This window comes from Apostichopus japonicus, chromosome 19 (assembly GCF_037975245.1).
Source record: "Apostichopus japonicus isolate 1M-3 chromosome 19, ASM3797524v1, whole genome shotgun sequence".
Classification (NCBI taxonomy): Eukaryota; Metazoa; Echinodermata; class Holothuroidea; order Aspidochirotida; family Stichopodidae; genus Apostichopus; species Apostichopus japonicus.
Genome location: NC_092579.1, coordinates 31,776,470 through 31,848,558, shown reverse-complemented (window position 1 = coordinate 31,848,558; position 72,089 = coordinate 31,776,470). Strand labels below are relative to the sequence as shown.

Genomic DNA, 72,089 nt, shown 5'->3' with positions numbered 1-72,089 from the left:
GGGCAGTTTGCTTTTGCCGCGATCTTATACGGTCTCTGGGAACTTTAAGTATTAGAAACGAACATAGCTCTATATCAACTGCTCTCGTGGCGCGGTTGGTTGCTCTGTACCTCGAGAGCGTGACGTATTTTGGATCGCGGGCTCGAGGCCAGGTGGGGGCAGTTTGCTTTTGCCGGGATCTGGTACGGTCTCTGGAACTTTAAGTATTAGAAACGAACATAGATTTATATCAACTGCTGTCGTGGCGCGGTTGGTTGCTCTGTACCTCGAGAGCGTGACGTATTTTGGATCGCGGGCTCGAGACCAGGTGGGGGCAGTTTTGCTTTTGCCGCGATCTCATACGGTCTCTGGAACTTTAAGTATTAGAAACGAACATAGATTTATATCAACTGCTGTCGTGGCGCGGTTGGTTGCTCTGTACCTCGAGAGCGTGACGTATTTTGGATCGCGGGCTCGAGACCAGGTGGGGGCAGTTTGCTTTTGCCGCGATCTCATACGGTCTCTGGAACTTTAAGTATTAGAAACGAACATAGATTTATATCAACTGCTGTCGTGGCGCGGTTGGTTGCTCTGTACCTCGAGAGCGTGACGTATTTTGGATCGCGGGCTCGAGACCAGGTGGGGGCAGTTAGCTTTTTCCGCGATCTTATACGGTCTCTGGGAACTTTAAGTATTAGAAACGAACACAGATTTATATCAACTGCTGTCGTGGCGCGGTTGGTTGCTCTGTACCTCGAGAGCGTGACGTATTTTGGATCGCGGGCTCGAGACCAGGTGGGGGCAGTTTGCTTTTGCCGCGATCTTGTACGGTCTCTGGAACTTTAAGTATTAGAAACGAACATAGATTTATATCAACTGTTGTCGTGGCGCGGTTGGTTGCTCTGTACCTCGAGAGCGTGACGTATTTTGGATCGCGGGCTCGAGACCAGGTGGGGGCAGTTTGCTTTTGCCGCGATCTGATACCGTCTCTGGAACTTTAAGTATTAGAAACGAACATAGATTTATATCAACTGCTGTCGTGGCGCGGTTGGTTGCTCTGTACCTCGAGAGCGTGACGTATTTTGGATCGCGGGCTCGAGACCAGGTGGGGCAGTTTGCTTTTGCCGCGATCTCATACCGTATCTGGAACTTTAAGTATTAGAAACGAACATAGATTTATATCAACTGCTGTCGTGGCGCGGTTGGTTGCTCTGTACCTCGAGAGCGTGACGTATTTTGGATCGCGGGCTCGAGACCAGGTGGGGGCAGTTTGCTTTTGCCGCGATCTCATACGGTCTCTGGAACTTTAAGTATTAGAAACGAACATAGATTTATATCAACTGCTGTCGTGGCGCGGTTGGTTGCTCTGTACCTCGAGAGCGTCACGTATTTTGGATCGCGGGCTCGAGACCAGGTGGGGGCAGTTTGCTTTTGCCGCGATCTCATACGGTCTCTGGAACTTTAAGTATTAGAAACGAACATAGATTTATATCAACTGCTGTCGTGGCGCGGTTGGTTGCTCTGTACCTCGAGAGCGTGACGTATTTTGGATCGCGGGCTCGAGACCAGGTGGGGGCAGTTTGCTTTTGCCGCGATCTCATACGGTCTCTGGAACTTTAAGTATTAGAAACGAACATAGCTCTATATCAACTGCTCTCGTGGCGCGGTTGGTTGCTTAATACCTCGAGAGCGTGACGTATTTTGGATCGCGGGCTCGAGGCCAGGTGGGGGCAGTTTGCTTTTGCGGGATCTGGTACGGTCTCTGGAACTTTAAGTATTAGAAACGAACATAGATTTATATCAACTGCTGTCGTGGAGCGGTTGGTTGCTCTGTACCTCGAGAGCGTGACGTATTTTGGATCGCGGGCTCGAGACCAGGTGTGGGCAGTTTGCTTTTGCCGCGATCTTATACGGCCCCAGAAACTTTAAGTATTAGAAACGAACATAGATTTATATCAACTGCTGTCGTGGCGCGGTTGGTTGTGCTCTGTACCTCGAGAGCGTGACGTATTTTGGATCGCGTGCTCGAGACCAGGTGGGGGCAGTTTGCTTTTGCCGCGATCTTATACGGTCTCGGGAACTTTAAGTATTAGAAACGAACATAGATTTATATCAACTGCTGTCGTGGCGCGGTTGGTTGCTCTGTACCTCGAGAGCGTGACGTATTTTGGATCGCGGGCTCGAGACCAGGTGGGGGCAGTTTGCTTTTGCCGCGATCTCATACGGTCTCTGGAACTTTAAGTATTAGAAACGAACATAGATTTATATCAACTGCTGTCGTGGCGCGGTTGGTTGCTCTGTACCTCGAGAGCGTGACGTATTTTGGATCGCGGGCTCGAGACCAGGTGGGGGCAGTTTGCTTTTGCCGCGATCTCATACGGTCTCTGGGAACTTTAAGTATTAGAAATGAACATAGATTTATATCAACTGCTGTCGTGGCGCGGTTGGTTGCTCTGTACCTCGAGAGCGTGACGTATTTTGGATCGCGGGCACGAGACCAGGTGGGGGCAGTTTGCTTTTGCCGCGATCTTATACGGTCTCTGGGAACTTTAAGTATTAGAAACGAACATAGATTTATATCAACTGCTGTCGTGGCGCGGTTGGTTGCTCTGTACCTCGAGAGCGTGACGTATTTTGGATCGCGGGCTCGAGACCAGGTGGGGGCAGTTTGCTTTTGCCGCGATCTTATACGGCCCCTGAAACTTTAAGTATTAGAAACGAACATAGATTTATATCAACTGCTGTCGTGGCGCGGTTGGTTGCTCTGTACCTCGAGAGCGTGACGTATTTTGGATCGCGGGCTCGAGACCAGGTGGGGGCAGTTTGCTTTTGCCGCGATCTCATACGGTCTCTGGAACTTTAAGTATTAGAAACGAACATAGATTTATATCAACTGCTGTCGTGGCGCGGTTGGTTGCTCTGTACCTCGAGAGCGTGACGTATTTTGGATCGCGGGCTCGAGACCAGGTGGGGGCAGTTTGCTTTTGCCGCGATCTCATACGGTCTCTGGGAACTTTAAGTATTAGAAACGAACATAGATTTATATCAACTGCTGTCGTGGCGCGGTTGGTTGCTCTGTACCTCGAGAGCGTGACGTATTTTGGATCGCGGGCTCGAGACCAGGTGGGGGCAGTTTGCTTTTGCCGCGATCTCATACGGTCTCTGGAACTTTAAGTATTAGAAACGAACATAGATTTATATCAACTGCTGTCGTGGCGCGGTTGGTTGCTCTGTACCTCGAGAGCGTGACGTATTTTGGATCGCGGGCTCGAGACCAGGTGGGGGCAGTTTGCTTTTGCCGCGATCTCATACGGTCTCTGGGAACTTTAAGTATTAGAAACGAACATAGATTTATATCAACTGCTGTCGTGGCGCGGTTGGTTGCTCTGTACCTCGAGAGCGTGACGTATTTTGGATCGCGGGCTCGAGACCAGGTGGGGGCAGTTTGCTTTTGCCGCGATCTTATACGGCCCCTGAAACTTTAAGTATTAGAAACGAACATAGATTTATATCAACTGCTGTCGTGGCGCGGTTGGTTGCTCTGTACCTCGAGAGCGTGACGTATTTTGGATCGCGGGCTCGAGACCAGGTGGGGGCAGTTTGCTTTTGCCGCGATCCCATACGGTCTCTGGAACTTTAAGTATTAGAAACGAACATAGATTTATATCAACTGCTGTCGTGGCGCGGTTGGTTGCTCTGTACCTCGAGAGCGTGACGTATTTTGGATCGCGGGCTCGAGACCAGGTGGGGGCAGTTTGCTTTTGCCGCGATCTTATACGGTCTCTGGGAACTTTAAGTATTAGAAACGAACATAGATTTATATCAACTGCTGTCGTGGCGCGGTTGGTTGCTCTGTACCTCGAGAGCGTGACGTATTTTGGATCGCGGGCTCGAGACCAGGTGGGGGCAGTTTGCTTTTGCCGCGATCTTATACGGTCTCTGGGAACTTTAAGTATTAGAAACGAACATAGCTCTATATCAACTGCTGTCGTGGCGCGGTTGGTTGCTCTGTACCTCGAGAGCGTGACGTATTTTGGATCGCGGGCTCGAGACCAGGTGGGGGCAGTTTGCTTTTGCCGCGATCTTATACGGTCTCTGGGAACTTTAAGTATTAGAAACGAACATAGATTTATATCAACTGCTGTCGTGGCGCGGTTGGTTGCTCTGTACCTCGAGAGCGTGACGTATTTTGGATCGCGGGCTCGAGACCAGGTGGGGGCAGTTTGCTTTTGCCGCGATCTCATACGGTCTCTGGGAACTTTCAGTATTAGAAACGAACATAGATTTATATCAACTGCTCTCGTGGCGCGGTTGGTTGCTCTGTACCTCGAGAGCGTGACGTATTTTGGATCGCGGGCTCGAGGCCAGGTGGGGGCAGTTTGCTTTTGCGGGATCTGGTACGGTCTCTGGAACTGTAAGTATTAGAAACGAACATAGATTTATATCAACTGCTGTCGTGGCGCGGTTGGTTGCTCTGTACCTCGAGAGCGTGACGTATTTTGGATCGCGGGCTCGAGACCAGGTGGGGGCAGTTAGCTTTTTCCGCGATTTCATACGGTCTCTGGAACTTTATGTATTAGAAACGAACATAGATTTATATCAACTGCTGTCGTGGCGCGGTTGGTTGCTCTGTACCTCGAGAGCGTGACGTATTTTGGATCGTGTGCTCGAGACCAGGTGGGGGCAGGTTGCTTTTGCCGCGATCTCATACGGTCTCTGGAACTTTAAGTATTAGAAACGAACATAGATTTATATCAACTGCTGTCGTGGCGCGGTTGGTTGCTCTGTACCTCGAGAGCGTGACGTATTTTGGATCGCGGGCTCGAGACCAGGTGGGGGCAGTTTGCTTTTGCCGCGATCTCATACGGTCTCTGGAACTTTAAGTATTAGAAACGAACATAGATTTATATCAACTGCTGTCGTGGCGCGGTTGGTTGCTCTGTACCTCGAGAGCGTCACGTATTTTGGATCGCGGGCTCGAGACCAGGTGGGGGCAGTTTGCTTTTGCCGCAATCTCATACGGTCTCTGGAACTTTAAGTATTAGAAACGAACATAGATTTATATCAACTGCTGTCGTGGCGCGGTTGGTTGCTCTGTACCTCGAGAGCGTGACGTATTTTGGATCGCGGGCTCGAGACCAGGTGGGGGCAGGTTGCTTTTGCCTCGATCTCATACGGTCTCTGGAACTTTAAGTATTAGAAACGAACATAGATTTATATCAACTGCTGTCGTGGCGCGGTTGGTTGCTCTGTACCTCGAGAGCGTGACGTATTTTGGATCGCGGGCTCGAGACCAGGTGGGGGCAGTTTGCTTTTGCCGCGATCTCATACGGTCTCTGGAACTTTAAGTATTAGAAACGAACATAGATTTATATCAACTGCTGTCGTGGCGCGGTTGGTTGCTCTGTACCTCGAGAGCGTGACGTATTTTGGATCGCGGGCTCGAGACCAGGTGGGGGCAGTTTGCTTTTGCCGCGATCTCATACGGTCTCTGGAACTTTAAGTATTAGAAACGAACATAGATTTATATCAACTGCTGTCGTGGCGCGGTTGGTTGCTCTGTACCTCGAGAGCGTCACGTATTTTGGATCGCGGGCTCGAGACCAGGTGGGGGCAGTTTGCTTTTGCCGCGATCTCATACGGTCTCTGGGAACTTTAAGTATTAGAAACGAACATAGATTTATATCAACTGCTGTCGTGGCGCGGTTGGTTGCTCTGTACCTCGAGAGCGAGACGTATTTTGGATCGCGGGCTCGAGACCAGGTGGGGGCAGTTTGCTTTTGCCGCGATCTTATACGGCCCCTGAAACTTTAAATATTAGAAACGAACATAGATTTATATCAACTGCTGTCGTGGCGCGGTTGGTTGCTCTGTACCTCGAGAGCGTGACGTATTTTGGATCGCGGGCTCGAGACCAGGTGGGGGCAGTTTGCTTTTGCCGCGATCTCATACGGTCTCTGGAACTTTAAGTATTAGAAACGAACATAGATTTATATCAACTGCTGTCGTGGCGCGGTTGGTTGCTCTGTACCTCGAGAGCGTGACGTATTTTGGATCGCGGGCTCGAGACCAGGTGGGGGCAGTTTGCTTTTGCCGCGATCTTATACGGTCTCTGGGAACTTTAAGTATTAGAAACGAACATAGATTTATATCAACTGCTGTCGTGGCGCGGTTGGTTGCTCTGTACCTCGAGAGCGTCACGTATTTTGGATCGCGGGCTCGAGACCAGGTGGGGGCAGTTTGCTTTTCCCGCGATCTTATACGGTCTCTGGGAACTTTAAGTATTAGAAACGAACATAGCTCTATATCAACTGCTCTCGTGGCGCGGTTGGTTGCTCTGTACCTCGAGAGCGTGACGTATTTTGGATCGCGGGCTCGAGGCCAGGTGGGGGCAGTTTGCTTTTGCGGGATCTGGTACGGTCTCTGGAACTTTAAGTATTAGAAACGATTATAGATTTATATCAACTGCTGTCGTGGCGCGGTTGGTTGCTCTGTACCTCGAGAGCGTGACGTATTTTGGATCGCGGGCTCGAGACCAGGTGGGGGCAGTTAGCTTTTTCCGCGATTTCATACGGTCTCTGGAACTTTATGTATTAGAAACGAACATAGATTTATATCAACTGCTGTCGTGGCGCGGTTGGTTGCTCTGTACCTCGAGAGCGTCACGTATTTTGGATCGCGGGCTCGAGAACAGGTGGGGGCAGTTTGCTTTTGCCGCGATCTCATACGGTCTCTGGGAACTTTAAGTATTAGAAACGAACATAGATTTATATCAACTGCTGTCGTGGCGCGGTTGGTTGCTCTGTACCTCGAGAGCGTCACGTATTTTGGATCGCGGGCTCGAGACCAGGTGGGGGCAGTTTGCTTTTGCCGCGATCTGATACGGTCTCTGGGAACTTTAAGTATTAGAAACGAACATAGATTTATATCAACTGCTGTCGTGGCGCGGTTGGTTGCTCTGTACCTCGAGAGCGTGACGTATTTTGGATCGCGGGCTCGAGACCAGGTGGGGGCAGTTTGCTTTTGCCGCGATCTTATACGGTCTCTGGAACTTTAAGTATTAGAAACGAACATAGATTTATATCAACTGCTGTCGTGGCGCGGTTGGTTGCTCTGTACCTCGAGAGCGTGACGTATTTTGGATCGCGGGCTCGAGACCAGGTGGGGGCAGTTTGCTTTTGCCGCGATCTCATACGGTCTCTGGGAACTTTAAGTATTAGAAACGAACATAGATTTATATCAACTGCTGTCGTGGCGCGGTTGGTTGCTCTGTACCTCGAGAGCGTGACGTATTTTGGATCGCGGGCTCGAGACCAGGTGGGGGCAGTTTGATTTTGCCGCGATCTTATACGGCCCCTGAAACTTTAAGTATTAGAAACGAACATAGATTTATATCAACTGCTGTCGTGGCGCGGTTGGTTGCTCTGTACCTCGAGAGCGTGACGTATTTTGGATCGCGGGCTCGAGACCAGGTGGGGGCAGTTTGCTTTTGCCGCGATCCCATACGGTCTCTGGAACTTTAAGTATTAGAAACGAACATAGATTTATATCAACTGCTGTCGTGGCGCGGTTGGTTGCTCTGTACCTCGAGAGCGTGACGTATTTTGGATCGCGGGCTCGAGACCAGGTGGGGCAGTTTGCTTTTGCCGCGATCCCATACGGTCTCTGGAACTTTAAGTATTAGAAACGAACATAGATTTATATCAACTGCTGTCGTGGCGCGGTTGGTTGCTCTGTACCTCGAGAGCGTCACGTATTTTGGATCGCGGGCTCGAGACCAGGTGGGGGCAGTTTGCTTTTGCCGCGATCTTATACGGTCTCTGGGAACTTTAAGTATTAGAAACGAACATAGATTTATATCAACTGCTGTCGTGGCGCGGTTGGTTGCTCTGTACCTCGAGAGCGTGACGTATTTTGGATCGCGGGCTCGAGACCAGGTGGGGGCAGTTTGCTTTTGCCGCGATCTTATACGGCCCCTGAAACTTTAAATATTAGAAACGAACATAGATTTATATCAACTGCTGTCGTGGCGCGGTTGGTTGCTCTGTACCTCGAGAGCGTGACGTATTTTGGATCGCGGGCTCGAGACCAGGTGGGGGCAGTTTGCTTTTGCCGCGATCTTATACGGTCTCTGGAACTTTAAGTATTAGAAACGAACATAGATTTATATCAACTGCTGTCGTGGCGCGGTTGGTTGCTCTGTACCTCGAGAGCGTGACGTATTTTGGATCGCGGGCTCGAGACCAGGTGGGGGCAGTTTGCTTTTGCCGCGATCTTATACGATCTCGGGAACTTTAAGTATTAGAAACGAACATAGCTCTATATCAACTGCTCTCGTGGCGCGGTTGGTTGCTCTGTACCTCGAGAGCGTCACGTATTTTGGATCGCGGGCTCGAGGCCAGGTGGGGGCAGTTTGCTTTTGCGGGATCTGGTACGGTCTCTGGAACTTTAAGTATTAGAAACGATTATAGATTTATATCAACTGCTGTCGTGGCGCGGTTGGTTGCTCTGTACCTCGAGAGCGTGACGTATTTTGGATCGCGGGCTCGAGACCAGGTGGGGGCAGTTTGCTTTTGCCGCGATCTCATACGGTCTCTGGGAACTTTAAGTATTAGAAACGAACATAGATTTATATCAACTGCTGTCGTGGCGCGGTTGGTTGCTCTGTACCTCGAGAGCGTGACGTATTTTGGATCGCGGGCTCGAGACCAGGTGGGGGCAGTTTGCTTTTGCCGCGATCTTATACGGTCTCTGGGAACTTTAAGTATTAGAAACGAACATAGATTTATATCAACTGCTGTCGTGGCGCGGTTGGTTGCTCTGTACCTCGAGAGCGTGACATATTTTGGATCGCGGGCTCGAGACCAGGTGGGGGCAGTTTGCTTTTGCCGCGATCCCATACGGTCTCTGGAACTTTAAGTATTAGAAACGAACATAGATTTATATCAACTGCTGTCGTGGCGCGGTTGGTTGCTCTGTACCTCGAGAGCGTGACGTATTTTGGATCGCGGGCTCGAGACCAGGTGGGGGCAGTTTGCTTTTGCCGCGATCTTATACGGTCTCTGGAACTTTAAGTATTAGAAACGAACATAGATTTATATCAACTGCTGTCGTGGCGCGGTTGGTTGCTCTGTACCTCGAGAGCGTCACGTATTTTGGATCGCGGGCTCGAGACCAGGTGGGGGCAGTTTGCTTTTGCCGCGATCTTATACGGTCTCTGGGAACTTTAAGTATTAGAAACGAACATAGATTTATATCAACTGCTGTCGTGGCGCGGTTGGTTGCTCTGTACCTCGAGAGCGTGACGTATTTTGGATCGCGGGCTCGAGACCAGGTGGGGGCAGTTTGCTTTTGCCGCGATCTTATACGGCCCCTGAAACTTTAAATATTAGAAACGAACATAGATTTATATCAACTGCTGTCGTGGCGCGGTTGGTTGCTCTGTACCTCGAGAGCGTCACGTATTTTGGATCGCGGGCTCGAGACCAGGTGGGGGCAGTTTGCTTTTGCCGCGATCTTATACGGTCTCTGGAACTTTAAGTATTAGAAACGAACATAGATTTATATCAACTGCTGTCGTGGCGCGGTTGGTTGCTCTGTACCTCGAGAGCGTGACGTATTTTGGATCGCGGGCTCGAGACCAGGTGGGGGCAGTTTGCTTTTGCCGCGATCTTATACGATCTCGGGAACTTTAAGTATTAGAAACGAACATAGATTTATATCAACTGCTGTCGTGGCGCGGTTGGTTGCTCTGTACCTCGAGAGCGTGACGTATTTTGGTTCGCGGGCTCGAGACCAGGTGGGGGCAGTTTGCTTTTGCCGCGATCTTATACGGTCTCTGGGAACTTTAAGTATTAGAAACGAACATAGATTTATATCAACTGCTGTCGTGGCGCGGTTGGTTGCTCTGTACCTCGAGAGCGTGACGTATTTTGGATCGCGGGCTCGAGACCAGGTGGGGGCAGTTTGCTTTTGCCGCGATCTTATACGGTCTCTGGGAACTTTAAGTATTAGAAACGAACATAGATTTATATCAACTGCTGTCGTGGCGCGGTTGGTTGCTCTGTACCTCGAGAGCGTCACGTATTTTGGATCGCGGGCTCGAGACCAGGTGGGGGCAGTTTGCTTTTCCCGCGATCTGATACGGTCTCTGGAACTTTAAGTATTAGAAACGAACATAGATTTATATCAACTGCTGTCGTGGCGCGGTTGGTTGCTCTGTACCTCGAGAGCGTGACGTATTTTGGATCGCGGGCTCGAGACCAGGTGGGGGCAGTTTGCTTTTGCCGCGATCTTATACGGCCCCTGAAACTTTAAATATTAGAAACGAACATAGATTTATATCAACTGCTGTCGTGGCGCGGTTGGTTGCTCTGTACCTCGAGAGCGTGACGTATTTTGGATCGCGGGCTCGAGACCAGGTGGGGGCAGTTTGCTTTTGCCGCGATCTTATACGGTCTCTGGAACTTTAAGTATTAGAAACGAACATAGATTTATATCAACTGCTGTCGTGGCGCGGTTGGTTGCTCTGTACCTCGAGAGCGTGACGTATTTTGGATCGCGGGCTCGAGACCAGGTGGGGGCAGTTTGCTTTTGCCGCGATCTTATACGATCTCGGGAACTTTAAGTATTAGAAACGAACATAGATTTATATCAACTCCTGTCGTGGCGCGGTTGGTTGCTCTGTACCTCGAGAGCGTCACGTATTTTGGATCGCGGGCTCGAGACCAGGTGGGGGCAGTTTGCTTTTGCCGCGATCCCATACGGTCTCTGGAACTTTAAGTATTAGAAACGAACATAGATTTATATCAACTGCTGTCGTGGCGCGGTTGGTTGCTCTGTACCTCGAGAGCGTGACGTATTTTGGATCGCGGGCTCGAGACCAGGTGGGGCAGTTTGCTTTTGCCGCGATCTTATACGGTCTCTGGAACTTTAAGTATTAGAAACGAACATAGATTTATATCAACTGCTGTCGTGGCGCGGTTGGTTGCTCTGTACCTCGAGAGCGTCACGTATTTTGGATCGCGGGCTCGAGACCAGGTGGGGGCAGTTTGCTTTTGCCGCGATCTTATACGGTCTCTGGGAACTTTAAGTATTAGAAACGAACATAGATTTATATCAACTGCTGTCGTGGCGCGGTTGGTTGCTCTGTACCTCGAGAGCGTGACGTATTTTGGATCGCGGGCTCGAGACCAGGTGGGGGCAGTTTGCTTTTGCCGCGATCTTATAAGGCCCCTGAAACTTTAAATATTAGAAACGAACATAGATTTATATCAACTGCTGTCGTGGCGCGGTTGGTTGCTCTGTACCTCGAGAGCGTGACGTATTTTGGATCGCGGGCTCGAGACCAGGTGGGGGCAGTTTGCTTTTGCCGCGATCTTATACGGTCTCTGGAACTTTAAGTATTAGAAACGAACATAGATTTATATCAACTGCTGTCGTGGCGCGGTTGGTTGCTCTGTACCTCGAGAGCGTGACGTATTTTGGATCGCGGGCTCGAGACCAGGTGGGGGCAGTTTGCTTTTGCCGCGATCTTATACGATCTCGGGAACTTTAAGTATTAGAAACGAACATAGCTCTATATCAACTGCTCTCGTGGCGCGGTTGGTTGCTCTGTACCTCGAGAGCGTGACGTATTTTGGATCGCGGGCTCGAGGCCAGGTGGGGGCAGTTTGCTTTTGCGGGATCTGGTACGGTCTCTGGAACTTTAAGTATTAGAAACGATTATAGATTTATATCAACTGCTGTCGTGGCGCGGTTGGTTGCTCTGTACCTCGAGAGCGTGACGTATTTTGGATCGCGGGCTCGAGACCAGGTGGGGGCAGTTAGCTTTTTCCGCGATTTCATACGGTCTCTGGAACTTTATGTATTAGAAACGAACATAGATTTATATCAACTGCTGTCGTGGCGCGGTTGGTTGCTCTGTACCTCGAGAGCGTGACGTATTTTGGATCGCGGGCTCGAGAACAGGTGGGGGCAGTTTGCTTTTGCCGCGATCTCATACGGTCTCTGGGAACTTTAAGTATTAGAAACGAACATAGATTTATATCAACTGCTGTCGTGGCGCGGTTGGTTGCTCTGTACCTCGAGAGCGTCACGTATTTTGGATCGCGGGCTCGAGACCAGGTGGGGGCAGTTTGCTTTTGCCGCGATCTCATACGGTCTCTGGGAACTTTAAGTATTAGAAACGAACATAGATTTATATCAACTGCTGTCGTGGCGCGGTTGGTTGCTCTGTACCTCGAGAGCGTGACGTATTTTGGATCGCGGGCTCGAGACCAGGTGGGGGCAGTTTGCTTTTGCCGCGATCTTATACGGTCTCTGGAACTTTAAGTATTAGAAACGAACATAGATTTATATCAACTGCTGTCGTGGCGCGGTTGGTTGCTCTGTACCTCGAGAGCGTGACGTATTTTGGATCGCGGGCTCGAGACCAGGTGGGGGCAGTTTGCTTTTGCCGCGATCTCATACGGTCTCTGGGAACTTTAAGTATTAGAAACGAACATAGATTTATATCAACTGCTGTCGTGGCGCGGTTGGTTGCTCTGTACCTCGAGAGCGTGACGTATTTTGGATCGCGGGCTCGAGACCAGGTGGGGGCAGTTTGCTTTTGCCGCGATCTTATACGGCCCCTGAAACTTTAATTATTAGAAACGAACATAGATTTATATCAACTGCTGTCGTGGCGCGGTTGGTTGCTCTGTACCTCGAGAGCGTGACGTATTTTGGATCGCGGGCTCGAGACCAGGTGGGGGCAGTTTGCTTTTGCCGCGATCCCATACGGTCTCTGGAACTTTAAGTATTAGAAACGAACATAGATTTATATCAACTGCTGTCGTGGCGCGGTTGGTTGCTCTGTACCTCGAGAGCGTGACGTATTTTGGATCGCGGGCTCGAGACCAGGTGGGGGCAGTTTGCTTTTGCCGCGATCTTATACGGTCTCTGGAACTTTAAGTATTAGAAACGAACATAGATTTATATCAACTGCTGTCGTGGCGCGGTTGGTTGCTCTGTACCTCGAGAGCGTCACGTATTTTGGATCGCGGGCTCGAGACCAGGTGGGGGCAGTTTGCTTTTGCCGCGATCTTATACGGTCTCTGGGAACTTTAAGTATTAGAAACGAACATAGATTTATATCAACTGCTGTCGTGGCGCGGTTGGTTGCTCTGTACCTCGAGAGCGTGACGTATTTTGGATCGCGGGCTCGAGACCAGGTGGGGGCAGTTTGCTTTTGCCGCGATCTTATACGGCCCCTGAAACTTTAAATATTAGAAACGAACATAGATTTATATCAACTGCTGTCGTGGCGCGGTTGGTTGCTCTGTACCTCGAGAGCGTGACGTATTTTGGATCGCGGGCTCGAGACCAGGTGGGGGCAGTTTGCTTTTGCCGCGATCTTATACGGTCTCTGGAACTTTAAGTATTAGAAACGAACATAGATTTATATCAACTGCTGTCGTGGCGCGGTTGGTTGCTCTGTACCTCGAGAGCGTGACGTATTTTGGATCGCGGGCTCGAGACCAGGTGGGGGCAGTTTGCTTTTGCCGCGATCTTATACGATCTCGGGAACTTTAAGTATTAGAAACGAACATAGATTTATATCAACTGCTGTCGTGGCGCGGTTGGTTGCTCTGTACCTCGAGAGCGTGACGTATTTTGGTTCGCGGGCTCGAGACCAGGTGGGGGCAGTTTGCTTTTGCCGCGATCTTATACGGTCTCTGGGAACTTTAAGTATTAGAAACGAACATAGATTTATATCAACTGCTGTCGTGGCGCGGTTGGTTGCTCTGTACCTCGAGAGCGTGACGTATTTTGGATCGCGGGCTCGAGACCAGGTGGGGGCAGTTTGCTTTTGCCGCGATCTTATACGGTCTCTGGGAACTTTAAGTATTAGAAACGAACATAGATTTATATCAACTGCTGTCGTGGCGCGGTTGGTTGCTCTGTACCTCGAGAGCGTCACGTATTTTGGATCGCGGGCTCGAGACCAGGTGGGGGCAGTTTGCTTTTGCCGCGATCTTATACGGCCCCTGAAACTTTAAATATTAGAAACGAACATAGATTTATATCAACTGCTGTCGTGGCGCGGTTGGTTGCTCTGTACCTCGAGAGCGTGACGTATTTTGGATCGCGGGCTCGAGACCAGGTGGGGGCAGTTTGCTTTTGCCGCGATCTTATACGGTCTCTGGAACTTTAAGTATTAGAAACGAACATAGATTTATATCAACTGCTGTCGTGGCGCGGTTGGTTGCTCTGTACCTCGAGAGCGTGACGTATTTTGGATCGCGGGCTCGAGACCAGGTGGGGGCAGTTTGCTTTTGCCGCGATCTTATACGATCTCGGGAACTTTAAGTATTAGAAACGAACATAGATTTATATCAACTCCTGTCGTGGCGCGGTTGGTTGCTCTGTACCTCGAGAGCGTGACGTATTTTGGTTCGCGGGCTCGAGACCAGGTGGGGGCAGTTTGCTTTTGCCGCGATCTTATACGGTCTCTGGGAACTTTAAGTATTAGAAACGAACATAGATTTATATCAACTGCTGTCGTGGCGCGGTTGGTTGCTCTGTACCTCGAGAGCGTGACGTATTTTGGATCGCGGGCTCGAGACCAGGTGGGGGCAGTTTGCTTTTGCCGCGATCTTATACGGTCTCTGGGAACTTTAAGTATTAGAAACGAACATAGATTTATATCAACTGCTGTCGTGGCGCGGTTGGTTGCTCTGTACCTCGAGAGCGTCACGTATTTTGGATCGCGGGCTCGAGACCAGGTGGGGGCAGTTTGCTTTTCCCGCGATCTGATACGGTCTCTGGGAACTTTAAGTATTAGAAACGAACATAGCTCTATATCAACTGCTCTCGTGGCGCGGTTGGTTGCTCTGTACCTCGAGAGCGTGACATATTTTGGATCGCGGGCTCGAGGCCAGGTTGGGGCAGTTTGCTTTTGCCGCGATCCCATACGGTCTCTGGAACTTTAAGTATTAGAAACGATTATAGATTTATATCAACTGCTGTCGTGGCGCGGTTGGTTGCTCTGTACCTCGAGAGCGTGACGTATTTTGGATCGCGGGCTCGAGACCAGGTGGGGGCAGTTAGCTTTTTCCGCGATTTCATACGGTCTCTGGAACTTTATGTATTAGAAACGAACATAGATTTATATCAACTGCTGTCGTGGCGCGGTTGGTTGCTCTGTACCTCGAGAGCGTGACGTATTTTGGATCGCGGGCTCGAGACCAGGTGGGGGCAGTTTGCTTTTGCCGCGATCTCATACGGTCTCTGGGAACTTTAAGTATTAGAAACGAACATAGATTTATATCAACTGCTGTCGTGGCGCGGTTGGTTGCTCTGTACCTCGAGAGCGTGACGTATTTTGGATCGCGGGCTCGAGACCAGGTGGGGGCAGTTTGCTTTTGCCGCGATCTCATACGGTCTCTGGGAACTTTAAGTATTAGAAACGAACATAGATTTATATCAACTGCTGTCGTGGCGCGGTTGGTTGCTCTGTACCTCGAGAGCGTGACGTATTTTGGATCGCGGGCTCGAGACCAGGTGGGGGCAGTTTGCTTTTGCCGCGATCTTATACGGCCCCTGAAACTTTAAGTATTAGAAACGAACATAGATTTATATCAACTGCTGTCGTGGCGCGGTTGGTTGCTCTGTACCTCGAGAGCGTGACGTATTTTGGATCGCGGGCTCGAGACCAGGTGGGGGCAGTTTGCTTTTGCCGCGATCTTATACGGTCTCTGGGAACTTTAAGTATTAGAAACGAACATAGCTCTATATCAACTGCTGTCGTGGCGCGGTTGGTTGCTCTGTACCTCGAGAGCGTGACGTATTTTGGATCGCGGGCTCGAGACCAGGTGGGGGCAGTTTGCTTTTGCCGCGATCTCATACGGTCTCTGGGAACTTTAAGTATTAGAAACGAACATAGATTTATATCAACTGCTGTCGTGGCGCGGTTGGTTGCTCTGTACCTCGAGAGCGTCACGTATTTTGGATCGCGGGCTCGAGACCAGGTGGGGGCAGTTTGCTTTTGCCGCGATCTCATACGGTCTCTGGGAACTTTAAGTATTAGAAACGAACATAGATTTATATCAACTGCTCTCGTGGCGCGGTTGGTTGCTCTGTACCTCGAGAGCGTGACGTATTTTGGATCGCGGGCTCGAGGCCAGGTGGGGGCAGTTTGCTTTTGCGGGATCTGGTACGGTCTCTGGGAACTTTAAGTATTAGAAACGAACATAGATTTATATCAACTGCTGTCGTGGCGCGGTTGGTTGCTCTGTACCTCGAGAGCGTGACGTATTTTGGATCGCGGGCTCGAGACCAGGTGGGGGCAGTTAGCTTTTTCCGCGATTTCATACGGTCTCTGGAACTTTATGTATTAGAAACGAACATAGATTTATATCAACTGCTGTCGTGGCGCGGTTGGTTGCTCTGTACCTCGAGAGCGTGACGTATTTTGGATCGCGGGCTCGAGACCAGGTGGGGGCAGGTTGCTTTTGCCGCGATCTCATACGGTCTCTGGAACTTTAAGTATTAGAAACGAACATAGATTTATATCAACTGCTGTCGTGGCGCGGTTGGTTGCTCTGTACCTCGAGAGCGTGACGTATTTTGGATCGCGGGCTCGAGACCAGGTGGGGGCAGTTTGCTTTTGCCGCGATCTCATACGGTCTCTGGAACTTTAAGTATTAGAAACGAACATAGATTTATATCAACTGCTGTCGTGGCGCGGTTGGTTGCTCTGTACCTCGAGAGCGTGACGTATTTTGGATCGCGGGCTCGAGACCAGGTGGGGGCAGTTTGCTTTTGCCGCAATCTCATACGGTCTCTGGAACTTTAAGTATTAGAAACGAACATAGATTTATATCAACTGCTGTCGTGGCGCGGTTGGTTGCTCTGTACCTCGAGAGCGTGACGTATTTTGGATCGCGGGCTCGAGACCAGGTGGGGGCAGTTTGCTTTTGCCGCGATCTTATACGGTCTCTGGGAACTTTAAGTATTAGAAACGAACATAGATTTATATCAACTGCTGTCGTGGCGCGGTTGGTTGCTCTGTACCTCGAGAGCGTGACGTATTTTGGATCGCGGGCTCGAGACCAGGTGGGGGCAGTTTGCTTTTGCCGCGATCTTATACGGCCCCTGAAACTTTAAGTATTAGAAACGAACATAGATTTATATCAACTGCTGTCGTGGCGCGGTTGGTTGCTCTGTACCTCGAGAGCGTGACGTATTTTGGATCGCGGGCTCGAGACCAGGTGGGGGCAGTTTGCTTTTGCCGCGATCTTATACGATCTCGGGAACTTTAAGTATTAGAAACGAACATAGATTTATATCAACTCCTGTCGTGGCGCGGTTGGTTGCTCTGTACCTCGAGAGCGTGACGTATTTTGGTTCGCGGGCTCGAGACCAGGTGGGGGCAGTTTGCTTTTGCCGCGATCTTATACGGTCTCTGGGAACTTTAAGTATTAGAAACGAACATAGATTTATATCAACTGCTGTCGTGGCGCGGGTGGTTGCTCTGTACCTCGAGAGCGTGACGTATTTTGGATCGCGGGCTCGAGACCAGGTGGGGGCAGTTTGCTTTTGCCGCGATCTTATACGGTCTCTGGGAACTTTAAGTATTAGAAACGAACATAGATTTATATCAACTGCTGTCGTGGCGCGGTTGGTTGCTCTGTACCTCGAGAGCGTCACGTATTTTGGATCGCGGGCTCGAGACCAGGTGGGGGCAGTTTGCTTTTGCCGCGATCTTATACGGTCTCTGGGAACTTTAAGTATTAGAAACGAACATAGCTCTATATCAACTGCTCTCGTGGCGCGGTTGGTTGCTCTGTACCTCGAGAGCGTGACGTATTTTGGATCGCGGGCTCGAGACCAGGTGGGGGCAGTTTGCTTTTGCGGAATCTGGTACGGTCTCTGGAACTTTAAGTATTAGAAACGATTATAGATTTATATCAACTGCTGTCGTGGCGCGGTTGGTTGCTCTGTACCTCGAGAGCGTGACGTATTTTGGATCGCGGGCTCGAGACCAGGTGGGGGCAGTTAGCTTTTTCCGCGATTTCATACGGTCTCTGGAACTTTATGTATTAGAAACGAACATAGATTTATATCAACTGCTGTCGTGGCGCGGTTGGTTGCTCTGTACCTCGAGAGCGTGACGTATTTTGGATCGCGGGCTCGAGAACAGGTGGGGGCAGTTTGCTTTTGCCGCGATCTCATACGGTCTCTGGGAACTTTAAGTATTAGAAACGAACATAGATTTATATCAACTGCTGTCGTGGCGCGGTTGGTTGCTCTGTACCTCGAGAGCGTGACGTATTTTGGATCGCGGGCTCGAGACCAGGTGGGGGCAGTTTGCTTTTGCCGCGATCTCATACGGTCTCTGGGAACTTTAAGTATTAGAAACGAACATAGATTTATATCAACTGCTGTCGTGGCGCGGTTGGTTGCTCTGTACCTCGAGAGCGTGACGTATTTTGGATCGCGGGCTCGAGACCAGGTGGGGGCAGTTTGCTTTTGACGCGTTCTTATACGGTCTCGGGAACTTTAAGTATTAGAAACGAACATAGATTTATATCAACTGCTGTCGTGGCGCGGTTGGTTGCTCTGTACCTCGAGAGCGTCACGTATTTTGGATCGCGGGCTCGAGACCAGGTGGGGGCAGTTTGCTTTTGCCGCGATCTTATACGGTCTCGGGGAACTTTAAGTATTAGAAACGAAGATAGATTTATATCAACTGCTGTCGTGGCGCGGTTGGTTGCTCTGTACCTCGAGAGCGTGACGTATTTTGGATCGCGGGCTCGAGACCAGGTGGGGGCAGTTTGCTTTTGCCGCGATCTCATACGGTCTCTGGGAACTTTAAGTATTAGAAACGAACATAGATTTATATCAACTGCTGTCGTGGCGCGGTTGGTTGCTCTGTACCTCGAGAGCGTGACGTATTTTGGATCGCGGGCTCGAGACCAGGTGGGGGCAGTTTGCTTTTGCCGCGATCTTATACGGTCTCTGGGAACTTTAAGTATTAGAAACGAACATAGATTTATATCAACTGCTGTCGTGGCGCGGTTGGTTGCTCTGTACCTCGAGAGCGTGACGTATTTTGGATCGCGGGCTCGAGACCAGGTGGGGGCAGTTTGCTTTTGACGCGTTCTTATACGGTCTCGGAAACTTTAAGTATTAGAAACGAACATAGATTTATATCAACTGCTGTCGTGGCGCGGTTGGTTGCTCTGTACCTCGAGAGCGTGACGTATTTTGGATCGCGGGCTCGAGACCAGGTGGGGGCAGTTTGCTTTTGCCGCGATCTTATACGGTCTCGGGGAACTTTAAGTATTAGAAACGAACATAGATTTATATCAACTGCTGTCGTGGCGCGGTTGGTTGCTCTGTACCTCGAGAGCGTGACGTATTTTGGATCGCGGGCTCGAGACCAGGTGGGGGCAGTTTGCTTTTGCCGCGATCTTATACGGTCTCTGGAACTTTAAGTATTAGAAACGAACATAGATTTATATCAACTGCTGTCGTGGCGCGGTTGGTTGCTCTGTACCTCGAGAGCGTGACGTATTTTGGATCGCGGGCTCGAGACCAGGTGGGGGCAGTTTGCTTTTGCCGCGATCTCATACGGTCTCTGGGAACTTTAAGTATTAGAAACGAACATAGATTTATATCAACTGCTGTCGTGGCGCGGTTGGTTGCTCTGTACCTCGAGAGCGTGACGTATTTTGGATCGCGGGCTCGAGACCAGGTGGGGGCAGTTTGCTTTTGCCGCGATCTCATACGGTCTCTGGAACTTTAAGTATTAGAAACGAACATAGATTTATATCAACTGCTGTCGTGGCGCGGTTGGTTGCTCTGTACCTCGAGAGCGTGACGTATTTTGGATCGCGGGCTCGAGACCAGGTGGGGGCAGTTTGCTTTTGCCGCGATCTAATACGGTCTCTGGGAACTTTAAGTCTTAGAAACGAACATAGATTTATATCAACTGCTGTCGTGGCGCGGTTGGTTGCTCTGTACCTCGAGAGCGTGACGTATTTTGGATCGCGGGCTCGAGACCAGGTGGGGGCAGTTTGCTTTTGCCGCGATCTTATACGGTCTCGGGAACTTTAAGTATTAGAAACGAACATAGATTTATATCAACTGCTGTCGTGGCGCGGTTGGTTGCTCTGTACCTCGAGAGCGTGACGTATTTTGGATCGCGGGCTCGAGACCAGGTGGGGGCAGTTTGGTTTTGCCGCGATCTTATACGGTCTCGGGGAACTTTAAGTATTAGAAACGAACATAGATTTATATCAACTGCTGTCGTGGCGCGGTTGGTTGCTCTGTACCTCGAGAGCGTGACGTATTTTGGATCGCGGGCTCGAGACCAGGTGGGGGCAGTTTGCTTTTGCCGCGATCTCATACGGTCTCTGGGAACTTTAAGTATGAGAAACGAACATAGATTTATATCAACTGCTGTCGTGGCGCGGTTGGTTGCTCTGTACCTCGAGAGCGTGACGTATTTTGGATCGCGGGCTCGAGACCAGGTGGGGGCAGTTTGCTTTTGCCGCGATCTTATACGGTCTCTGGAACTTTAAGTATTAGAAACGAACATAGATTTATATCAACTGCTGTCGTGGCGCGGTTGGTTGCTCTGTACCTCGAGAGCGTGACGTATTTTGGATCGCGGGCTCGAGACCAGGTGGGGGCAGTTTGCTTTTGCCGCGATCTTATACGGTCTCTGGAACTTTAAGTATTAGAAACGAACATAGATTTATATCAACTGCTGTCGTGGCGCGGTTGGCTGCTCTGTACCTCGAGAGCGTGACGTATTTTGGATCGCGGGCTCGAGACCAGGTGGGGGCAGTTTGCTTTTGCCGCGATCTAATACGGTCTCTGGGAACTTTAAGTCTTAGAAACGAACATAGATTTATATCAACTGCTGTCGTGGCGCGGTTGGTTGCTCTGTACCTCGAGAGCGTGACGTATTTTGGATCGCGGGCTCGAGACCAGGTGGGGGCAGTTTGCTTTTGCCGCGATCTTATACGGTCTCGGGAACTTTAAGTATTAGAAACGAACATAGATTTATATCAACTGCTGTCGTGGCGCGGTTGGTTGCTCTGTACCTCGAGAGCGTGACGTATTTTGGATCGCGGGCTCGAGACCAGGTGGGGGCAGTTTGCTTTTGCCGCGATCTTATACGGTCTCTGGGAACTTTAAGTATTAGAAACGAACATAGATTTATATCAACTGCTGTCGTGGCGCGGTTGGTTGCTCTGTACCTCGAGAGCGTGACGTATTTGGATCGCGGGCTCGAGACCAGGTGGGGGCTGTTTGCTTTTGCCGCGATCTCATACGGTCTCTGGAACTTTAAGTATTAGAAACGAACATAGATTTATATCAACTGCTGTCGTGGCGCGGTTGGTTGCTCTGTACCTCGAGAGCGTGACGTATTTTGGATCGCGGGTTCGAGACCAGGTGGGGGCAGTTTGCTTTTGCCGCGATCTTATACGGTCTCTGGAACTTTAAGTATTAGAAACGAACATAGATTTATATCAACTGCTGTCGTGGCGCGGTTGGTTGCTCTGTACCTCGAGAGCGTGACGTATTTTGGATCGCGGGCTCGAGACCAGGTGGGGGCAGTTTGCTTTTGACGCGTTCTTATACGGTCTCGGGAACTTTAAGTATTAGAAACGAACATAGATTTATATCAACTGCTGTCGTGGCGCGGTTGGTTGCTCTGTACCTCGAGAGCGTGACGTATTTTGGATCGCGGGCTCGAGACCAGGTGGGGGCAGTTTGCTTTTGCCGCGATCTCATACGGTCTCGGGGAACTTTAAGTATTAGAAACGAACATAGATTTATATCAACTGCTGTCGTGGCGCGGTTGGTTGCTCTGTACCTCGAGAGCGTGACGTATTTTGGATCGCGGGCTCGAGACCAGGTGGGGGCAGTTTGCTTTTGCCGCGATCTCATACGGTCTCTGGGAACTTTAAGTATTAGAAACGAACATAGATTTATATCAACTGCTGTCGTGGCGCGGTTGGTTGCTCTGTACCTCGAGAGCGTGACGTATTTTGGATCGCGGGTTCGAGACCAGGTGGGGGCAGTTTGCTTTTGCCGCGATCTCATACGGTCTCTGGAACTTTAAGTATTAGAAACGAACATAGATTTATATCAACTGCTGTCGTGGCGCGGTTGGTTGCTCTGTACCTCGAGAGCGTGACGTATTTTGGATCGCGGGCTCGAGACCAGGTGGGGGCAGTTTGCTTTTGCCGCGATCTTATACGGTCTCTGGGAACTTTAAGTATTAGAAACGAACATAGATTTATATCAACTGCTGTCGTGGCGCGGTTGGTTGCTCTGTACCTCGAGAGCGTGACGTATTTGGATCGCGGGCTCGAGACCAGGTGGGGGCTGTTTGCTTTTGCCGCGATCTCATACGGTCTCTGGAACTTTAAGTATTAGAAACGAACATAGATTTATATCAACTGCTGTCGTGGCGCGGTTGGTTGCTCTGTACCTCGAGAGCGTGACGTATTTTGGATCGCGGGCTCGAGACCAGGTGGGGGCAGTTTGATTTTGCCGCGATCTCATACGGTCTCTGGAACTTTAAGTATTAGAAACGAACATAGATTTATATCAACTGCTGTCGTGGCGCGGTTGGTTGCTCTGTACCTCGAGAGCGTGACGTATTTTGGATCGCGGGCTCGAGACCAGGTGGGGGCAGTTTGCTTTTGCCGCGATCTTATACGGTCTCTGGGAACTTTAAGTATTAGAAACAAACATAGATTTATATCAACTGCTGTCGTGGCGCGGTTGGTTGCTCTGTACCTCGAGAGCGTGACGTATTTTGGATCGCGGGCTCGAGACCAGGTGGGGGCAGTTTGCTTTTGCCGCGATCTTATACGGCCCCTGAAACTTTAAGTATTAGAAACGAACATAGATTTATATCAACTGCTGTCGTGGCGCGGTTGGTTGCTCTGTACCTCGAGAGCGTGACGTATTTTGGATCGCGGGCTCGAGACCAGGTGGGGGCAGTTTGCTTTTGCCGCGATCTCATACGGTCTCTGGGAACTTTAAGTATTAGAAACGAACATAGATTTATATCAACTGCTGTCGTGGCGCGGTTGGTTGCTCTGTACCTCGAGAGCGTCACGTATTTTGGATCGCGGGCTCGAGAACAGGTGGGGGCAGTTTGCTTTTGCCGCGATCTCATACGGTCTCTGGGAACTTTAAGTATTAGAAACGAACATAGATTTATATCAACTGCTGTCGTGGCGCGGTTGGTTGCTCTGTACCTCGAGAGCGTGACGTATTTTGGATCGCGGGCTCGAGACCAGGTGGGGGCAGTTTGCTTTTGACGCGATCTTATACGGCCCCTGGAACTTTAAGTATTAGAAACGAACATAGATTTATATCAACTGCTGTCGTGGCGCGGTTGGTTGCTCTGTACCTCGAGAGCGTGACGTATTTTGGATCGCGGGCTCGAGACCAGGTGGGGGCAGTTTGCTTTTGACGCGATCTTATACGGCCCCTGGAACTTTAAGTATTAGAAACGAACATAGATTTATATCAACTGCTGTCGTGGCGCGGTTGGTTGCTCTGTACCTCGAGAGCGTGACTTATTTTGGATTGCGGGCTCGAGACCAGGTGGGGGCAGTTTGTTTTTTCCGCGATCTCATACGGTCTCTGGAACTTTAAGTATTAGAAACGAACATAGATTTATATCAACTGCTGTCGTGGCGCGGTTGGTTGCTCTGTACCTCGAGAGCGTGACGAATTTTGGATCGCGGGCTCGAGACCAGGTGGGGGCAGTTTGTTTTTTCCGCGATCTTATACGGCCACTTTAAGTATTAGAAACGAACATAGATTTATATCAACTGCTGTCGTGGCGCGGTTGGTTGCTCTGTACCTCGAGAGCGTGACGTATTTTGGATCGCGGGCTCGAGACCAGGTGGGGACAGTTTGTTTTTTCCGCGATCTCGTACGGTCTCTGGAACTTTAAGTATTAGAAACGAACATAGATTTATATCAACTGCTGTCGTGGCGCGGTTGGTTGCTTTGTACCTCGAGAGCGTGACGTATTTTGGATCGCGGGCTCGAGACCAGGTGGGGGCAGTTTGCTTTTGCCGCGATCTTATACGGTCTCGGGAACTTTAAGTATTAGAAACGAACATAGATTTATATCAACTGCTGTCGTGGCGCGGTTGGTTGCTCTGTACCTCGAGAGCGTGACGTATTTTGGATCGCGGGCTCGAGACCAGGTGGGGGCAGTTTGCTTTTGCCGCGATTTTATACGGTCTCTGGGAACTTTAAGTATTAGAAACGAACATAGATTTATATCAACTGCTGTCGTGGCGCGGTTGGTTGCTCTGTACCTCGAGAGCGTGACGTATTTTGGATCGCGGGCTCGAGACCAGGTGGGGGCAGTTTGCTTTTGCCGCGATCTTATACGGTCTCTAGGAACTTTAAGTATTAGAAACGAACATAGATTTATATCAACTGCTGTCGTGGCGCGGTTGGTTGCTCTGTACCTCGAGAGCGTGACGTATTTTGGATCGCGGGCTCGAGACCAGGTGGGGGCAGTTTGCTTTTGCCGCGATCTTATACGGTCTCTGGGAACTTTAAGTATTAGAAACGAACATAGATTTATATCAACTGCTGTCGTGGCGCGGTTGGTTGCTCTGTACCTCGAGAGCGTGACGTATTTTGGATCGCGGGCTCGAGACCAGGTGGGGGCAGTTTGCTTTTGCCGCGATCTTATACGGTCTCGGGAACTTTAAGTATTAGAAACGAACATAGATTTATATCAACTGCTGTCGTGGCGCGGTTGGTTGCTCTGTACCTCGAGAGCGTGACGTATTTTGGATCGCGGGCTCGAGACCAGGTGGGGGCAGTTTGCTTTTGCCGCGATCTTATACGGTCTCGGGAACTTTAAGTATTAGAAACGAACATAGATTTATATCAACTGCTGTCGTGGCGCGGTTGGTTGCTCTTTACCTCGAGAGCGTGACGTATTTTGGATCGCGGGCTCGAGACCAGGTGGGGGCAGTTTGCTTTTGCCGCGATCTTATACGGTTTCTGGGAACTTTAAGTATTAGAAACGAACATAGATTTATATCAACTGCTGTCGTGGCGCGGTTGGTTGCTCTGTACCTCGAGAGCGTGACGTATTTTGGATCGCGGGCTCGAGACCAGGTGGGGGCAGTTTGCTTTTGCCGCGATCTCATACGGTCTCTGGAACTTTAAGTATTAGAAACGAACATAGATTTATATCAACTGCTGTCGTGGCGCGGTTGGTTGCTCTATACCTCGAGAGCGTGACGTATTTTGGATCGCGGGCTCGAGACCAGGTGGGGGCAGTTTGCTTTTGCCGCGATCTGGTACGGTCTCTGGAACTTTAAGTATTAGAAACGAACATAGATTTATATCAACTGCTGTCGTGGCGCGGTTGGTTGCTCTGTACCTCGAGAGCGTGACGTATTTTGGATCGCGGGCTCGAGACCAGGTGGGGGCAGTTTGCTTTTGCCGCGATCTCATACGGTCTCTGGGAACTTTAAGTATTAGAAACGAACATAGATTTATATCAACTGCTGTCGTGGCGCGGTTGGTTGCTCTGTACCTCGAGAGCGTGACGTATTTTGGATCGCGGGCTCGAGACCAGGTGGGGGCAGTTTGCTTTTGCCGCGATCTCATACGGTCTCTGGGAACTTTAAGTATTAGAAACGAACATAGATTTATATCAACTGCTGTCGTGGCGCGGTTGGTTGCTCTGTACCTCGAGAGCGTGACTTATTTTGGATTGCGGGCTCGAGACCAGGTGGGGGCAGTTTGTTTTTTCCGCGATCTCATACGGTCTCTGGAACTTTAAGTATTAGAAACGAACATAGATTTATATCAACTGCTGTCGTGGCGCGGTTGGTTGCTCTGTACCTCGAGAGCGTGACGAATTTTGGATCGCGGGCTCGAGACCAGGTGGGGGCAGTTTGTTTTTTCCGCGATCTTATACGGCCACTTTAAGTATTAGAAACGAACATAGATTTATATCAACTGCTGTCGTGGCGCGGTTGGTTGCTCTGTACCTCGAGAGCGTGACGTATTTTGGATCGCGGGCTCGAGACCAGGTGGGGGCAGTTTGCTTTTGACGCGATCTTATACGGCCCCTGGAACTTTAAGTATTAGAAACGAACATAGATTTATATCAACTGCTGTCGTGGCGCGGTTGGTTGCTCTGTACCTCGAGAGCGTGACGTATTTTGGATCGCGGGCTCGAGACCAGGTGGGGGCAGTTTGCTTTTGCCGCGATCTTATACGGTCTCTGGGAACTTTAAGTATTAGAAACGAACATAGATTTATATCAACTGCTGTCGTGGCGCGGTTGGTTGCTCTGTACCTCGAGAGCGTGACGTATTTTGGATCGCGGGCTCGAGACCAGGTGGGGGCAGTTTGCTTTTGCCGCGATCTTATACGGTCTCTGGGAACTTTAAGTATTAGAAACGAACATAGATTTATATCAACTGCTGTCGTGGCGCGGTTGGTTGCTCTGTACCTCGAGAGCGTGACGTATTTTGGATCGCGGGCTCGAGACCAGGTGGGGGCAGTTTGCTTTTGCCGCGATCTCATACGGTCTCTGGGAACTTTAAGTATTAGAAACGAACATAGATTTATATCAACTGCTGTCGTGGCGCGGTTGGTTGCTCTGTACCTCGAGAGCGTGACTTATTTTGGATTGCGGGCTCGAGACCAGGTGGGGGCAGTTTGTTTTTTCCGCGATCTCATACGGTCTCTGGAACTTTAAGTATTAGAAACGAACATAGATTTATATCAACTGCTGTCGTGGCGCGGTTGGTTGCTCTGTACCTCGAGAGCGTGACGAATTTTGGATCGCGGGCTCGAGACCAGGTGGGGGCAGTTTGTTTTTTCCGCGATCTTATACGGCCACTTTAAGTATTAGAAACGAACATAGATTTATATCAACTGCTGTCGTGGCGCGGTTGGTTGCTCTGTACCTCGAGAGCGTGACGTATTTTGGATCGCGGGCTCGAGACCAGGTGGGGGCAGTTTGCTTTTGACGCGATCTTATACGGCCCCTGGAACTTTAAGTATTAGAAACGAACATAGATTTATATCAACTGCTGTCGTGGCGCGGTTGGTTGCTCTGTACCTCGAGAGCGTGACGTATTTTGGATCGCGGGCTCGAGACCAGGTGGGGGCAGTTTGCTTTTGCCGCGATCTTGTACGGTCTCTGGAACTTTAAGTATTAGAAACGAACATAGATTTATATCAACTGCTGTCGTGGCGCGGTTGGTTGCTCTGTACCTCGAGAGCGTGACGTATTTTGGATCGCGGGCTCGAGACCAGGTGGGGGCAGTTTGCTTTTGCCGCGATCTTATACGGTCTCTGGGAACTTTAAGTATTAGAAACGAACATAGATTTATATCAACTGCTGTCGTGGCGCGGTTGGTTGCTCTGTACCTCGAGAGCGTGACGTATTTTGGATCGCGGGCTCGAGACCAGGTGGGGGCAGTTTGCTTTTGCCGCGATCTTATACGGTCTCTGGGAACTTTAAGTATTAGAAACGAACATAGCTCTATATCAACTGCTGTCGTGGCGCGGTTGGTTGCTCTGTACCTCGAGAGCGTGACGTATTTTGGATCGCGGGCTCGAGACCAGGTGGGGGCAGTTTGCTTTTGCCGCGATCTAATACGGTCTCTGGGAACTTTAAGTATCAGAAACGAACATAGATTTATATCAACTGCTGTCGTGGCGCGGTTGGTTGCTCTGTACCTCGAGAGCGTGACGTATTTTGGATCGCGGGCTCGAGACCAGGTGGGGGCAGTTTGCTTTTGCCGCGATCTGGTACGGTCTCTGGAACTTTAAGTATTAGAAACGAACATAGATTTATATCAACTGCTGTCGTGGCGCGGTTGGTTGCTCTGTACCTCGAGAGCGTGACTTATTTTGGATTGCGGGCTCGAGACCACGTGGGGCAGTTTGCTTTTGCCGCGATCTGGTACGGTATCTGGAACTTTAAGTATTAGAAACGAACATAGATTTATATCAACTGCTGTCGTGGCGCGGTTGGTTGCTCTGTACCTCGAGAGCGTGACGTATTATGGATCGCGGGCTCGAGACCAGGTGGGGGCAGTTTGCCTTTTCCGCGATATGGTACGGTCTCTGGAACTTTAAGTATTAAAAACGAACATAGATTTATATCAACTGCTGTCGTGGCGCGGTTGGTTGCTCTGTACCTCGAGAGCGTGACGTATTTTGGATCGCGGGCTCGAGACCAGGTGGGGGCAGTTTGCTTTTGCCGCGATATGGTACGGTCTCTGGGAACTTTAAGTATTAGAAACGAACATAGATTTATATCAACTGCTGTCGTGGCGCGGTTGGTTGCTCTGTACCTCGAGAGCGTGACGTATTTTGGATCGCGGGCTCGAGACCAGGTGGGGGCAGTTTGCTTTTGCCGCGATCTTATACGGTCTCTGGAACTTTAAGTATTAGAAACGAACATAGATTTATATCAACTGCTGTCGTGGCGCGGTTGGTTGCTCTGTACCTCGAGAGCGTGACGTATTTTGGATCGCGGGCTCGAGACCAGGTGGGGGCAGTTTGCTTTTGCCGCGATCTTGTACGGTCTCTGGAACTTTAAGTATTAGAAACGAACATAGATTTATATCAACTGCTGTCGTGGCGCGGTTGGTTGCTCTGTACCTCGAGAGCGTGACGTATTTTGGATCGCGGGCTCGAGACCAGGTGGGGGCAGTTTGCTTTTGCCGCGATCTCATACGGTCTCTGGAACTTTAAGTATTAGAAACGAACATAGATTTATATCAACTGCTGTCGTGGCGCGGTTGGTTGCTCTGTACCTCGAGAGCGTGACGTATTTTGGATCGCGGGCTCGAGACCAGGTGGGGGCAGTTTGCTTTTGCCGCGATCTTATACGGTCTCTGGGACTTTAAGTATTAGAAACGAACATAGATTTATATCAACTGCTGTCGTGGCGCGGTTGGTTGCTCTGTACCTCGAGAGCGTGACGTATTTTGGATCGCGGGCTCGAGACCAGGTGGGGGCAGTTTGCTTTTGCCGCGATCTCATACGGTCTCTGGGAACTTTAAGTATTAGAAACGAACATAGATTTATATCAACTGCTGTCGTGGCGCGGTTGGTTGCTCTGTACCTCGAGAGCGTGACGTATTTTGGATCGCGGGCTCGAGATCAGGTGGGGGCAGTTTGCTTTTGCCGCGATCTTATACGGTCTCTGGAACTTTAAGTATTAGAAACGAACATAGATTTATATCAACTGCTGTCGTGGCGCGGTTGGTTGCTCTTTACCTCGAGAGCGTGACGTATTTTGGATCGCGGGCTCGAGACCAGGTGGGGGCAGTTTGCTTTTGCCGCGATCTAATACGGTCTCTGGGACTTTAAGTATTAGAAACGAACATAGATTTATATCAACTGCTGTCGTGGCGCGGTTGGTTGCTCTGTACCTCGAGAGCGTGACGTATTTTGGATCGCGGGCTCGAGACCAGGTGGGGGCAGTTTGCTTTTGCCGCGATCTTATACGGTCTCTGGGAACTTTAAGTATTAGAAACGAACATAGATTTATATCAACTGCTGTCGTGGCGCGGTTGGTTGCTCTGTACCTCGAGAGCGTGACGTATTTTGGATCGCGGGCTCGAGACCAGGTGGGGGCAGTTTCCTTTTGCCGCGATCTAATACGGTCTCTGGGAACTTTAAGTATTAGAAACGAACATAGATTTATATCAACTGCTGTCGTGGCGCGGTTGGTTGCTCTGTACCTCGAGAGCGTGACGTATTTTGGATCGCGGGCTCGAGACCAGGTGGGTGCAGTTTGCTTTTGCCTCGATCTCATACGGTCTCTGGGAACTTTAAGTATTAGAAACGAACATAGATTTATATCAACTGCTGTCGTGGCGCGGTTGGTTGCTCTGTACCTCGAGAGCGTGACGAATTTTGGATCGCGGGATCGAGACCAGGTGGGGGCAGTTTGCTTTTGCCGCGATCTTATACGGTCTCTGGGAACTTTAAGTATTAGAAACGAACATAGATTTATATCAACTGCTGTCGTGGCGCGGTTGGTTGCTCTGTACCTCGAGAGCGTGACGAAATTTGGATCGCGGGATCGAGACCAGGTGGGGGCAGTTTGCTTTTGCCGCGATCTTATACGGTCTCTGGGAACTTTAAGTATTAGAAACGAACATAGATTTATATCAACTGCTGTCGTGGCGCGGTTGGTTGCTCTGTACCTCGAGAGCGTGACGTATTTTGGATCGCGGGCTCGAGACCAGGTGGGGGCAGTTTGCTTTTGCCGCGATCTTATACGGTCTCTGGGAACTTTAAGTATTAGAAACGAACATAGATTTATATCAACTGCTGTCGTGGCGCGGTTGGTTGCTCTGTACCTCGAGAGCGTGACGTATTTTGGATCGCGGGCTCGAGACCAGGTGGGGGCAGTTTGCTTTTGCCGCGATCTTATACGGTCTCTGGGAACTTTAAGTATTAGAAACGAACATAGATTTATATCAACTGCTGTCGTGGCGCGGTTGGTTGCTCTGTACCTCGAGAGCGTGACGTATTTTGGATCGCGGGCTCGAGACCAGGTGGGGGCAGTTTGCTTTTGCCGCGATCTTATACGGTCTCTGGGAACTTTAAGTATTAGAAACGAACATAGATTTATATCAACTGCTGTCGTGGCGCGGTTGGTTGCTCTGTACCTCGAGAGCGTGACGTATTTTGGATCGCGGGCTCGAGACCAGGTGGGGGCAGTTTGCTTTTGCCGCGATCTTATACGGTCTCTGGGAACTTTAAGTATTAGAAACGAACATAGATTTATATCAACTGCTGTCGTGGCGCGGTTGGTTGCTCTGTACCTCGAGAGCGTGACGTATTTTGGATCGCGGGCTCGAGACCAGGTGGGGCAGTTTGCTTTTGCCGCGATCTTATACGGCCCCTGGAACTTTAAGTATTAGAAACGAACATAGATTTATATCAACTGCTGTCGTGGCGCGGTTGGTTGCTCTGTACCTCGAGAGCGTGACGTATTTTGGATCGCGGGCTCGAGACCAGGTGGGGGCAGTTTGCTTTTGCCGCGATCTCATACGGTCTCTGGAAACTTTAAGTATTAGAAACGAACATAGATTTATATCAACTGCTGTCGTGGCGCGGTTGGTTGCTCTGTACCTCGAGAGCGTGACGTATTTTGGATCGCGGGCTCGAGACCAGGTGGGGGCAGTTTGCTTTTGCCGCGATCTTATACGGTCTCTGGGAACTTTAAGTATTAGAAACGAACATAGATTTATATCAACTGCTGTCGTGGCGCGGTTGGTTGCTCTGTACCTCGAGAGCGTGACGTATTTTGGATCGCGGGCTCGAGACCAGGTGGGGCAGTTTGCTTTTGCCGCGATCTTATACGGCCCCTGGAACTTTAAGTATTAGAAACGAACATAGATTTATATCAACTGCTGTCGTGGCGCGGTTGGTTGCTCTGTACCTCGAGAGCGTGACGTATTTTGGATCGCGGGCTCGAGACCAGGTGGGGGCAGTTTGCTTTTGCCGCGATCTCATACGGTCTCTGGAAACTTTAAGTATTAGAAACGAACATAGATTTATATCAACTGCTGTCGTGGCGCGGTTGGTTGCTCTGTACCTCGAGAGCGTGACGTATTTTGGATCGCGGGCTCGAGACCAGGTGGGGGCAGTTTGCTTTTGCCGCGATCCTATACGGTCTCTGGAAACTTTAAGTATTAGAAACGAACATAGATTTATATCAACTGCTGTCGTGGCGCGGTTGGTTGCTCTGTACCTCGAGAGCGTGACGTATTTTGGATCGCGGGCTCGAGATCAGGTGGGGGCAGTTTGCTTTTACCGCGATCTCATACGGTCTCTGGAACTTTAAGTATTAGAAACGAACATAGATTTATATCAACTGCTGTCGTGGCGCGGTTGGTTGCTTTGTACCTCGAGAGCGTGACGTATTTTGGATCGCGGGCTCGAGACCAGGTGGGGGCAGTTTGCTTTTGCCGCGATATGGTACGGTCTCTGGAACTTTAAGTATTAGAAAAGAACATAGATTTATATCAACTGCTGTCGTGGCGCGGTTGGTTGCTCTGTACCTCGAGAGCGTGACGTATTTTGGATCGCGGGCTCGAGACCAGGTGGGGGCAGTTTGCTTTTGCCGCGATCTCATACGGTCTCTGGAACTTTAAGTATTAAAAACGAACATAGATTTATATCAACTGCTGTCGTGGCGCGGTTGGTTGCTCTGTACCTCGAGAGCGTGACGTATTTTGGATCGCGGGCTCGAGACCAGGTTGGGGCAGTTTCCTTTTGCCGCGATCTAATACGGTCTCTGGGAACTTTAAGTATTAGAAACGAACATAGATTTATATCAACTGCTGTCGTGGCGCGGTTGGTTGCTCTGTACCTCGAGAGCGTGACGTATTTTGGATCGCGGGCTCGAGACCAGGTGGGGGCAGTTTCCTTTTGCCGCGATCTAATACGGTCTCTGGGAACTTTAAGTATTAGAAACGAACATAGATTTATATCAACTGCTGTCGTGGCGCGGTTGGTTGCTCTGTACCTCGAGAGCGTGAAGTATTTTGGATCGCGGGCTCGAGACCAGGTGGGGGCAGTTTGCTTTTGCCGCGATCTTATACGGTCTCTGGGAACTTTAAGTATTAGAAACGAACATAGATTTATATCAACTGCTGTCGTGGCGCGGTTGGTTGCTCTGTACCTCGAGAGCGTGACGTATTTTGGATCGCGGGCTCGAGACCAGGTGGGGGCAGTTTGCTTTTGCCGCGATCTTATACGGTCTCTGGGAACTTTAAGTATTAGAAACGAACATAGATTTATATCAACTGCTGTCGTGGCGCGGTTGGTTGCTCTGTACCTCGAGAGCGTGACGTATTTTGGATCGCGGGCTCGAGACCAGGTGGGGGCAGTTTGCTTTTGCCGCGATCTTATACGGCCCCTGGAACTTTAAGTATTAGAAACGAACATAGATTTATATCAACTGCTGTCGTGGCGCGGTTGGTTGCTCTGTACCTCGAGAGCGTGACGTATTTTGGATCGCGGGCTCGAGACCAGGTGGGGGCAGTTTGCTTTTGCCGCGATCTTATACGGTCTCTGGAAACTTTAAGTATTAGAAACGAACATAGATTTATATCAACTGCTGTCGTGGCGCGGTTGGTTGCTCTGTACCTCGAGAGCGTGACGTATTTTGGATCGCGGGCTCGAGACCAGGTGGGGGCAGTTTGCTTTTGCCGCGATCTCATACGGTCTCTGGGAACTTTAAGTATTAGAAACGAACATAGATTTATATCAACTGCTGTCGTGGCGCGGTTGGTTGCTCTGTACCTCGAGAGCGTGACGTATTTTGGATCGCGGGCTCGAGACCAGGTGGGGCAGTTTGCTTTTGCCGCGATCTTATACGGCCCCTGGAACTTTAAGTATTAGAAACGAACATAGATTTATATCAACTGCTGTCGTGGCGCGGTTGGTTGCTCTGTACCTCGAGAGCGTGACGTATTTTGGATCGCGGGCTCGAGACCAGGTGGGGGCAGTTTGCTTTTGCCGCGATCTCATACGGTCTCTGGAAACTTTAAGTATTAGAAACGAACATAGATTTATATCAACTGCTGTCGTGGCGCGGTTGGTTGCTCTGTACCTCGAGAGCTTGACGTATTTTGGATCGCGGGCTCGAGACCAGGTGGGGGCAGTTTGCTTTTGCCGCGATCTCATACGGTCTCTGGAAACTTTAAGTATTAGAAACGAACATAGATTTATATCAACTGCTGTCGTGGCGCGGTTGGTTGCTCTGTACCTCGAGAGCGTGACGTATTTTGGATCGCGGGCTCGAGATCAGGTGGGAGCAGTTTGCTTTTGCCGCGATCTCATACGGTCTCTGGGAACTTTAAGTATTAGAAACGAACATAGATTTATATCAACTGCTGTCGTGGCGCGGTTGGTTGCTTTGTACCTCGAGAGCGTGACGTATTTTGGATCGCGGGCTCGAGACCAGGTGGGGGCAGTTTGCTTTTGCCGCGATATGGTACGGTCTCTGGAACTTTAAGTATTAGAAAAGAACATAGATTTATATCAACTGCTGTCGTGGCGCGGTTGGTTGCTCTGTACCTCGAGAGCGTGACGTATTTTGGATCGCGGGCTCGAGACCAGGTGGGGGCAGTTTGCTTTTGCCGCGATCTCATACGGTCTCTGGGAACTTTAAGTATTAAAAACGAACATAGATTTATATCAACTGCTGTCGTGGCGCGGTTGGTTGCTCTGTACCTCGAGAGCGTGACGTATTTTGGATCGCGGGCTCGAGACCAGGTTGGGGCAGTTTCCTTTTGCCGCGATCTAATACGGTCTCTGGGAACTTTAAGTATTAGAAACGAACATAGATTTATATCAACTGCTGTCGTGGCGCGGTTGGTTGCTCTGTACCTCGAGAGCGTGACGTATTTTGGATCGCGGGCTCGAGACCAGGTGGGGGCAGTTTCCTTTTGCCGCGATCTAATACGGTCTCTGGGAACTTTAAGTATTAGAAACGAACATAGATTTATATCAACTGCTGTCGTGGCGCGGTTGGTTGCTCTGTACCTCGAGAGCGTGACGTATTTTGGATCGCGGGCTCGAGACCAGGTGGGGGCAGTTTCCTTTTGCCGCGATCTAATACGGTCTCTGGGAACTTTAAGTATTAGAAACGAACATAGATTTATATCAACTGCTGTCGTGGCGCGGTTGGTTGCTCTGTACCTCGAGAGCGTGACGTATTTTGGATCGCGGGCTCGAGACCAGGTGGGGGCAGTTTGCTTTTGCCGCGATCTCATACGGTCTCTGGGAACTTTAAGTATTAGAAACGAACATAGATTTATATCAACTGCTGTCGTGGCGCGGTTGGTTGCTCTGTACCTCGAGAGCGTGACGTATTTTGGATCGCGGGCTAGAGACCAGGTGGGGGCAGTTTGCTTTTGCCGCGATCTTATACGGTCTCTGGGAACTTTAAGTATTAGAAACGAACATAGATTAATATCAACTGCTGTCGTGGCGCGGTTGGTTGCTCTGTACCTCGAGAGCGTGACGTATTTTGGATCGCGGGCTCGAGACCAGGTGGGGGCAGTTTGCTTTTGCCGCGATCTTATACGGTCTCTGGGAACTTTAAGTATTAGAAACGAACATAGATTTATATCAACTGCTGTCGTGGCGCGGTTGGTTGCTCTGTACCTCGAGAGCGTGACGTATTTTGGATCGCGGGCTCGAGACCAGGTGGGGGCAGTTTGCTTTTGCCGCGATCTTATACGGTGTCTGGGAACTTTAAGTATTAGAAACGAACATAGATTTATATCAACTGCTGTCGTGGCGCGGTTGGTTGCTCTGTACCTCGAGAGCGTGACGTATTTTGGATCGCGGGCTCGAGACCAGGTGGGGGCAGTTTGCTTTTGCCGCGATCTTATACGGTCTCTGGGAACTTTAAGTATTAGAAACGAACATAGATTTATATCAACTGCTGTCGTGGCGCGGTTGGTTGCTCTGTACCTCGAGAGCTTGACGTATTTTGGATCGCGGGCTCGAGACCAGGTGGGGCAGTTTGCTTTTGCCGCGATCTTATACGGCCCCTGGAACTTTAAGTATTAGAAACGAACATAGATTTATATCAACTGCTGTCGTGGCGCGGTTGGTTGCTCTGTACCTCGAGAGCGTGACGTATTTTGGATCGCGGGCTCGAGACCAGGTGGGGGCAGTTTGCTTTTGTCGCGATCTCATACGGTCTCTGGAAACTTTAAGTATTAGAAACGAACATAGATTTATATCAACTGCTGTCGTGGCGCGGTTGGTTGCTCTGTACCTCGAGAGCGTGACGTATTTTGGATCGCGGGCTCGAGACCGAGTGGGGGCAGTTTGCTTTTGCCGCGATCTTATACGGTCTCTGGGAACTTTAAGTATTAGAAACGAACATAGATTTATATCAACTGCTGTCGTGGCGCGGTTGGTTGCTCTGTACCTCGAGAGCGTGACGTATTTTGGATCGCGGGCTCGAGATCAGGTGGGGGCAGTTTGCTTTTGCCGAGATCTCATACGGTCTCTGGGAACTTTAAGTATTAGAAACGAACATAGATTTATATCAACTGCTGTCGTGGCGCGGTTGGTTGCTTTGTACCTCGAGAGCGTGACGTATTTTGGATCGCGGGCTCGAGACCAGGTGGGGGCAGTTTGCTTTTGCCGCGATATGGTACGGTCTCTGGAACTTTAAGTATTAGAAAAGAACATAGATTTATATCAACTGCTGTCGTGGCGCGGTTGGTTGCTCTGTACCTCGAGAGCGTGACGTATTTTGGATCGCGGGCTCGAGACCAGGTGGGGGCAGTTTGCTTTTGCCGCGATCTCATACGGTCTCTGGGAACTTTAAGTATTAAAAACGAACATAGATTTATATCAACTGCTGTCGTGGCGCGGTTGGTTGCTCTGTACCTCGAGAGCGTGACGTATTTTGGATCGCGGGCTCGAGACCAGGTTGGGGCAGTTTCCTTTTGCCGCGATATGGTACGGTCTCTGGGAACTTTAAGTATTAGAAACGAACATAGATTTATATCAACTGCTGTCGTGGCGCGGTTGGTTGCTCTGTACCTCGAGAGCGTGACGTATTTTGGATCGCGGGCTCGAGACCAGGTGGGGGCAGTTTCCTTTTGCCGCGATCTAATACGGTCTCTGGGAACTTTAAGTATTAGAAACGAACATAGATTTATATCAACTGCTGTCGTGGCGCGGTTGGTTGCTCTGTACCTCGAGAGCGTGACGTATTTTGGATCGCGGGCTCGAGACCAGGTGGGGGCAGTTTCCTTTTGCCGTGATCTAATACGGTCTCTGGGAACTTTAAGTATTAGAAACGAACATAGATTTATATCAACTGCTGTCGTGGCGCGGTTGGTTGCTCTGTACCTCGAGAGCGTGACGTATTTTGGATCGCGGGCTCGAGACCAGGTGGGGGCAGTTTGCTTTTGCCGCGATCTCATACGGTCTCTGGGAACTTTAAGTATTAGAAACGAACATAGATTTATATCAACTGCTGTCGTGGCGCGGTTGGTTGCTCTGTACCTCGAGAGCGTGACGTATTTTGGATCGCGGGCTCGAGACCAGGTGGGGGCAGTTTGCTTTTGCCGCGATCTTATACGGTCTCTGGGAACTTTAAGTATTAGAAACGAACATAGATTTATATCAACTGCTGTCGTGGCGCGGTTGGTTGCTCTGTACCTCGAGAGCTTGACGTATTTTGGATCGCGGGCTCGAGACCAGGTGGGGCAGTTTGCTTTTGCCGCGATCTTATACGGCCCCTGGAACTTTAAGTATTAGAAACGAACATAGATTTATATCAACTGCTGTCGTGGCGCGGTTGGTTGCTCTGTACCTCGAGAGCGTGACGTATTTTGGATCGCGGGCTCGAGACCAGGTGGGGGCAGTTTGCTTTTGCCGCGATCTCATACGGTCTCTGGAAACTTTAAGTATTAGAAACGAACATAGATTTATATCAACTGCTGTCGTGGCGCGGTTGGTTGCTCTGTACCTCGAGAGCGTGACGTATTTTGGATCGCGGGCTCGAGACCGAGTGGGGGCAGTTTGCTTTTGCCGCGATCTTATACGGTCTCTGGGAACTTTAAGTATTAGAAACGAACATAGATTTATATCAACTGCTGTCGTGGCGCGGTTGGTTGCTCTGTACCTCGAGAGCGTGACGTATTTTGGATCGCGGGCTCGAGATCAGGTGGGGGCAGTTTGCTTTTGCCGCGATCTCATACGGTCTCTGGGAACTTTAAGTATTAGAAACGAACATAGATTTATATCAACTGCTGTCGTGGCGCGGTTGGTTGCTTTGTACCTCGAGAGCGTGACGTATTTTGGATCGCGGGCTCGAGACCAGGTGGGGGCAGTTTGCTTTTGCCGCGATATGGTACGGTCTCTGGAACTTTAAGTATTAGAAAAGAACATAGATTTATATCAACTGCTGTCGTGGCGCGGTTGGTTGCTCTGTACCTCGAGAGCGTGACGTATTTTGGATCGCGGGCTCGAGACCAGGTGGGGGCAGTTTGCTTTTGCCGCGATCTCATACGGTCTCTGGGAACTTTAAGTATTAAAAACGAACATAGATTTATATCAACTGCTGTCGTGGCGCGGTTGGTTGCTCTGTACCTCGAGAGCGTGACGTATTTTGGATCGCGGGCTCGAGACCAGGTGGGGGCAGTTTCCTTTTGCCGCGATCTAATACGGTCTCTGGGAACTTTAAGTATTAGAAACGAACATAGATTTATATCAACTGCTGTCGTGGCGCGGTTGGTTGCTCTGTACCTCGAGAGCGTGACGTATTTTGGATCGCGGGCTCGAGACCAGGTGGGGGCAGTTTCCTTTTGCCGCGATCTAATACGGTCTCTGGGAACTTTAAGTATTAGAAACGAACATAGATTTATATCAACTGCTGTCGTGGCGCGGTTGGTTGCTCTGTACCTCGAGAGCGTGACGTATTTTGGATCGCGGGCTCGAGACCAGGTGGGGGCAGTTTGCTTTTGCCGTGATCTAATACGGTCTCTGGGAACTTTAAGTATTAGAAACGAACATAGATTTATATCAACTGCTGTCGTGGCGCGGTTGGTTGCTCTGTACCTCGAGAGCGTCACGTATTTTGGATCGCGGGCTCGAGACCAGGTGGGGGCAGTTTGCTTTTGCCGCGATCTCATACGGTCTCTGGGAACTTTAAGTATTAGAAACGAACATAGATTTATATCAACTGCTGTCGTGGCGCGGTTGGTTGCTCTGTACCTCGAGAGCGTGACGTATTTTGGATCGCGGGCTCGAGACCAGGTGGGGGCAGTTTGCTTTTGCCGCGATCTTATACGGTCTCTGGGAACTTTAAGTATTAGAAACGAACATAGATTTATATCAACTGCTGTCGTGGCGCGGTTGGTTGCTCTGTACCTCGAGAGCGTGACGTATTTTGGATCGCGGGCTCGAGACCAGGTGGGGGCAGTTTGCTTTTGCCGCGATCTTATACGGTCTCTGGGAACTTTAAGTATTAGAAACGAACATAGATTTATATCAACTGCTGTCGTGGCGCGGTTGGTTGCTCTGTACCTCGAGAGCGTGACGTATTTTGGATCGCGGGCTCGAGACCAGGTGGGGGCAGTTTGCTTTTGCCGCGATCTTATACGGTCTCTGGGAACTTTAAGTATTAGAAACGAACATAGATTTATATCAACTGCTGTCGTGGCGCGGTTGGTTGCTCTGTACCTCGAGAGCGTGACGTATTTTGGATCGCGGGCTCGAGACCAGGTGGGGGCAGTTTGCTTTTGACGCGATCTTATACGGTCTCTGGGAACTTTAAGTATTAGAAACGAACATAGATTTATATCAACTGCTGTCGTGGCGCGGTTGGTTGCTCTGTACCTCGATAGCTTGACGTATTTTGGATCGCGGGCTCGAGACCAGGTGGGGGCAGTTTGCTTTTGCCGCGATCTCATACGGTCTCTGGAAACTTTAAGTATTAGAAACGAACATAGATTTATATCAACTGCTGTCGTGGCGCGGTTGGTTGCTCTGTACCTCGAGAGCGTGACGTATTTTGGATCGCGGGCTCGAGACCGAGTGGGGGCAGTTTGCTTTTGCCGCGATCTTATACGGTCTCTGGGAACTTTAAGTATTAGAAACGAACATAGATTTATATCAACTGCTGTCGTGGCGCGGTTGGTTGCTCTGTACCTCGAGAGCGTGACGTATTTTGGATCGCGGGCTCGAGACCAGGTGGGGGCAGTTTGCTTTTGCCGCGATCTTATACGGTCTCTGGGAACTTTAAGTATTAGAAACGAACATAGATTTATATCAACTGCTGTCGTGGCGCGGTTGGTTGCTCTGTACCTCGAGAGCGTGACGTATTTTGGATCGCGGGCTCGAGACCAGGTGGGGCAGTTTGCTTTTGCCGCGATCTTATACGGCCCCTGGAACTTTAAGTATTAGAAACGAACATAGATTTATATCAACTGCTGTCGTGGCGCGGTTGGTTGCTCTGTACCTCGAGAGCGTGACGTATTTTGGATCGCGGGCTCGAGACCAGGTGGGGGCAGTTTGCTTTTGCCGCGATCTCATACGGTCTCTGGAAACTTTAAGTATTAGAAACGAACATAGATTTATATCAACTGCTGTCGTGGCGCGGTTGGTTGCTCTGTACCTCGAGAGCGTGACGTATTTTGGATCGCGGGCTCGAGATCAGGTGGGGGCAGTTTGCTTTTACCGCGATCTCATACGGTCTCTGGAACTTTAAGTATTAGAAACGAACATAGATTTATATCAACTGCTGTCGTGGCGCGGTTGGTTGCTCTGTACCTCGAGAGCGTGACGTATTTTGGATCGCGGGCTCGAGACCAGGTGGGGGCAGTTTGCTTTTGCCGCGATATGGTACGGTCTCTGGAACTTTAAGTATTAGAAAAGAACATAGATTTATATCAACTGCTGTCGTGGCGCGGTTGGTTGCTCTGTACCTCGAGAGCGTGACGTATTTTGGATCGCGGGCTCGAGACCAGGTTGGGGCAGTTTGCTTTTGCCGCGATCTTATACGGTCTCTGGGAACTTTAAGTATTAAAAACGAACATAGATTTATATCAACTGCTGTCGTGGCGCGGTTGGTTGCTCTGTACCTCGAGAGCGTGACGTATTTTGGATCGCGGGCTCGAGACCAGGTGGGGGCAGTTTGCTTTTGCCGCGATCTTATACGGTCTCTGGGAACTTTAAGTATTAGAAACGAACATAGATTTATATCAACTGCTGTCGTGGCGCGGTTGGTTGCTCTGTACCTCGAGAGCGTGACGTATTTTGGATCGCGGGCTCGAGACCAGGTGGGGGCAGTTTGCTTTTGCCGCGATCTTATACGGTCTCTGGGAACTTTAAGTATTAGAAACGAACATAGATTTATATCAACTGCTGTCGTGGCGAGGTTGGTTGCTCTGTACTTCGAGAGCATGACGTATTTTGGATCGCGGGCTCGAGACCAGGTGGGGGCAGTTTGCTTTTGCCGCGATCTAATACGGTCTCTGGAACTTTAAGTATTAGAAACGAACATAGATTTATATCAACTGCTGTCGTGGCGCGGTTGGTTGCTCTGTACCTCGAGAGCGTGACGTATTTTGGATCGCGGGCTCGAGACCAGGTGGGGGCAGTCTGCTTTTGCCGCGATCTAATACGGTCTCTGGAACTTTAAGTATTAGAAACGAACATAGATTATATCAACTGCTGTCGTGGCGCGGTTGGTTGCTCTGTACCTCGAGAGCGTGACGTATTTTGGATCGCAGGCTCGAGACCAGGTGGGGGCAGTTTGCTTTTGCCGCGTTCTCATACGGTCTCTGGGAACTTTAAGTATTAGAAACGAACATAGATTTATATCAACTGCTGTCGTGGCGCGGTTGGTTGCTCTGTACCTCGAGAGCGTGACGATTTTTGGATCGCGGGCTCGAGACCAGGTGGGGGCAGTTTGCTTTTGCCGCGATCTTATACGGTCTCTGGGAACTTTAAGTATTAGAAACGAACATAGATTTATATCAACTGCTGTCGTGGCGCGGTTGGTTGCTCTGTACCTCGAGAGCGTGACGTATTTTGGATCGCGGGCTCGAGACCAGGTGGGGGCAGTTTGCTTTTGCCGCGATCTCATACGGTCTCTGGAACTTTAAGTATTAGAAAAGAACATAGATTTATATCAACTGCTGTCGTGGCGCGGTTGGTTGCTCTGTACCTCGAGAGCGTGACGTATTTTGGATCGCGGGCTCGAGACCATGTTGGGGCAGTTTGCTTTTGCCGCGATATGGTACGGTCTCTGGGAACTTTAAGTATTAAAAACGAACATAGATTTATATCAACTGCTGTCGTGGCGCGGTTGGTTGCTCTGTACCTCGAGAGCGTGACGTATTTTGGATCGCGGGCTCGAGACCAGGTGGGGGCAGTTTGCTTTTGCCGCGATCTAATACGGTCTCTGGAACTTTAAGTCTTAGAAACGAACATAGATTTATATCAACTGCTGTCGTGGCGCGGTTGGTTGCTCTGTACCTCGAGAGCGTGACGTATTTTGGATCGCGGGCTCGAGACCAGGTGGGGGCAGTTTGCTTTTGCCGCGATCTAATACGGTCTCTGGAACTTTAAGTATTAGAAACGAACATAGATTTATATCAACTGCTGTCGTGGCGCGGTTGGTTGCTCTGTACCTCGAGAGCGTGACGTATTTTGGATCGCGGGCTCGAGACCAGGTGGGGGCAGTTTGCTTTTGCCGCGATCTTATACGGTCTGTGGGAACTTTAACTATTAGAAACGAACATAGATTTATATCAACTGCTGTCGTGGCGCGGTTGGTTGCTCTGTACCTCGAGAGCGTGACGTATTTTGGATCGCGGGCTCGAGACCAGGTGGGGGCAGTTTGCTTTTGCCGCGATCTTATACGGTCTCTGGGAACTTTAAGTATTAGAAACGAACATAGATTTATATCAACTGCTGTCGTGGCGAGGTTGGTTGCTCTGTACTTCGAGAGCATGACGTATTTTGGATCGCGGGCTCGAGACCAGGTGGGGGCAGTTTGCTTTTGCCGCGATCTAATACGGTCTCTGGAACTTTAAGTATTAGAAACGAACATAGATTTATATCAACTGCTGTCGTGGCGCGGTTGGTTGCTCTGTACCTCGAGAGCGTGACGTATTTTGGATCGCGGGCTCGAGACCAGGTGGGGGCAGTCTGCTTTTGCCGCGATCTAATACGGTCTCTGGAACTTTAAGTATTAGAAACGAACATAGATTATATCAACTGCTGTCGTGGCGCGGTTGGTTGCTCTGTACCTCGAGAGCGTGACGTATTTTGGATCGCAGGCTCGAGACCAGGTGGGGGCAGTTTGCTTTTGCCGCGTTCTCATACGGTCTCTGGGAACTTTAAGTATTAGAAACGAACATAGATTTATATCAACTGCTGTCGTGGCGCGGTTGGTTGCTCTGTACCTCGAGAGCGTGACGATTTTTGGATCGCGGGCTCGAGACCAGGTGGGGGCAGTTTGCTTTTGCCGCGATCTTATACGGTCTCTGGGAACTTTAAGTATTAGAAACGAACATAGATTTATATCAACTGCTGTCGTGGCGCGGTTGGTTGCTCTGTACCTCGAGAGCGTGACGTATTTTGGATCGCGGGCTCGAGACCAGGTGGGGGCAGTTTGCTTTTGCCGCGATCTCATACGGTCTCTGGAACTTTAAGTATTAGAAAAGAACATAGATTTATATCAACTGCTGTCGTGGCGCGGTTGGTTGCTCTGTACCTCGAGAGCGTGACGTATTTTGGATCGCGGGCTCGAGACCATGTTGGGGCAGTTTGCTTTTGCCGCGATATGGTACGGTCTCTGGGAACTTTAAGTATTAAAAACGAACATAGATTTATATCAACTGCTGTCGTGGCGCGGTTGGTTGCTCTGTACCTCGAGAGCGTGACGTATTTTGGATCGCGGGCTCGAGACCAGGTGGGGGCAGTTTGCTTTTGCCGCGATCTAATACGGTCTCTGGAACTTTAAGTCTTAGAAACGAACATAGATTTATATCAACTGCTGTCGTGGCGCGGTTGGTTGCTCTGTACCTCGAGAGCGTGACGTATTTTGGATCGCGGGCTCGAGACCAGGTGGGGGCAGTTTGCTTTTGCCGCGATCTAATACGGTCTCTGGAACTTTAAGTATTAGAAACGAACATAGATTTATATCAACTGCTGTCGTGGCGCGGTTGGTTGCTCTGTACCTCGAGAGCGTGACGTATTTTGGATCGCGGGCTCGAGACCAGGTGGGGGCAGTTTGCTTTTGCCGCGATCTTATACGGTCTGTGGGAACTTTAACTATTAGAAACGAACATAGATTTATATCAACTGCTGTCGTGGCGCGGTTGGTTGCTCTGTACCTCGAGAGCGTGACGTATTTTGGATCGCGGGCTCGAGATCAGGTGGGGGCAGTTTGCTTTTGCCGCGATATGGTACGGTCTCTGGGAACTTTAAGTATTAGAAACGGACATAGATTTATATCAACTGCTGTCGTGGCGCGGTTGGTTGCTCTGTACCTCGAGAGCGTGACGTATTTTGGATCGCGGGCTCGAGAACAGGTGGGGGCAGTTTGCTTTTGCCGCGATCTCATACGGTCTCTGGGAACTTTAAGTATTAGAAACGAACATAGATTTATATCAACTGCTGTCGTGGCGCGGTTGGTTGCTCTGTACCTCGAGAGCGTGACGTATTTTGGATCGCGGGCTCGAGACCAGGTGGGGGCAGTTTGCTTTTGCCGCGATCTTATACGGTCTGTGGGAACTTTAACTATTAGAAACGAACATAGATTTATATCAACTGCTGTCGTGGCGCGGTTGGTTGCTCTGTACCTCGAGAGCGTGACGTATTTTGGATCGCGGGCTCGAGATCAGGTGGGGGCAGTTTGCTTTTGCCGCGATATGGTACGGTCTCTGGGAACTTTAAGTATTAGAAACGGACATAGATTTATATCAACTGCTGTCGTGGCGCGGTTGGTTGCTCTGTACCTCGAGAGCGTGACGTATTTTGGATCACGGGCTCGAGACCAGGTGGGGGCAGTTTGCTTTTGCCGCGATCTTATACGGTCTCTGGGAACTTTAAGTATTAGAAACGAACATAGATTTATATCAACTGCTGTCGTGGCGCGGTTGGTTGCTCTGTACCTCGAGAGCGTGACGTATTTTGGATCGCGGGCTCGAGACCAGGTGGGGGCAGTTTGCTTTTGCCGCGATCTTATACGGTCTCTGGAACTTTAAGTATTAGAAACGAACATAGATTTATATCAACTGCTGTCGTGGCGCGGTTGGTTGCTCTGTACCTCGAGAGCGTGACGTATTTTGGATCGCGGGCTCGAGATCAGGTGGGGGCAGTTTGCTTTTGCCGCGATCTCATACGGTCTCTGGGAACTTTAAGTATTAGAACGAACATAGATTTATATCAACTGCTGTCGTGGCGCGGTTGGTTGCTCTGTACCTCGAGAGCGTGACGTATTTTGGATCGCGGGCTCGAGACCAGGTGGGGGCAGTTTGCTTTTCCCGGGATCTCATACGGTCTCTGGAACTTTAAGTATTAGAAACTAACATAGATTTATATCAACTGCTGTTGTGGCGCGGTTGGTTGCTCTGTACCTCGAGAGCGTGACGTATTTTGGATCGCGGGCTCGAGACCAGGTGGGGGCAGTTTGCTTTTTCCGCGATCTTATACGGTCTCTGGAACTTTAAGTATTAGAAACTAACATAGATTTATATCAATTGCTGTCGTGGCGCGGTTGGTTGCTCTGTACCTCGAGAGCGTGACGTATTTTGGATCGCGGGCTCGAGACCAGGTGGGGGCAGTCTGCTTTTGCGGCGATCTAATACGGTCTCTGGGAACTTTAAGTATTAGAAACGAACATAGATTTATATCAACTGCTGTCGTGGCGCGGTTGGTTGCTCTGTACCTCGAGAGCGTGACGTATTTTGGATCGCGGGCTCGAGACCAGGTGGGGGCAGTTTGCTTTTGCCGGGTTCTTATACGGTCTCTGGGAACTTTAAGTATTAGAAACGAACATAGATTTATATCAACTGCTGTCGTGGCGCGGTTGGTTGCTCTGTACCTCGAGAGCGTGACGTATTTTGGATCGCGGGCTCGAGACCAGGTGGGGGCAGTTTGCTTTTGCCGCGATCTAATACGGTCTCTGGGAACTTTAAGTCTTAGAAACGAACATAGATTTATATCAACTGCTGTCGTGGCGCGGTTGGTTGCTCTGTACCTCGAGAGCGTGACGTATTTTGGATCGCGGGCTCGAGACCAGGTGGGGGCAGTTTGCTTTTGCCGCGATCTTATACGGTCTCTGGGAACTTTAAGTATTAGAAACGAACATAGATTTATATCAACTGCTGTCGTGGCGCGGTTGGTTGCTCTGTACCTCGAGAGCGTGACGTATTTTGGATCGCGGGCTCGAGACCAGGTGGGGGCAGTTTCCTTTTCCCGCGATCTCATACGGTCTCTGGGAAATTTAAGTATTAGAAAAGAACATAGATTTATATCAACTGCTGTCGTGGCGCGGTTGGTTGCTCTGTACCTCGAGAGCGTGACGTGTTTTGGATCGCGGGCTCGAGACCAGGTGGGGGCAGTTTGCTTTTGCCGCGATCTAATACGGTCTCTGGGAACTTTAAGTATTAGAAACGAACATAGATTTATATCAACTGCTGTCGTGGCGCGGTTTGTTGCTCTGTACCTCGAGAGCGTGACGATTTTTGGATCGCGGGCTCGAGACCAGGTGGGGGCAGTTTGCTTTTCCCGGGATCTTATACGGTCTCTGGAACTTTAAGTATTAGAAACTAACATAGATTTATATCAACTGCTGTTGTGGCGCGGTTGGTTGCTCTGTACCTCGAGAGCGTGACGTATTTTGGATCGCGGGCTCGAGACCAGGTGGGGGCAGTTTGCTTTTTCCGGGATCTTATACGGTCTCTGGAACTTTAAGTATTAGAAACTAACATAGATTTATATCAATTGCTGTCGTGGCGCGGTTGGTTGCTCTGTACCTCGAGAGCGTGACGTATTTTGGATCGCGGGCTCGAGACCAGTTTGCTTTTTCCGGGATCTTATACGGTCTCTGGAACTTTAAGTATTAGAAACTAACATAGATTTATATCAATTGCTGTCGTGGCGCGGTTGGTTGCTCTGTACCTCGAGAGCGTGACGTATTTTGGATCGCGGGCTCGAGACCAGGTGGGGGCAGTCTGCTTTTGCGGCGATCTAATACGGTCTCTGGGAACTTTAAGTATTAGAAACGAACATAGATTTATATCAACTGCTGTCGTGGCGCGGTTGGTTGCTCTGTACCTCGAGAGCGTGACGTATTTTGGATCGCGGGCTCGAGACCAGGTGGGGGCAGTTTGCTTTTGCCGGGTTCTTATACGGTCTCTGGGAACTTTAAGTATTAGAAACGAACATAGATTTATATCAACTGCTGTCGTGGCGCGGTTGGTTGCTCTGTACCTCGAGAGCGTGACGTATTTTGGATCGCGGGCTCGAGACCAGGTGGGGGCAGTTTGCTTTTGCCGCGATCTAATACGGTCTCTGGGAACTTTAAGTCTTAGAAACGAACATAGATTTATATCAACTGCTGTCGTGGCGCGGTTGGTTGCTCTGTACCTCGAGAGCGTGACGTATTTTGGATCGCGGGCTCGAGACCAGGTGGGGGCAGTTTGCTTTTGCCGCGATCTCATACGGTCTCTGGGAACTTTAAGTATTAGAAACGAACATAGATTTATATCAACTGCTGTCGTGGCGCGGTTGGTTGCTCTGTACCTCGAGAGCGTGACGTATTTTGGATCGCGGGCTCGAGACCAGGTGGGGGCAGTTTCCTTTTCCCGCGATCTCATACGGTCTCTGGGAAATTTAAGTATTAGAAAAGAACATAGATTTATATCAACTGCTGTCGTGGCGCGGTTGGTTGCTCTGTACCTCGAGAGCGTGACGTGTTTTGGATCGCGGGCTCGAGACCAGGTGGGGGCAGTTTGCTTTTGCCGCGATCTAATACGGTCTCTGGGAACTTTAAGTATTAGAAACGAACATAGATTTATGTCAACTGCTGTCGTGGCGCGGTTGGTTGCTCTGTACCTCGAGAGCGTGACGATTTTTGGATCGCGGGCTCGAGACCAGGTGGGGGCAGTTTGCTTTTGCCGCGATCTCATACGGTCTCTGGGAACTTTAAGTATTAGAAACGAACATAGATTTATATCAACTGCTGTCGTGGCGCGGTTGGTTGCTCTGTACCTCGAGAGCGTGACGTATTTTGGATCGCGGGCTCGAGACCAGGTGGGGGCAGTTTGCTTTTGTCGCGATCTCGTACGGTCTCTGAAACTTTAAGTATTAGAAACGAACATAGATTTATATCAACTGCTGTCGTGGCGCGGTTGGTTGCTCTGTACCTCGAGAGCGTGACGTATTTTGGATCGCGGGCTCGAGACCAGGTGGGGGCAGTTTGCTTTTGCCGGGTTCTTATACGGTCTCTGGGAACTTTAAGTATTAGAAACGAACATAGATTTATATCAACTGCTGTCGTGGCGCGGTTGGTTGCTCTGTACCTCGAGAGCGTGACGTATTTTGGATCGCGGGCTCGAGACCAGGTGGGGGCAGTTTGCTTTTGCCGCGATCTAATACGGTCTCTGGGAACTTTAAGTCTTAGAAACGAACATAGATTTATATCAACTGCTGTCGTGGCGCGGTTGGTTGCTCTGTACCTCGAGAGCGTGACGTATTTTGGATCGCGGGCTCGAGACCAGGTGGGGGCAGTTTGCTTTTGCCGCGATCTTATACGGTCTCTGGGAACTTTAAGTATTAGAAACGAACATAGATTTATATCAACTGCTGTCGTGGCGCGGTTGGTTGCTCTGTACCTCGAGAGCGTGACGTATTTTGGATCGCGGGCTCGAGACCAGGTGGGGGCAGTTTCCTTTTCCCGCGATCTCATACGGTCTCTGGGAAATTTAAGTATTAGAAAAGAACATAGATTTATATCAACTGCTGTCGTGGCGCGGTTGGTTGCTCTGTACCTCGAGAGCGTGACGTGTTTTGGATCGCGGGCTCGAGACCAGGTGGGGGCAGTTTGCTTTTGCCGCGATCTAATACGGTCTCTGGGAACTTTAAGTATTAGAAACGAACATAGATTTATGTCAACTGCTGTCGTGGCGCGGTTGGTTGCTCTGTACCTCGAGAGCGTGACGATTTTTGGATCGCGGGCTCGAGACCAGGTGGGGGCAGTTTGCTTTTGCCGCGATCTCATACGGTCTCTGGGAACTTTAAGTATTAGAAACGAACATAGATTTATATCAACTGCTGTCGTGGCGCGGTTGGTTGCTCTGTACCTCGAGAGCGTGACGTATTTTGGATCGCGGGCTCGAGACCAGGTGGGGGCAGTTTGCTTTTGTCGCGATCTCGTACGGTCTCTGAAACTTTAAGTATTAGAAACGAACATAGATTTATATCAACTGCTGTCGTGGCGCGGTTGGTTGCTCTGTAACTCGAGAGCGTGACGTATTTTGGATCGCGGGCTCGAGACCAGGTGGGGGCAGTTTGCTTTTGCCGCGATCTTATACGGTCTCTGAGAACTTTAAGTATTAGAAACGAACATAGTCTTATATCAACTGCTGTCGTGGCGCGGTTGGTTGCTCTGTACCTCGAGAGCGTGACGTATTTTGGATCGCGGGCTCGAGACCAGGTGGGGGCAGTTTGCTTTTGCCGCGATCTCATACGGTCTCTGGAACTTTAAGTATCAGAAACGAACATAGATTTATATCAACTGCTGTCGTGGCGCGGTTGGTTGCTCTGTACCTCGAGAGCGTGACGTATTTTGGATCGCGGGCTCGAGACCAGGTGGGGGCAGTTTGCTTTTGCCGCGATTCTATACGGTCTCTGGGAACTTTAAGTATTAGAAACGAACATAGATTTATATCAACTGCTGTCGTGGCGCGGTTGGTTGCTCTGTACCTCGAGAGCGTGACGTATTTTGGATCGCGGGCTCGAGACCAGGTGGGGGCAGTTTGCTTTTGCCGCGATCTTATACGGTCGCTGGGAACTTTAAGTATTAGAAACGAACATAGATTTATATCAACTGCTGTCGTGGCGCGGTTGGTTGCTCTGTACCTCGAAAGCGTGACGTATTTTGGATCGCGGGCTCGAGACCAGGTGGGGGCAGTTTGCTTTTGCCGCGATCTCATACGGTCTCTGGAACTTTAAGTATTAGAAACGAACATAGATTTATATCAACTGCTGTCGTGGCGCGGTTGGTTGCTCTGTACCTCGAGAGCGTGACGTATTTTGGATCGCGGGCTCGAGACCAGGTGGGGGCAGTTTGCTTTTGCCGCCATCTCATACGGTCTCTGGGAACTTTAAGTATTAGAAACGAACATAGATTTATATCAACTGCTGTCGTGGCGCGGTTGGTTGCTCTGTACCTCGAGAGCGTAACGATTTTTGGATCGCGGGCTCGAGACCAGGTGGGGGCAGTTTGCTTTTGCCGCGATCTAATACGGTCTCTGGGAACTTTAAGTATTAGAAACGAACATAGATTTATATCAACTGCTGTTGTGGCGCGGTTGGTTGCTCTGTACCTCGAGAGCGTAACGATTTTTGGATCGCGGGCTCGAGACCAGGTGGGGGCAGTTTGCTTTTGCCGCCATCTCATACGGTCTCTGGGAACTTTAAGTATTAGAAACGAACATAGATTTATATCAACTGCTGTCGTGGCGCGGTTGGTTGCTCTGTACCTCGAGAGCGTGACGTATTTTGGATCGCGGGCTCGAGACCAGGTGGGGGCAGTTTGCTTTTGCCGCGATCTCATACGGTCTCTGGAACTTTAAGTATTAGAAACGAACATAGATTTATATCAACTGCTGTCGTGGCGCGGTTGGTTGCTCTGTACCTCGAGAGCGTGACGTATTTTGGATCGCGGGCTCGAGACCAGGTGGGGGCAGTTTGCTTTTGCCGCGATCTGGTACGGTCTCTGGAACTTTAAGTATTAGAAACGAACATAGATTTATATCAGCTGCTGTCGTGGCGCGGTTGGTTGCTCTGTACCTCGAGAGCGTGACGATTTTTGGATCGCGGGCTCGAGACCAGGTGGGGGCAGTTTTCTTTTGCCGCGATCTTATACGGTCTCTGGGAACTTTAAGTATTAGAAACGAACATAGATTTATATCAACTGCTGTCGTGGCGCGGTTGGTTGCTCTGTACCTCGAGAGCGTGACGTATTTTGGATCGCGGGCTCGAGACCAGGTGGGGCAGTTTGCTTTTGCCGCGATCTTATACGGCCCCTGGAACTTTAAGTATTAGAAACGAACATAGATTTATATCAACTGCTGTCGTGGCGCGGTTGGTTGCTCTGTACCTCGAGAGCGTAACGATTTTTGGATCGCGGGCTCGAGACCAGGTGGGGGCAGTTTGCTTTTGCCGCGATCTCATACGGTCTCTGGGAACTTTAAGTATTAGAAACGAACATAGATTTATATCAACTGCTGTCGTGGCGCGGTTGGTTGCTCTGTACCTCGAGAGCGTGACGTATTTTGGATCGCGGGCTCGAGACCAGGTGGGGGCAGTTTGCTTTTGCCGGGTTCTTATACGGTCTCTGGGAACTTTAAGTATTAGAAACGAACATAGATTTATATCAACTGCTGTCGTGGCGCGGTTGGTTGTGCTCTGTACCTCGAGAGCGTGACGTATTTTGGATCGCGGGCTCGAGACCAGGTGGGGGCAGTTTGCTTTTGCCTCGATTTTATTCGGTCTCTGGGAACTTTAAGTATTAGAAACGAACATAGATTTATATCAACTGCTGTCGTGGCGCGGTTGGTTGTGCTCTTTACCTCGAGAGCGTGACGTATTTTGGATCGCGGGCTCGAGACCAGGTGGGGGCAGTTTGCTTTTGCCGCGATCTTATACGGTCTCTGGAGCTTTAATTATTATAAACGAACATAGATTTATATCAACTGCTGTCGTGGCGCGGTTGGTTGTGCTCTGTACCTCGAGAGCGTGACGTATTTTGGATCGCGGGCTCGAGACCAGGCCAGCGCAGCTTGCTTTTGCCGCGATCTCATACCGTCTCTGGAACTTTAAGTATTAGAAACGAACATAGATTTATATCAACTGCTGTCGTGGCGCTGTTGGTTGCTCTGTACCTCGAGAACGTGACGTATTTTGGATCGCGGGCTCGAGACCAGGTGGGGGCAGTTTGCTTTTGCCGCGATCTTATACGGTCTCTGGAACTTTAAGTAATAGAAACGAACATAGATTTATATCAACTGCTGTCGTGGCGCGGTTGGTTGCTCTGTACCTCGAGAGCGTGACGTATTTTGGATCGCGGGATCGAGACCAGGTGGGGGCAATTTGCTTTTGCCGCGATCTTATACGGTCTCTGGAACTTTAAGTATTAGAAACGAACATAGATTTATATCAACTGCTGTCGTGGCGCGGTTGGTTGCTCTGTACCTCGAGAGCGTGACGTATTTTGGATCGCGGGCTCGAGACCAGGTGGGGGCAGTTTGCTTTTGCCGCGATCTTTTACGGTCTCTGGAACTTTAAGTATTAGAAACGAACATAGATTTATATCAACTGCTGTCGTGGCGCGGTTGGTTGTGCTCTGTACCTCGAGAGCGTGACGTATTTTGGATCGCGGGCTCGAGAACAGGCCTGCGCAGTTTTCTTTTGCCGCGATCTTATACGGTCTCTGGAACTTTAAGTATTAGAAACGAACATAGATTTATATCAACTGCTGTCGTGGCGCGGTTGGTTGTGCACTGTACCTCGAGAGCGTGACGTATTTTGCATCGCGGGCTCGAGACCAGGCCAGCGCAGTTTGCTTTTGCCGCGATCTTATACGGTCTCTGGAACTTTAAGTATTAGAAACGAACATAGATTTATATCAACTGCTGTCGTGGCGCGGTTGGTTGTGCTCTGTACCTCGAGAGCGTGACGTATTTTGGATCGCGGGCTCGAGACCAGGCCAGCGCAGTTTGCTTTTGCCGCGATCTTATACGGTGTCTGGAACTTTAAGTATTAGAAACGAACATAGATTTATATCAACTGCTGTCGTGGCGCGGTTGGTTGTGCTCTGTACCTCGAGAGCGTGACGTATTTTGGATCGCGGGCTCGAGACCAGGTGGGGGCAGTTTGCTTTTGCCGCGATCTTATACGGTCTCTGGAACTTTAAGTATTAGAAACGAACATAGATTTATATCAACTGCTGTCGTTTCGCGGTTGGTTGTGCTCTGTACCTCGAGAGCGTGACGTATTTTGGATCGCGGGCTCGAGACCAGGTGGGGGCAGTTTGCTTTTGCCGCGATCTTATACGGTCTCTGGAGCTTTAAGTATTAGAAACGAACATAGATTTATATCAACTGCTGTCGTGGCGCGGTTGGTTGTGCTCTGTACCTCGAGAGCGTGACGTATTTTGGATCGCGGGCTCGAGACCAGGCCAGCGCAGCTTGCTTTTGCCGCGATCTCATTCCGTCTCTGGAACTTTAAGTATTAGAAACGAACATAGATTTATATCAACTGCTGTCGTGGCGCTGTTGGTTTCTCTGTACCTCGAGAACGTGACGTATTTTGGATCGCGGGCTCGAGACCAGGTGGGGGCAGTTTGCTTTTGCCGCGATCTTATACGGTCTCTGGAACTTTAAGTAATAGAAACGAACATAGATTTATATCAACTGCTGTCGTGGCGCGGTTGGTTGCTCTGTACCTCGAGAGCGTGACGTATTTTGGATCGCGGGATCGAGACCAGGTGGGGGCAGTTTGCTTTTGCCGCGATCTAATACGGTCTCTGGAACTTTAAGTATTAGAAACGAACATAGATTTATATCAACTGCTGTCGTGGCGCGGTTGGTTGCTCTGTACCTCGAGAGCGTGACGTATTTTGGATCGCGGGCTCGAGACCAGGTGGGGGCAGTTTGCTTTTGCCGCGATCTTTTACGGTCTCTGGAACTTTAAGTATTAGAAACGAACATAGATTTATATCAACTGCTGTCGTTTCGCGGTTGGTTGTGCTCTGTACCTCGAGAGCGTGACGTATTTTGGATCGCGGGCTCGAGAACAGGCCTGCGCAGTTTGCTTTTGCCGCGATCTTATACGGTCTCTGGAACTTTAAGTATTAGAAACGAACATAGATTTATATCAACTGCTGTCGTGGCGCGGTTGGTTGTGCACTGTACCTCGAGAGCGTGACGTATTTTGCATCGCGGGCTCGAGACCAGGTGGGGGCAGTTTGCTTTTGCCGCGATCTTTTACGGTCTCTGGAACTTTAAGTATTAGAAACGAACATAGATTTATATCAACTGCTGTCGTGGCGCGGTTGGTTGTGCTCTGTACCTCGAGAGCGTGACGTATTTTGGATCGCGGGCTCGAGACCAGGTGGGGGCAGTTTGCTTTTGCCGCGATCTTATACGGTGTCTGGAACTTTAAGTATTAGAAACGAACATAGATTTATATCAACTGCTGTCGTGGCGCGGTTGGTTGTGCTCTGTACCTCGAGAGCGTGACGTATTTTGGATCGCGGGCTCGAGACCAGGTGGGGGCAGTTTGCTTTTGCCGCGATCTTATACGGTCTCTGGAACTTTAAGTATTAGAAACGAACATAGATTTATATCAACTGCTGTCGTTTCGCGGTTGGTTGTGCTCTGTACCTCGAGAGCGTGACGTATTTTGGATCGCGGGCTCGAGACCAGGTGGGGGCAGTTTGCTTTTGCCGCGATCTTATACGGTCTCTGGAACTTTAAGTATTAGAAACGAACATAGATTTATATCAACTGTTGTCGTGGCGCGGTTGGTTGTGCTCTGTACCTCGAGAGCGTGACGTATTTTGGATCGCGGGCTCGAGACCAGGCCAGCGCAGTTTGCTTTTGCCTCGATCTTATACGGTCTCTGGAACTATAAGTATTAGAAACGAACGTAGATTTATATCAACTGCTGTCGTGGCGCGGTTGGTTGTGCTCTGTACCTCGAGAGCGTGACGTATTTTGGATCGCGGGCTCGAGAACAGGCCAGCGCAGTTTGCTTTTGCCGCGATCTCATACTGTCTCTGGAAACTTTAAGTATTAGAAACGAACGTAGATTTATATCAACTGCTGTCGTGGCGCGGTTGGTTGTGCTCTGTACCTCGAGAGCGTGACGTATTTTGGATCGCGGGCTCGAGAACAGGCCAACGCAGTTTGGTTTTGCCGCGATCTTATACGGTCTCTGGAACTTTAAGTATTAGAAACGAACATAGATTTATATCAACTGCTGTCGTGGCGCGGTTGGTTGTGCTCTGTACCTCGAGAGCGTCACGTATTTTGGATCGCGGGCTCGAGACCAGGCCAGCGCAGTTTGCTTTTGCCGCGATCTTATACGGTCTCTGGAACTTTAAGTATTAGAAACGAACCAAGATTTATATCAACTGCTGTCGTGGCGCGGTTGGTTGTGCTCTGTACCTCGAGAGCGTGACGTATTTTGTATCGCGGGCTCGAGACCAGGCCAGCGCAGTTTGCTTTTGCCGCGATCTATTACGATCTCTGGAACTTTAAGTATTAGAAACGAACCAAGATTTATATCAACTGCTGTCGTGGCGCAGATGGTTGTGCTCTATACCTCGAGAGCGAGACGTATTTTGGATCCTGGGCTCGAGACCCGGCAACCGCAGTTTGCTTTTGCCGCGATCTTATACGGTCTCTGGAACTTTAAGTATTAGAAACGAACATAGATTTATATCAACTGCTGTCGTGGCGCGGTTGGTTGTGCTCTGTACCTCGAGAGCGTAACGTATTTTGGATCCTGGGCTCGAGCCCGGCCACTGCAGTTTGCTTTTGCCGCGATCTTATACGGTCTCTGGAACTTTAAGTATTAGAAACGAACATAGATTTATATCTACTGCTGTCGTGGCGCGGTTGGCTGTGCTCTGTACCTCGAGAGCGTGGCGTATTTTGGATCGCGGGCTCGAGACCAGGCCAGCACAGTTTGCTTTTGCCGCGATCTAATACGATCTCTGGAACTTTAAGTATTAGAAACGAACATAGATTTATATCAACTGCTGCCGTGGCGCAGTTGGTTGTGCTCTGTACCTTGAGAGCGAGACGTATTTTGGATTCTCGGCTCGAGACCTGGCCACCGCAGTTTGCTTTTGCCGCGATCTTATACTGCTAACCCCTACTGCTTACACAGTATTGCTCATATGTGTATCTACACACTTCACCGTGTGTACTGAAATGTCTGAAAATACATCTTTATGGACCAAAAATGATAATTGCATAGAATTCTGTTGTGGTTTATATTGTGACGACAATAAAAAGTATCATTTTGGTAATAACAAAAAATCATCTCTCACTTTAGGTGGCATACTCCTATTGGAGTCTATATCAATCCGCTCAAAAGCAGCGGGAGAACATCTTTTTGTGACCTGTTATCAATCATGATCTAGTTTTTTTGTGGCATGCATGCTAAAGAGCATTAATGGAAGTACATGTGGTGAGAAAATTGGGTCAATTGAGGCTATTTTAGACCCCTTTTTGCCTCCCAGGAGCAGCGTAGGAAATTTGTTTACCACTGAGTGAAGAGGTTTGTTTACAAGTGACGAAAACTTCCGGCTCGGATAGCAAAAAATCTTCATGATCATGGTACGGAAACCTGATGATGCCATGAATGGCCAATTTGTCAGCTATCCGGTGATGGGTAGCGTTTAGCTAGTGAAAACTTCTATCTAGACTAAGAGACCACATTACTTTTGTGATTTAGTGTGTAAGTCAATGGGGCTTTTAATGGGCGTATGCTACCTTAAGCAAAAATGCTAAAATTTTTCATTTTAAGTGCTAGAAGTCCCAATTTTGGACCAAAGTAGTTGCTATGGTGTGTAAATATGGTTTTCAAGCAAACGTCTGAAAATTCAAGCTTGGATGATTTTTACGCATAAATTAGTATTACAGACTTAAAGTACCACAAAGAGCATGTGCCTTTCTATACATGAGACCAGAACAACATTTTGAGCATTTCTGACCAGTTTTCCTCCCCAATAAACTATTGGGTCATTAAGCCTTGACCTACCAAAGCTTCCGTAATTTGATTCATTCCTTGACCCTGCTAAGTAGGTGCCAAATGCACGATATTCAAAATCCTTCAGAATCAGACCAAAATGCCTGCCGTGTGTGTGACGTGAATGACTTAGTTCAGTGAAATTTGACATCCGTGGGCACCTAAAGTACATGGTAACCATATTTTAGGTTATTTTTGCTAAAGTTGGAAGTACCTGGTGTTTGACTAAAGACAAATACTCAGTTTCAATGCATGAAATACCCATAATGTTGTTAGCTTAGGCCTCAGGTTCATAATGGCGCTACGTTAGTACCCTAGACCACGTCTACACCAGCTGTAGCACAATGTGAGGTCTGTATCCTAAGTGGAGTGGCTGCTGAGTGCTAAAACCTTACACAGAGAATGTTTTGAGTCTTATTTAGCAAATAATCCACAAAGGTATGCATTTTCTGCTCCTACATATGTGCATCAAGGGGTTTTGAGCCTATTTTCACTATCATTAGTTTTCTGTTGTTTTGTCAATTTTCAGAGAAAGTTGATGTGCCAAGTCCTCAGCATTCACAGCGATATACTTTGAATGGGTGTGGTATCAATGGCCTCAACTGGTTAGATGAGGTAACAACAAATCCCAAACAACTCTGACAGCAGAAAGAGATATCCTGATGCTTCCATGGGAGATCTACTGTAGTAACTACTGTACAGTATAGGAACCAGTGCTCGCCACCAATGGAGAATAAGGTAATTTGACGTTGTTGTTCTTTGCCGAGCAACAAATTTGAATGTTTTATCATGAAATATGCCCCCCTATCCACCTCTCTTCCCTTATAACTGTCTTTAATACATTGTAACAACCTATGCACAAACCTTTAAATGGACTGGATATGCTGTTGAGGTGAACAGTGTATCTAGATAGCATTTCAGTATTTGTTCCTTTTGACTACTGTACATACTGTTACAGTGTGTTTCAGTGTGTGGCCGTTGAGCGTGTCGTATCAAGAATATAGGAGGCGATCATTTATTTAGTAACAGACTTGGTTTATTATTGTACTTCAGTAGCCATATTCAATGGAGTGCACAGACTCGTAGTGTGTAATATGAAGAGCAAGTACGGTAGCTCATATTGATCAGCTACATAAATGTACTTGTCACACAGTGAGGCTGTGGTTTACAAATCCCGATGATCCAGTTTTGGCAAAGAACACCTTCAATTCTCTTCTCTTATTCTTAGTAACTTAGCAGTTGCACTGGAGTGACATGCAATATCAGTTTAACATGTTCCAAACAGTTCAGGAATACATTGGGGTATGTCCTGTAGGTCAGTTTGGGAGGAATCAGCTGAGCTAAACAAAAGTAGTTTTCATCACTTTTCAGAGCCAGAGACGAAAAAACCCTCCCCGCAGACCCTTCTCTGGATGACGTTTCTGCAGGTACGGCAAGCCAGACCAAGTGGGCGGTGATCAGGAATACCAATACAACCTGCAGGAATCATAGATGCACCCAAATTGGTCAAGCTTATCAAAATTGGTGACTGGAAATGTTGTTGCAGTCGTAGACCTGGTTACTGCTTACACAGTATTGCTCATATGTGTATTTACACACTGCACCTTGCATACTGAAATCTCTGAAAATACATCTTTATGGACCTAAAATGATAATTGCATAGAATTTTGTTGTGGTTTATATTGTGACGACTATAAAAAGTATCATTTTGGTATTAAAAAAAAAATTCATCTCTCACATAAGGTGGCATACTCCTATTAGAGTCTATATCAGTCCGCTCGATTGTTCTCCTTCAAGAAAAGTGCCAAAAAGCAGCAGGGGAACATCTTTTGTGACCTGTTATCAATCATGATCTAGTTTTTTGTGGCTTGCATGTTGAAGAGCATTAATGGAAGTACATGTAGTGAGAAAATTGTGTCAATTGAGGCCATTTCAGACCCCTTTAAGGCCTCCCAGGAGCAGCGTAGGAAAATTGTTTACCACTGAGTGAAGAGGTTTGTTTACAAGTGACAAAAACTTCCGGCTCGGATAGCAAAAAATCTACATGGTCATGATACGGAAAATTGATGATGCCATAAAAGGCCAACTTGACAGCTATCCGGTGATGGGTAGCGTTTAGCTAGTGAAAACTTCTCTCTAGACTTAGAGACCACATTACTTTTGTGATTTAGTGTGTAAGTCAATGGCGCTTTTAATGGGCGTATGCTACCTGAAGGATTCTTGCCAGGTTTGTTACTGTTTTTTTAAGCTTTTTATATGGACAAGAGTTCACTCTTGTAGCTACATAGTGATTCCAAACACAACCTTTGATTCAAGTCCTACAATTCTTCCATATCAGAAAGACCTATAGGGTCGTCCCCACATCCATTGCTTGTCTCTCTGTGAGCCATCATAGCACTGTGATAGGCCCTTAATAGAGCTTGCAAATTAACAAACCTGTTTCCTGTAGATTCTGCAAACATGGTTTGTTGTGACTGAGTTGAAAATATCTCATGTCCTTTATCTGCTGGGTTAATTACTCTCTCATACTCTTCCTTGTCGAGCCTTCTATAAGCAGGTTTGCAAGAGGAATTAGTTGCCATATCTGTATCAGAAGAGCTAGGAATATCACCAGTGCAATTGGCATCAGCTTCACCAGCTGTTCAAGCAGTAAAGCCAAACCTGTTACCTGGCTTGAAGGTTATTACATGCCTATCAAACATGCCTTTCCTTCTACCCATTGTTCTAAATACTAATCAGTTTGTATCCTTAAAACATACCAATTTTCCAGTGACCTATTCACTAGTTTTGTTTGTAAGCATTTATTGGAAGTCTAAGCAGTTGAATAGCTACACATAGAATGATACAAGACAAGACTTACACTGAGAAACTAGTCAATATGATCGACTACAACTAGTTTGGAATGTTGTTTGAACAGCGCCCTCATTCTAGATCCGGTCACAGCTAGTGCATAGATCTCCTAAGTAGTTTTTGCACCAAAATCTGACAAAATACCTTTGAAAAGCAGTGCCAAAGTAACAAGTAACTTTTTCTCTTTCACTTTAGAGCCACAGCTAAGGGCGCATGCTTACTGGATGCTGGAAGTGATCAAATTTTCAGAGGGAAGAAGGCCAACCAAGTTTCCACCAGAGGGGGTAAGTAGCACCAAACTGAGGGACTGTGCTTAAAACACATTGTGTGGACCCAAGAACAATTTAGACATTCAGTAGATGCCTGTCATGCTGATGGAATGACTTCTTATCACACTAGGGAATATGTCAATCATTGGGCTCTCACTTGTTTAAAGTTCAGTACTGTATTATTCATATAGACTGTACAACATGTGTGAAACACCATATGAAGATTCACCCAATAGACAGAGATACACAGAAATGATGTAAGTCACAACTTCTCAAACTATCATAAAAAGGAGGTTTAATGTGGAGTTTAAATATCTCAGCTGTTACTTAAGGTGGCATACTCCTATTAGCATCTATATCAACCTGCACAAGTGTTCTCCTTCAGGAAAAGTTCCAAAGAGCAACAGGAGAACATCTTTGTTTATATCTTATCAATTAGGATCTGGTTTTCTTGGTTTGGCTGCAATGGAGCATGAATGGAAGTACAAGTGGTACACAGATTGGGTCAGTTGAGGCAAGTTTAGACCACTTTAGGTCTCCCTGGAGCAGAATATGAACATTGTTTACTGCTGAGTAAAGAGGTTTGTTTACAAGTGAAGAAAATTTCAAGCTCTCATAGGAAACAAAAAGTCTGCACAGTCATGATAAAGAAACTTGAGGTTCAAATGAATGTGATAAATTTATTAGAATAAACCAAAAGCAAATAGAATAAAGGGTAATTTAAACCAAGAAATACTGCACGACGCAACTCACATGCATACCTGTAAATGTTACCCACGCACGACGACACATACAACACTGACACGTAAAGGGAAACACAGCATCACACGCATTAAAACAATCGAAGACCATTAACAGGGTGTACTGCTGAGTTTCTGGAGAAAGATTGTAAAACAAACCACCTGCTGCTGAAGAAACAAAGTCTAAACATTCAAGAGTTCTGCTGCCTCCATTGGTCTTTATTATAACTTTCTGTCAAATATCATTGGAGATATGGATATTTTGGCTTCCAGATTAAAGGTACAAAGCCAACATGTCTGGGAGGAAATGCTCCTAAAAAGGTCAATGCCCGTTCACTGATGCACATATTATATGACATCACGGTCACGCCAATACATGTGTCTAAATGCTTCAAAGCATGCCTTTTCTTTCATTGTTGGTGCTGGATCTGGAAAATAACCATTTCATCCTTAATTAAAAGTCTTGAATTTTAATATATCAACACTGAGGGAACCCTGAAGGATTGATAATCCAACACAATCGTAGAATAGAAAAGGTGAGGGATTTCTCAACCAAGGCTTCCTATACAATTGAGTTTTCTCCTGGCATCTTGAATCCAGTGAAATGACCATTGGCTGGAAACTCACTTCTGATTCTTTGGACTGCACATGATGGTAGCACAACCCTGACGTGTCTTGCTAGGAACCCCCAGCACCTTTGAACCTGTTGACCGTAGGCTATGTATCTGTACTGCCTAAAAAAAAATATTGAAAGTTCAAAATGTATGAATGTTGGCCCATGATGTCCACAATAACAAGCAGGGATACAATGTACAGTTATGGTTACATTTGTTGTGAATTTACACCTTCCATATTTCATGAAACATTCTTTTGTTCAGACAATTGATTTGCAAAACTCCAGGCCTAAGTACTAGCCTAGTAATAATGAGTATAAAATGACACATATGCCTACCTAGCATGGCTGCATAATGCAGCTTACGTCCCGAGCCAAACTTTCAGTATGTAACCACCACTACTACTACTACTACGCACCATACTGAACATGTATGAATACATAGCCAACACACAGTACATATGGGTTGTAAGGATTCTATGGTTGTAAGTCACCGTAACACAACTCACAATATGGTTAAGGCAGTTCCTTGAATTCCAACCACACATGCACAAAATGGACTGGATTTTGTTTGCTTCATTACTAAATTCTTACCACGTTGTATGCTCCTTGCAATAGTTCCGAACGGGTTTCTTCTTCGATATGTTGTGGAGCTTCAATTTCGGCTCATTTGACAGGCTCGAACTGATACGGTTCTATATCCTAACAGTAACACCTCAGGTCCACCCTCAACATTTGGTTCAATATTGGCATGATCATCGCCTTCACTCTCTGCTTCGAATATTAGAAAGGGCACTCCAATTCTAGTACAATTTCACTGCCTGGTGAAGAACCACTATCACTTTGAACTTCGGTTGCCACATTTGGTTCTAAATCTGACATTCCACGGGAAATTTAGATTTGATTTCGCGCTGACTTGTTATCGATTGTTTTGTGTATTTATGTACACTTGTCGGAGTGTAGGTATGATATATGTTCGGAGGAAACAGCGAGAGCAAATCGTGTTCCTAAAATGTTGTCACATTAGGTCATGAGATTACGAAAAAAAATTTCGAAGGGAAAAATCAAGTTTCTAATTGGCAGAGTGGTTGATATATGTTCTAGAGAACATGCTTAGATGGATCCCAAAAATACAGGATGTTGAAATTTTCGTGTCGTGGCCATAATAAGTAAGAATTTGAAAATTGCCATTTTAGACTCTATGAGCCTTAAGTATAGCTAAGGGTATTGGTTATGATATGTAATCACGGAATATGACAAAAAGGTCTCATCATTTTACGCTTGAGTGATTTGGGGGCAAATTTTGTGAAAAATCACCAAAATATCGCAATGTGGCACGAGATTGACACGGAAGTAACAACACATTGGTACACCATGGCATGTGCCCAAAAATGCACTGATGAAGTAATAATTAGACTGGAAGAACATGTTCATGGCCTGTAGAGACCAATGTACTACCTGTGTCTGTTGTTTTGATCTGTGTGTTATTGAGATGTGTAGTAGTACAAGTAAAGGATGGTATAAGGAGCCACTAGTTTCAATGTTAAGCTATTGAACAAGTAAAACCTGAGGAACTGAAGTTGTACATCTGGTGAGTAGTCTACTTTTATACAGTGTAGTGCTGATAGTCGTGATCGATTAATCGCCAGTAGTCGCGATTACACTTTGGAAGTTTGATTAATCGCTCTCAAAACCTAAGTTGCGATTACTGGACTAAAGCTAGCACTACACACAATCTGCTATTGAAAAATAGCCTAACCTATCAAAAACAACACTTAAGCAGTTTGTCAGCAAATATTGCAAACACAGGTTCTTACAATGCTACACTAGAACTGTGCTGTGTTAAAAATCAGCAAGCACCTGTTCAGGTTAGATTCATGCGTTTACTTGTTAGTAATACGATTGTTCTGCAGTGCAACATTTAGTCCTAGCAATGTTTCATCATTGCGCATAATTGCAAATTCCCAAATTTATTAATCTTTAATGATTGCCAAAGAATTTGTAATTTCTTCAAACATGCATGTTTACAGTATATTTCATTTCTGGCCAGTGGTGCACATGTATCATATGTCTGATAGAGTGTGTCGATTGCGGTGAAGTTTCATTTCAATGTGTCATAATATGTGCGTGCTATCACACTAGGCTAAAGCCTAGCCTAGAAGGTGAACGTCCTTCTACAGAAAACTCTTGCATAGTAATCATCACACCGCTACAGGGTGTTGCATCTATTCATTTTTTTGCTGTGATTAGTGCTAGTAGTTGTAGTAGCCTTGTAGATCCATTCCAAAGTTTTTGATTTACTTTGAAGGATTTTAAGAAATGTTGAATATTGAAATTTGTTGACAGTTTTTGTTTGGTAGATGTTTTAACATGAATTAGACATCACACATTAAGACTTGAAAGAACAAATAGGGACAGTGCACCATGGAAAAATATTTGTTTGACTGTATTTCTGCAATGTAGAAATGACAGTGATGATGCCATAACTGTAACCGAGTATCGCGAGAAGAGCTATGCGATTAATCAACTACAAAAGTAAGAGTCGACTATCAGCACTAATACTGTGTACCTAGCAGAGCAAAAAGCGACAGTCAGAATTTAAATGCATACATTACAATGTAATATATGTGGTGTAAGAATCAGTTTTATTGAGACCCAGACTGCAATCAGAATAAGGATAGGCCTATATACAGTAACACATTTGTAAATGGAAAGCTCACACCTTCACAATGTCAGACTAAGATTGGATGGCATGGGCTGATGAAATAAATGCAAATGTTGCAAAATATACATCAGCCCCAACAAGTTACACAAAGGGCTGCAGGATGTGGACAGGTGCCTACACCATCAGTAAGCCAGGGGCACCAGCATATGGCATTATCCGCACAATGCTATCCCTGGCAGCTAAGAGAAGAGCCACATTCCAGCATCTGCTCTTCAAAGTATTGTGCAAAGAAATTAACTTTTTAAGTACCAAATCATTTCACATCTCCCACATATGCCACAACAGCCTATGTGTGGAGGTGTCACATCCATTGCTTGTGTCTCTGTGAGCCATCATAGCATTGTGACAGGCCCTTAATAAGACTTGCAAATTTACTAACCTGTTTACTGTAGATTTTGTCATATATCAGAGGAGAGTACTGCTTTAGTCAGTGCTCTGTAGAGAGACCTGTTTATTGAAATCTAAACTGTACACTATGGGTGTTTCACATCAGGTTCTCTGCTGGGTGGATGCTTTTCTGAGTGATAGAGAGCAGTCGGTTGTTGTCAATGGGTCTAGGTCTAATCCTTCTAAGGTTACTTCCGGTGTTCCGCAAGGGTCAGTTTTGGGACCCATTCTCTTCCTGGCCTATATTAATGATATTGGTAATGCTGTTTCTTCTGGTGTCCGACTGTTCGCTGATGACTGTGTCTGTTATCGGGTTATCGATGATGTCAGTGATGGTCATCAACTTCAGGAAGATATTAATATACTAGGGCAATGGGCTAAAGATTGGGGCATGAGTTTCCAGCCGGTGAAATGTAACATTATGACCATTACTAGAAAGAGGAAACCTGTAAATTTCAATTACATGCTCAATGGGGTTCACTTGGTTAAGGTTGATTGTATTAAATATCTGGGTATTCATATCACTTCAGATCTCAACTGGGGAAAAAATATTCAAAATGTGTGTAACAAAGGAAATAGGATATTGGGAGTTCTTTGTAGAAACTTATCCCCTTGTTCGAAGGATGCAAAATTGGCTGCATATAAAGGTCTCCTCCTGCCAGTATTGGAATATGCCAGTTCTGTCTGGGATCCCCACCAAGCTTTCTTGCAGCACAACCTCGAAAACATTCAGAGGCGTGCAGCCCGTTTCATCGCTTCAGATTATTCAAGAGAGCCTGGCTCTGTCTCATCTCTGTTACGGGACCTAAACCTGGTGCCCTTGGCAGAGAGGCGCAGACAAAGTAGAATCATCTTATTTGCTAAGGGCATCTATGGTCAGGCTCAGATCCCTATTGACTGCCTAAGAAAGCCTCTGCGTAGGAGTCGGAACATGCACGATATGCATTTCTGCCAACTGTATGCCAGTACCAATTGCTATAAGTATAGTTTTTTTCCAAATTCAATTAGGGATTGGAATAGTCTGCCTTCAGACCTCATTAGTAGTTCCAGTGGTTCTGTGAATCCTGTCACTTATATCAGTACTCGGGTCAGATCTAATTAATTACTCTCTTGACGTGTGTGTGGTGAGATATTGTCCCTTTTTGCGGATGTGTCACCGTATCGAAGACGAAGACGAGGTGTACTACATCAGAATGATAAGCTGCAGCCATTGTTCTACTGAATCCATTACATGCCTTGCCATCAGCATCAGTTGTGAGGTACATGACCGTACCCATTCTTCATAATAATAATCAGTTTTTTATCCTCAAAGTTCAACAAAATTCCAGTGACCTATTCACTAGTTTGTTTGTATACAAATGCTTAAATGGTTATAAGCATTTATTGGAAGTCTAAGCAGTTGAATAGCTGCACATAGAATGATACAAGACAAGACTTACACTGAGAAACTAGTCAATATGATCTACTACAACGATTTAGGAATGTTGCTTGAACAGCGCCCTCATTCTAGATCTGGTCACAGCTAGAACATAGGTCTCCTGAGTAGTTTTCGCAACAAAATCTGACAAAATACCTTTGAAAAGCAGTGCCAAAGTAACAAGTAACTTTTTCTCTTTCATTTTAGGGCCAGAGTTTACTCGATACAGGGAGTGATCAAATTTTCAGAGGGAAGAAGGCCAACTTGCGTCAAGTTTCCACCAGAGGGGATAAGTAGCACCAACTGAGGGACTGTGCTTAAAACACATTGTGTGGACCCAAGAACAATTTAGACATTCAGTAGATGCCAGCCATGCTGATGGAATGACTTCTAATCACACTAGGGAATATGTCAACCATTGGGCTCTCACTTGTTTAAAGTTCAGTACTGCATTATTCATATAGACTGTACAACATGTGTGAGACACCATATGAAGATTCACACAATAGACAGAGATAAACAAAAATGATATAAGTCATTACTTCTGAAACTATCATAAAAAGAGGTTGAAAGTGGATTTTAGAAATGTCAACTGTTACTTTAGCTGGCATACTCCTATTAGCATCTATATCAATCCGTACCAAGTGTGCTTCTTCAGAAAAAGTGCCAAAAAGCAACAGGAGACATCTTTTCTGATATGTCATCAATCACTGGACTGGTTTATGTTTTTAGTTCTACCATGTAGCTTGTACTCTCTCTCTCTCTGAGTTGTGCTCTCCTCCTTCTGTATGCTCTGCCTCTGTTATATAGTCTATCATACTGTTGTTTCCTTTGCATCTGTTTCAGAGTCTGGATACATAGACTATTTGAGCTCACCTCTAATCCTGCAGCTTCCATCTTCCTGGCTATGGACTCTTCAGGCCCTTTATTTGTAATGTTTGTGGCACTGTGGTCCCTGTACTGACTGTTGCGTGAAATGCTTGTGCTATGTTTTGGATTGGAAACTCGAAAGCATTATTGACTACCTCTGCTTTTTGAGTGGAAGTCTGAAACTGAGTGGACCATAAACGTTTGCTGCAGGTGGGTGTCTCAGGTATTTCATTTACAGTACTGATTTCGCTTAACTCCCGTTGAAATTTGTTAAAAGGAAAATAAACAAATTTCTTCGTTTTTTATCGAAATTTGCCGATTTTTATCGAAATTCAACGAATTTTAACGATTGGTGATCTCAATCATTTCCTACGTGGAATTTTCAACGATGCGTTGAAATTCTTTTTTAAACGAAATAAAAGGTCAATATGTGGTTACGCGAAACGTCGGAAATCGCGTAACTTCGTTTATTAGTATCGATTAGACTTTGGTACAGTCGTTTGAAAGCATTCTCAGGCTTGCATGAGTAGTAACTCTCAAAGAAACATGTAGTAAAACTGACGGGGGACATTTTCTGACTGAACCCCAAACACAGTGACATAAGTCTTAACTTTGCCAGGCTATCTTGGAGGTTGCAGTACACGCTATGTACCACGAGGCACCCTTCCAGATAAGTTGGAGTGCTGTTTAACCATTTAAATAACAATGAATGGACATAAATAAACTTGGTTTACTTGCAGATTGCAAAAAATAGTTATTTTTAAGAGATGTAAATTTGGTTTTTTATAAGAGTTGAAGTGTGAAACTTTGTTTCCGAGCGAAAACACTTGAAGCAGTTACTTGAAGCAAAATAAAGATGCCCCGCCCATTCTGCTAGGACGCTTCCATTTTTCAAAAATGCGTTTTCTCTTGTTATTTTTTCTATTTTGTTTAGTATAGATTTGGCATGAGACATGTTACTCAGGTTAACTTTGATGGAATAATTTTATACCAGAAGTGGAAAAACTTAACAGTTATTACATTCATTTCGGATCATTTCCGAACAAGATAACACACTAAGGGTGTGACCGTTTAAACGATTAACCGTTTAACCGGCCGCAAATGCACTATCAGTTTAGAAAATCACAAACTGTATAAACGGAAAATTAAAAAAAAAAATCAAATACATTTTAAACATGAAAATTATTTAAAAATATGTAAAGAACTGAGTAATGTACTGCAAACTATCAATAAAAAACAGAAAAACGATGTTTTAGGCATGAATAATGTGTTCAATATAACTATAGTAGTAGGCCAATAGTCACGAGCTCATGATAGTGTCGTCAATTCGTCTTCTCAGTTTATATTTGCGACATATATCACCCGTGTACATCGATCAATGGCATGGTGAAATCCTGTGTGAAAATATGTCGATGCCAAAAGACGCAAATGGTCGTTCTAGAAAGTATCGTAATAACATTAACAACACAAGGCCAGTTTGCTCTCTCAGGTCCGCACGTATACAGCCATTTTTTCCACACATGGTATTATACTGTGCATGCATTGCGGGCGGGATTGCGGCAAACATAAAAGAATATGAATGAAAATGATAAACCTTACGATATTTTTCACAAATATTGGTGCTTAGGTAAGTGCTTCCTCACAATCAAAGAGCCGCCCCAAAATTTGCTCCGCTTACGTAAAACTTCTATATATATATAACACTTGGAAAAATTCGAGTTTTTACACACATAATTCCCACTGACATTGGTCATAGAACATAAGTAGGTCATTGACATTTGAACTTGCCCAAGTTCATCGCACCATGAGAACGACACAACACATTGAACATGATGTTACATTCTTCCGCCATCTGGACGCTGAGTGTAAATTTTGGTGTAATATGCAAATTATGAATGGTACTGCACTGCCCGGTTAAAATTTAACCTATTGCAACACCAATTTTGGGAAGCTGTTGTTGAAGAAACTGTTGTATCAAATGTAAAGTACTGTATCATGTATGTGACACAAGAGAAAGAAAATGCTGCTACAACCCATCCCACAACACGTGCGTGCGTAATTTGTTTTCTAAACATGACTTTTAATGAGTAAGCAGGAAAGGTGGGTAAGTTTGCTAAGTTAGGCGAGTTTTTGTTTAAAATCTTGTGATAGATAGACAAATATATTGTTTTTTTCTTCAAAAGTTACGAAGTTGCCGAAGGCCGAGTTATATAAATTCAGTGATCTGAACTTCTGAAGACCACGATATACTGATCAGGTGTGTTATTCTTTTCAGCAATTATTACACGTAATGTTGGCAATATTATTGGGCCTAATTAGTAATTAACATACATTGATCATTGTCTTGTTGCCTGAAGTGCTACTTTTTGGAAAAAAAAAAACCTTAATTATTGTACTCATAATGTCCTATTTTCATTAAAAGTTGAGAGACATTACGTCGAAAAAGCCGCAATCGGGAAACAGCGTTTAAAAGTTTAACCTACCGGCAGGTTATACGGTTAAATGGTTAGTGAAATATCTGTTAGGTCACACCCTTATAACACACACAAAAAAAACGACTTTATTGAATGAAAATATACTGAAAACCATATCGCAAAAACACAAAATCGCCTATAACTCGAAAACGGAAGGAGATATCGACTTTTGTCAGCTGCGTAGGGATTTCCTATACCGAATTTTGATGTGCTCTATCCACCTGTGTCATTTATGAGCTTCTCTGACGTAAGCTGCAGTACGTAATTTCTCCATACCAGTTCCACAACATTTATTTACGCAGTAAACATTGTTCATGATGTTTTCTTTCACAACAAATATTCAAAGTTGTGCTCCACACGCTTCACAGATATTGTTTTATGTTGTTCATTTTCAATTCTAGTTTAAAATTACATTTTCGAACGATGCATTGCATGCCTTGTCAAACATTCCTGATTAGTAAAACTAAGGAAGGATATTTGATTGATATGATTTTATGAGCTGTTCCACTTGAAAAATGATGATAAAACCGAAAGACAAAACATTTACTTCTCATGTGACGCATACCGGGAGACTCATAAAAACCCCCTTCTCATTAAATTAAATTTACATGCCGTCAGGCCAGTTGAAAGCCCTCCCCAGTAATGTTTGATCAGCTCTTCCCAATATACAATACTCAAATAAGCAATGAAAATATATTCATTTTCCACAGGTTTCCATTCCATTATGAATAGTAGGGGCAAAATAATGTTTGCTTCTAGAGTAAGCCAGCCAAAGGTTCTGCAGTGCTAAACCCCCCACGAAGATAAATACTATGCTAATTAACAGATGGTAGGCGTGAATTGACAAAGCCAGGTTTATGATTGGACTAGGCCTCTCAAAAAAGTTTGGTCGCTGGAGATATCCAGGGTAGGGAATGCACATGTAAGCAGCATACTGTAGGTGGCCCAGACCCAGGCTGCGACCTTAATTACCAGGGCAGTTCGTCTGCATTCGCGGGCAACTTACAGTAGCTGGGTTAGGGGGAAAATAACAGGATGTTTTTTATTTTGCGTGCATTGAAGCCGGGGGGAGATTTTTTGGTTTGAAAGTGAGTGCGGTAAACGGTACTGTAGTACGTCAAGTAACACAGGAATTTATTGGAAAAAAAGATCTCTTTGATATCCAGCTACGACTGTTTCATTGTGTAAATTTTTTTTTTATTTCTTGTTTTCTGACGCTGCGTTCATTGGTGAGTTACTTAAACTTATCTTAGTTTAATACTAGCCTTTAACTTAAGTACTTGTTACGATCGACCAAGACCAGTTTTTTATTATCCTAGCCAAATAATTTTTCAAACACCTAGTACAGAACTTACTCTGTCTTATATACAATCAAACTTTTGTAACATTTGTAATATTCCTCAGCCACTTCTGGTATAGTCTGAAAACGGCTGTAGTTACACTAAGGATTCAACGTAGGTCACAACCTTGATATGTCTAGAATTGCCTTTGCCGTTGTTGATCGCGATAACTTTCGTGGAAATTTCGTTGAAACTAAGTTGACAACCGTGCCCGCAGTAGTCTAAATCTTAATGAAATTATTTGTTTTTTATCGATTTTCAAATTTTTTTTATCGATTTTCAACCTTTTTTATCGATCGTTGCTTTTTTTGCAACGGGAGTTAAGCGAAATCAGTACTGTAGTTGTGTGCTATCAGTGTGGGATATTAGCAGAGATCTCTTTGTAGCATTTGGCATGAATGGAAATGTGTACTTCCTGCCCCTCTTGCATACAAATGAATGCTTCGGGCAATGTGAATGATTTCCAATGTAGCACTTTGCAAGGCAGTCTTAACATGTTGATAAAGCCTTCATAACTTTGCAGTGGTCGTATTTGAGGGCTTTAATTCCTGCAAGTAGTCACCTCTGCCAGTACAAGGCAGGTCAAGTCCTCTGCAATGCACTTTTGTATCAAGTGCTTCCTAGTCACAGTTTGTGCAGGTAACATATCAGAGGAGAGTACTGCTTTAGCCAGTGCCCTGCAGAGTGACTTGAGTAGGTGAACTTGGTCTAACAGCATATGGTTCTCTGTTTCAGAATGAGTAGCTGCAGCCATTGTACCAGTGAACCCTTTACATGCCTTGCCATCAGCATCAGTTGTTAGGCACTTCTCCTTTAGTGGGTTCTTACCAGTAAGTAATTTGGATGCACAAATCTTTCCACCATTCTGTTCATCTTTGACATTGGCATCTTTACTGAACAGCCCTCATGGACTGGACATTGCAACTTGTGACCCCTTCTTCTATTCATTTCACCAATTAAGTTACAGTTGTTACTGTGATTGTAATCAAAATTAAATTTATCAATGGTGACATTCTCAACAATTACATCTCTCTATTGGCTTGCACGAACAAATGGAGTCTTACTTTTTGCATTAAGCAGACACGTATGATATTGACGATCATATTCTGCAAAAACTGGAGAGTCTTTTGAGAGGCCATGCAGTTGCAGTGTCTTCTTTATACACCCCTTTTCTGATATATCATTTTCATTCATTTCTTCTATTGCAGGTCCAAACTGGTTGGCTGACTTTTGTAGTGTACTGACAGCGGGACTTGGAAGAGAGATGCTGCTGAGCATTCTATGAGCTGCACTTGAACCAATCTACATCTGATGCAAGCCTGACTGCCGTGCAATGTTTAGTTCTGAAGGATTCTTGCCAGGTTTGCTTCTTGGTTTAAACCTTTGTAGATGGGCCAGAGCTTACAGTACCTTTGTATCTTCAGAGAATGCATCCAAACACAACCTTTAAGCCAAGTCCCACAAATTCTTCATATCTAAGTTTGCAAGAGGAATAGGTGCCACAAAGGCGCTCACTTCACAAAGTTATTAGCCTCCCCCAACCAAATGTTTTTTACCTACCTACCTAATTTGCAATGTGTTTTTCAATGGTTAAACTGATATTATTATTACCATAAATATTGTATTGACTTCCCCAATAATTCTAACCAATATGGAATGGTAATAATTACACAGCATATGATTGTATGTTATTGGCATGCGATGTAAAAACCTGTGCATGCCTATATGATATGCACATTGACATGTGTAACACGCGAAACTCGAACAATTTAGGTTATATTTTCCCAGATCAGCCCCCCCCCCAAATCATATTGGGCCCCT

General features: G+C 47.4%; 1 long non-coding RNA gene across 3 annotated transcripts; it reads left to right on the top strand.

Moving 5' to 3' along the window:
- The first annotated feature begins 56,524 nt into the window (after window positions 1–56,524).
- Window positions 56,525–71,550, top strand: LOC139959397 (uncharacterized). 3 transcript variants are annotated; one of them, XR_011790099.1, is made up of 8 exons: window positions 56,525–56,756; window positions 57,113–57,321; window positions 57,955–58,010; window positions 59,629–59,717; window positions 65,792–66,664; window positions 68,638–68,711; window positions 71,004–71,098; window positions 71,477–71,550. It is a non-coding gene; the product is annotated as an uncharacterized lncRNA (long non-coding RNA). The 3 variants fall into 3 exon arrangements; XR_011790097.1 differs by lacking the exon at window positions 71,477–71,550 and having other exon boundaries at window positions 71,004–71,458; XR_011790098.1 differs by lacking the exons at window positions 68,638–68,711; window positions 71,477–71,550 and having other exon boundaries at window positions 71,004–71,458.
- Window positions 71,551–72,089: the final 539 nt, after the last annotated feature.